Source organism: Melanaphis sacchari, unplaced genomic scaffold, assembly GCF_002803265.2.
Source record: "Melanaphis sacchari strain LSU unplaced genomic scaffold, SCAv2.0 Contig0_pilon_pilon, whole genome shotgun sequence".
Classification (NCBI taxonomy): Eukaryota; Metazoa; Arthropoda; class Insecta; order Hemiptera; family Aphididae; genus Melanaphis; species Melanaphis sacchari.
The window spans coordinates 18239423-18311511 of NW_020270366.1; the positions used below are offsets into that span (position 1 = coordinate 18239423).

At 28.2% G+C, this 72089-nt stretch overlaps 3 protein-coding genes across 4 annotated transcripts; all 3 read right to left on the reverse strand.

The window, feature by feature from the left end:
* Positions 1-5759: 5759 nt before the first annotated feature.
* On the reverse strand, positions 5760-11034 carry LOC112593084. Its single transcript, XM_025337346.1, has 3 exons — positions 10718-11034; positions 10341-10611; positions 5760-6344 (listed from the first exon to the last, which is right to left on the reverse strand). The coding sequence occupies exons 1-3, from the start codon at positions 10865-10867 to the stop codon at positions 6001-6003; spliced, it is 765 nt and encodes a 254-aa protein (XP_025193131.1). The 5' UTR covers positions 10868-11034; the 3' UTR covers positions 5760-6000.
* An 18449-nt stretch (positions 11035-29483) lies between these two features.
* On the reverse strand, positions 29484-32776 carry LOC112595480. Of its 2 annotated transcripts, none has more exons than XM_025340724.1 (3): positions 32171-32776; positions 29828-30237; positions 29484-29714 (listed from the first exon to the last, which is right to left on the reverse strand). In XM_025340724.1, exons 1-2 carry the CDS (start codon positions 32676-32678, stop codon positions 29843-29845), a joined length of 903 nt encoding a protein of 300 aa, XP_025196509.1. In that variant the 5' UTR covers positions 32679-32776; the 3' UTR covers positions 29484-29714; positions 29828-29842. The 2 variants fall into 2 exon arrangements, with proteins under 2 accessions (XP_025196509.1, XP_025196502.1); XM_025340717.1 differs by having other exon boundaries at positions 29487-29717.
* A 19137-nt stretch (positions 32777-51913) lies between these two features.
* LOC112593736 lies at positions 51914-55801 on the reverse strand. Its single transcript, XM_025338257.1, has 4 exons — positions 55194-55801; positions 54362-54582; positions 53900-54078; positions 51914-52824 (listed from the first exon to the last, which is right to left on the reverse strand). Exons 1-3 carry the CDS (start codon positions 55663-55665, stop codon positions 53908-53910), a joined length of 864 nt encoding a protein of 287 aa, XP_025194042.1. The 5' UTR covers positions 55666-55801; the 3' UTR covers positions 51914-52824; positions 53900-53907.
* Between the last annotated feature and the right edge of the window lie 16288 nt (positions 55802-72089).

Here is a 72089-nt window from a genome sequence, read left to right on the forward strand (position 1 = left end):
ATATTGCTTATATTATACATAATAAAATTACTTTTGATTATTGTAATTTTTGCATGATCTTTATAATATTGAAAAATATGTTTTTATTCCAAGAATTAAAATTAAAAAACAAAGATAGGTAAGTGGGTAGTGTTCTGCTGAACAAAAATTAGGTGTGGAGTAGGTCACTGTTATAGGTGTGTTAAATGTGAATTCAATGATATATCATTGTATACGATAAACAATCCTGAGCAGAAATGATCTATCAACCTATACGTATCACTTGGTAATATGTTTTTTTCATAAAAATATTAAATTCATTTATTTTACTACTATTATTATTATAGTAGTTTGATTTAATTTTTTTTCAAAAATTTTGTATTTATTTTATCATTAGTATTATTTAACCATTATAATATATATTTATACCAAATCATATTGCTTTATATAAAACACTATTTAATAAAGATAGAGTGTAAATGCCGTAAAACAGTAAAAATAGATTTATAGTATCTATACATGGATAATATTTTAAAATAAATCAAAGATGTTATTAAAAATAGTAAAATTTATAATAATGTAAAACACATAATAGTTTAAATTCTCAGGAATAATGTTTTTAAATTATAACTGTATAATTAACATCATTATTTATTGTTTAAATATGTAGTTTTGTCCAAATTGAAACTTAAAATATGCATAAAAACTTATTGTATTTATAATTTTTTTTAGATTTTATGGTTTCAATATGAATTACTTATGAAGAATTTCGTATTTAATTTTCAAAACTTAGATGAAAGAAAAAGGTTTTTTGACTTTCAAAATACAAAATAATTGGTCTTTTTTTATAATTTACACGAATTTTGTCAAAATTCTAACGTTAAACGCCTATAAAAAAATATTTTGACTTGATATTTTTGGTAACTTTTAATTAATAAATTAATAAGTAATAACTTATTAGAAGCTTTGCATTAAATGTTTATGTAATTCTACTATGAAAATAATTTTCAATTGACATTTATAACAACAAATTGAAAATTTATTATATCTATAAATAGATGAAAAATGATCGAAATACGAAATATTTTTAAAATTGTACCATAGAAATAAAATAATAATATAAATGTTTTGAGAAAATTTTAAGTAAAATCAAAAAAAAATAAAATTGATTTTGTCGAAAATTAAATTTACGTTAGTTTTTCCTCAAATTGTTTGCTTGTTATTCCCGGTGACAAAAATAATAATCAGATATTTTTAAGTTTGACCTCTTTAAAGTATTAGCTAGATTTGATATGATATTCAAATCCAACCTTATTTTTGAAAAAAAAAAACATATGATTGTAAAATCAATATATTCATTGCTCTGCTCAGAATCTAAAAGTCTTACATACATAAAATATTAAAATAGTAAGTTTTAGGACTTTAAAATAAAAATCTGCTTAAAGAATTCAACAAAATATGTACATTATTCATCAATATTTAAAAACAATAATTTGGGGTGTGGTATGTCATTATAATGTGCCTTACCAAACTCGTGGCCATACACGTCGTTGTTGTTTAGAAATCAGGAACATGCTGAGATCCGTATCAGATGAAATATATTTTAAATAATAAAAAAAAATCAGTTACGGTCGTGCTCAGTGTCTCACTTAAATTAAAACCATTAATTTATTTCATTGGCTCTTTGCCCACGCTGATAGTATGCTTCATTCATTACCTAGTCAACAACTTGTGACGCGTCATTGACTAGGTATCATCAATCATCGATAAATGTTTATTTTTTTTAAATATAGCTTGTAAGTTATAATTTTGTAGACATGTAGACGTTAACCGCATTAATGTATGTTTCGATTATTGTTTTTAATGAGTTCAATAAATACATTGTTAGCGAAAATGTAACTTGTATCTTTATTAACAAGTATAACTGTAATGAAAAACTATAATAAGTGAAGGTATAATATTACGCAAGAGAGAAAATATTGCAGTATTAGTATTAATAACGGAAACATAACATAAATAAATTAGTGTATAATTTAAACAGTTCATTTTTATTAATGACGTACCTACTTACATTTTATGATGGTATGTGATTATGATAATAGAGGGAAAGAAAAATTGTTGTAATGATAATCAATAAAAATTCAAATTATAATTAGTTTATAGATTTTTACATCATTAAAAATAGTTAAATTTTATTTAAAAAAAAATAAATGTTATAGGTATAATGCATTATAGTATTCAACTGTAATTATTATACTTGATTAAAATAAATAATTAAAACTTAATAAGCTAAAAATTTAAAAATTTCCACTCTCATTTTCATATATTGATAAATGATACTATTGAAAAAATTATCATGTCATAGGTAGCTCCTCATAGTTATTATTATAATAAATGTATTAGCTTTGCAAGTGCCCGATAGTTTCAAAAAATACTTCATATTGTACATCAATGTGTAATGAAGTAATAAATATTATAAAAAATGTTTATAAATTTATATACTCTACAATTATTATTAGAATAGTCCTGAAAGTTTACGAATCATTTTATATATAGTTAAATTATATTTTTTTTAATTCTGTAAGCTAAATGATTCGAATAAAATTGATTTTAAATACATCGACGTTTTGTTTGATGCTATCGTTAAATATTATAATGATGAAAATTAATAATATAACTTTTGTAATATTGTATATTAGTAGTGTTTTGGCTAGGAAGTATAAGTACATATCTATATTATTACATTTAATTAATTGTTTTCAGTGACTTTAATGCTTGTATAGATATAGCCAAAGCATTATGGTGAATATTATATAGCGATTTGCTTCATAAAATATTACAATCTATTAATTTAATAAGTTATTTTTATACTACGCTTTGACAACATTTTTAAATTGTATACTTACATAATAATTTTTGTAAATTATGTATCTATGTTCTTTATTGTTCTAATCTATGTATAACTGTACTTTGGCCAACAGCCCGTTCTGTTATAAAAACAAATTAAATAAATAAAAATAATATTTTGCTTTTTCTTTCTTACAATTAACTCAAAAAATGTGATTTTTAATTAGCTTAACAACATTGAATTAACACGTCATATTAATGTATTATGTTATTTTAAACAGTTTATATAGATGTATAATACATTTATTTTTCATTATTATTTTAACATCCCATAACATCTTTTAATGAAGAAATCGTTCTTTAATTAATTTACACTATCTTCTGTTCTTATTTATACACAGTGTAGTCTTTTTTTTAAAAATTCATATAGTAAATATAAATCTATTTTGTTATTTATCTCTTTAGTGAACAATATAATTTATAATTTTTAAAATTAATTATCTGTTAATATTACTATCATAAACATTTTATTATAAAATAATACATCATTTGCATTTTAATTTACATTTAAGGTATTCAATTAGTTTGGAAACGGTCATTCGGGTAATTAAACTATTTTTGACTGATAAACGATAATGTTATATAATTATTGAAGTTATTAAATATTCTAAATTCTAAATGTTCAGCAGTGTTATCTATTTTTTTTTTTTTTTTGCTTCGTGTAGGTGTTAACACATGGATACAGTAATAATTAAGAGTTTTCAAATTCATTGAATACCTGATAAATTATGTAAACGACAAACGTTATATAATAATACCATTTTTATCTAAAATTAAATAATTTTATGATATAATATTCAAAAATAAAATAAGAAATTTTTAAATTTTTAAAGATAATGTTAAATTATTTTTATATTTATTTTATTGATGATTTTATTATTTATTACTAATTTTATATGTTAGTTTCTTTTAGTTTTTATGAACTCTAATAATTTTTATAAAAACCTTTTTTTTTTTTTTAACATTTATCGAACTCATATAGTTTATTTTCATTCATGTAATTAAGTGTTATCATATTTTATAAGAATGGAATAACAATTAAATTTGTATTTTCATGAACACTGGATATGTGAGAGCTTAGAGTTAATTGTGACTGACCAATATATACATTTACTTTTAACGGTTTAGAATAGAGATCTAAATAATAGTTATGTGAAACAAAAAATCGATCACGCTGTATTATATTTTTTGCTGATTTGAACGTGCAGGTTCCATGGGATGATAAGTAGAGAATTATAGAGTTTCGCTTACGGATCTCGTGCGACGTCCACGACATGAGCTCAATATGTAATTGCAATGATATGTTCTAATGCAATTTTCGGATCCTTATTTTTATAATTTTATGGTTATTAAAGAAAGATTTCAAAAAGAAATTCTTATGAACTGCGGCGGAAAAAATAATAAAACAAACACTCATATCTATTATACTTACCAGAACTTCATATCTATATTGAACTCAATTATAACATTTTTTACGATTTTTCATTATAAATGGTGGATTATTTTAAAGACATGCTACAAATTTGAGTATACATATTTTGAATATATTAATTCTAAATGTATGTCTGAAATATGTGTAGTAGTTAATAATATCGCCATGGTCATGGCTCGCTAACGTCATTTTCGTGACCAAACTAAATACACACGTACGGACGCAAGTCATCAGGAACCGATTAGATATATTTATACGATATACGATGCTGCTATATACTGGTTTGTCCATTTGAACGGATTTCTAATTTCCGTTCCAGTAAAGGACATCATGATATTTTTATTATTATTGTCTATAAGCACAATAAATCTCCACGGATTAAATATAGGTACAACGTGTAAATTGTTATAAATATATATGCGTGTATGTGTATTGAATGCTGCTGTGTAATGCACGAGAGTATAGGTACCTACAAAACACATTATCGAGTTCAGTACGAAACAATAATAATAATATAGTAGGTATAAAATAGAAAATATATTGTCGTATTACAATGAGTTATTGGAGAACCGTCTATCCAATGGCCACACACACACACATACACACATACACACACATATATATATATTCAATGGATTAATGTTGAAAACGAATAAAAAAAAAAATAATAATAATTTAGAATAATATTTCGTTTTACATCCAACTCGGACGTGTAGGCTCGTCGGCTAGACAAGTCTGTGTATAATATATTTACGTATTATATTATGATACCGTGACCACCGCACGCCCGCGATTTTCACATCTGAAAACGAAAACGATGATTGTGTCGTCGTCGTTATAATAGTACACACGCACGCCAGACCCGACATACATATATTATCAGAAAACGAGACGTCTAAAGCAATGGATATTTTCATTATCGCTACATTGCCGTTTAAACGGAAAATGCAAAAACATATTACGTACCTATTCGTAAAATTTGAGAGAAATTTAATCCGAATATTTGGACGTTATTATATAATTATATCTAGCTCTGCGGTACAATATAAATTTACAAACACGTTCATCCATATCGCGGTCGTATTAAACGTTTAGATTTAACAACCTATCATCTGTAAAGTAAATATTGTATAATACCAATACGAATATATCCACTATAGTTATTGTTACGGATTTTTTTATGCAGTGTAAAATATAGGTTCTTATTACGGATGTATTTCGTAAAGAACCACACGATTTTTATACAAATGCACACCGTTTTTAAATGGATAATGATTTCAAAACATAATTTATGTGGTCGTAAAAGCGGAGAGGTATGCTGAAAAATGAAATCTACAACAATAATTTTTACAGGGGAATACATAATAAAATGTAATATATTAAAATATTATATTGTTGTCGTCATCGAACACATCGATAGGGTTGTAATAAATATAATATAATATCATGTATATTATATAGTACAATACAGATTTTAAGTTATAAAGGCTAATCGAATTTATTCGATTAGAAATAAATAATACAATAATAATAATAATAATAATAATAATAATAATAATTATAATGCTAGTTAATAATATAAATGTTATACCATCCGTCAATAAATAATAACCAATGTCTTCTACATAGAATATGAAGTAGACATTGGATGATGTAGTCGAATAACGTTATATTGTCACTCATCACAGAGGAATCGCGTTGGACGTGGTACTCCGGATGGATTCCTCATACACTGGCATGTATGAGCTGTACGCCATGTTTGATGCGGAAATCGATTCGCCGGGAAGGCTTCGGCGGTAATGTCCACCGCTGCCTCCGTGGGTGATGTACTCGTGGCTGCTGCCCCCTTGATCACTGAACAATTTTTTCAAACCCACGATGGCGGAGAGGGCCAGCGCCAGTTTGGCAATGATCAGTGCCTTGCCGGCCAACAAGGCGAGCACGCCGAAAGCCAGCGGTATGGTCATGCCACCCATCATAAACGGGTACATAAGCAGCGAGTTGTATTTGTTGCTCTTTTTGCGACCTTAATTAATCACGGAGAATAAAATAAAAAGTTAAAAAAAAATCATTAAAAATAATTACATCATATATATATTATTTGCAGGGTTAGCTGTATGTCAAGGTTATTGCACGATTTTTGTTTAGAGAAACAAATCTACCAAATATTTGTATGATACAGTTTTGTCCCGTTGAAAAACGTACTGTGAAAATGTAGTGCAAAGGCGATGTAGTGAATACTCAGCTTATATTTTAATAATTTATTATATTGATAATGTGAAGAATAAAAATTGTATAAGTTCTATATTATCTATTTATAGCGACATTTTATTCGAAATGTGTTATCCCTTGAGTCTAGTTACGATACAATTGATGGCGAATACGCGTCATTCATCGTCAATCGAAACACGTTAGGAAATATGTGTTTATTATGGACTATATGCACATAAAATATATTAGAGCGTCTATATAACATTATGTTTATATCTTTGCCGTCAATTATCACAACAACTTTCAAAGTTTGAAAAATAGGAACTATTAAAAGGTATGAGGACATTGTAAAATTATGATTAAGAATAAGGTTAAAAGGTTTTCGGCGTAACTGTGTGCAAATGAGCGATGAACAATACAGTATAGTCCAGTGGTTCCCAAACTTTTGGTTCACGCGTTTCCAAAAATAAAATAAATCAATCACACCTCCCTTGAATAAATGAAACAAAACATTTTATAAATATATAAGTACTACAATGTACAATACGTATATTCATGTTTATATCGGGTTTCCCTTATTAAATGTTTGTTCCTCTCAATGAAGCCTCGCCTTAGTCTGGGAACCGCTGCAGTACACAATATTGAAAGAGAAAGACCGATATCTGTACAATATACGGGGCTCAACCATACTATACAGACAATCGGTAGATAGATAATGATTGACGTGACTGAGTAAAGGAATAGACGATAGATACGACGACGCGGTGGCAACTTTTAAAAATACAGGTCGAGACGAAAACGCGTAACACCTCTTGTCAGAGGGTGTGTGGACGACAGCTAATGAGAACGTCGATAATGATAAATTTTAATGACATTGTTATATCGGAGGAGCCTGTGGTGTGCTACACAGGCCGTCGAGATGCGTAGGCGTATCGTTTTATTATTATAATCATTTATATGGGTGGCTGCGCTCGGTGATTGTCCGTCAAAAAATCATATCGTCAGATCACATATCATCGTATAAATAAATTAATTATTGTTTTAAAACGACGTTTTTGACGATCGCGACTCCATCCACGATTCGATCTGTGACCCGGTTTCCGCTGTCATCGCATACTGCTGCGGTGTGAATAGATTCACATGTGTGTACGCCACAGGTACGTTGTAATATAATAATAATAATAATAATAATAATTCATTAATGTTAGATTCGACCGATGTGGAAACTATGTCGTGGAGACGTATCCTTATCAATATTTGTTCAGACGTGCGTAAATTAATTTCGGGAGCGAGGTAGGTCATCATTCCGTTTAACATTAGTTAAAATAGTGAAGTCGATTTTATTTTTAAAATAGATACTTATTAACGCATATGATATTTACTGATTTTATTATAGGTAAGATACTACAAAATATACGTATTATCGGGCTTCGATATGTTTTTCATAGACGTCGCTACGAACTAGTAGACGATGGCCTTTGGGAAAATCAAATTATATGTCATACTATGTTTCATAGTATCATTCATACTTTCAATTACTCACCGATATGATATTTATACGCTCGTTTAAACTGTATAACAAAACACTAATGAAATAACTTAGGTCTAAAATTACGAGAATAAATCGAAATGTCATGAAAATCAAAGAATAGGACGAGATCCTTAAAATAAAAAACTTTGAACGAAAAATCAACAGTACAATATCAAGCATGATTCAATTTTCAACCCTAAATTAATGAATATAATGAATATCACATTCTGCACAATTAAGAGTTTTCGCGAAGTCGATGAGTTTTAAACGTCGACGTAAAAAACAGTGGGTGGAAAATTTGATCAAAATTACAGCCAACCTGCAATCACCAAGCATGCTCGTGCGGAGAATTTAATATAATATAGTTTCATTGATTCGTATAATATGTGTTGTATACCATAACAATAATATGATAATATAAAGGTATTATAGTAAAATACTAAATTGTTACTATTGTTATCACAATATTGATGTCACCTAGTCGATTATAAAGTAAAGGAAATATACGGACCGATATGAGCACGCACAATAATGAACTAGGTGCATTGATAATAATAATAATATATCGATTGATCGTTACATGGTATGCAGCGGCAGATGATAATAATATTATTTTATATACACTCTAAGTAATGTTGCTTGGGAATTTTGTACTGACGGTAAAAAAGTGAAAAATAAATACGACTGCCGTACTTGAATAAAAAATCAATCATATAAATTGCGTCTGATCGTTTGGTTGATGATAAAAAGTTTTTAAAAAAGATAACGTTTTTAGACTTTCATCAAAAATTTCGTTGGAAAAAAAATTAACGTAAAAGATATAATGATAATAATATGATAATATGTTGGAAAACATTTCGTTGACACACGTCAACTGAGATCACATTTTTCAGCTGTAGCAAAAGCGATTCACTATATAATACTATATATACTTGGCGATCAATTTCGTGTTCGGTTTTTATCGTTTTTAGACTTTTGATCGACTTTTAATAAATTTAGATTCTACAGGCGTATGTTATACGACCACCATGTGTTTGGAGTCTTAAAACTTTACATTAAAATATGATATTTACTTTTATTTTTTCATTAAATAATAAAACAATATAATATTATCAACACTCTAGAAATCAATTTATCTAAAATTTTTTAGTAAGTTTAAAAATGTACATATATTATATACTAGTGGCCCCGAGACTCACAACTTGCTCAATACTACTCTAATTCCTTGTAAATTATTTACTATAGACTTGAAAGGGATTTGCATGGTTTATCACTAATTATGATTTATACTGATTTTTCAAAACTATAATAAATTCATGTTTATTGCAGATTCAGATCTAAAATTAACATACTATACATTGATTGTAAGTCTGTAACTATAATAATATAATGAATTTAATTTTTAAACGGATCTTAATTATTTTTACTTTTTTTCTATTGATTACTTTTGATTAGACATAGAAATATTAAATATTAAATCAGTATGATTTTAGTTAAAAATTAATTTATATTTTATGTATAATTGGATATTACATCAATGCGTATTTTACGTGAGATGGATTTAAAAGAATATTTATTTATTTTTTAAATTGCCATTTTTATTATTTATATTTATTTAAAATTGTAAAAAATATCAAGTTTTTTATTCGTATTTAGTTATACTATTAGGGGATAATAGTTTTCAAACATTTTAACTTATGTTTATATAATATTATACAAACATACTTCTAAAAAAAAAATGCTATGATAAAAAACAATTTATTCTATAAAACTGATTAAAATAAACTAAATACATGTCTAGTGGTTTAGATGAATTTTAATTTAAATCGTGTTTTGTTTAAAAAAAAAATGTTAGTTAAAATATTTAACTAAATATTTTACTTGATAAAATTTTTTAATTACAGTAAGATTTTAGTGTATAAAACTATCGAAGCATTATTAATTATTATAAAATATTGTCGATACATTTTTGATGCAGATTCCTTAAACAATGAAAATGTCATATTTGGTAAATCAAGATCAGAATAAAATTTACATAGTAATATATTATCGTTTATGAACGCGAATAGTTTTCACTGATAATATTACCATACTATACTCAGGTATAAATATCACGCATCAAATTAAGCCACAAAAAAAAAAACCTACGAAATTTATTCGTATAAAACGTTATTATAATAATAATTTTATATCCTTCATCTATAATTTATAAAATCCGATAGAAATATAGGTGGAATATCAGTGACTACGTTTACGTTTAATAATAGTTACTAGGCTTACCATCGGCCATTTCTCTAGATTCGTTGTCGAGAAGTTTGAATTGAAGACTGCGGCTTTTGAAAAAGTTTACAATTTTATTTATGACCAGCGTATCCAGACTGGCAGTCTCATCATCACCAGCAGACCTGGCTGAAGATATGTCATCGGCAACGTCATTTAGAGCAACAGCCGGATCTTTGACCAATCGAACGCCATCGAACAATTCCATTTCTGGTTGTTCGTTAATCCGGTCGAGGGCTGTCAATATCTTGTGTTTGAGACACGGTCCGAACTGCGAGCAAATACGATTACGTTCGTATTATTATTGTACTACAGCGGCATTAGTGGAAACGAAACTAAATGTCATTTACCGACACCGAAGTGGACTGTCGACTTACCTGTGCCTTTGAACAGTCTTGAAACACCTTGAACACCACCTTAAAGTCTCCGAGACCAGTATCGATTTTACGAGCTTCAGGCTGTTGAGCCGCTACTAACGAGGATGAGATCGCCACCGCGAGTACGACTTTTACGAAAAATCTCGACATTGCTGATAATTTTATGTTTGATCAATCGAATTTATGACGACAATATGACGAGTATCGGTTATGGCACAACGGACGAAAACTATGGCGACGACGATGATCGTAAAACTACACGGCTGCGATGGTATAGCAGAGCGCACGAGGTTTTTCCATGAATTGCCCTGCACAGACGTTCCTTAGGATTTTTATATGGCGCCCCACTCGCCCCACCAGATTTTATTTTCACTGACTATTTTCAGCCGATAGCCCTACACAACCGCTCAAACACTCGCACACGTAGACAACACATCCGGATAACTTCCCGTTGAACATAATTACACTACGTTGTCCCACCAAGAGAAGACGTCGACGACGCGATAATAATAATTTTTCGCGCCGCCCATCATCGTCGTCATCCATTGTCATCGTCAAACGATAAATGGAGCTTGACCGATATATATGTGTGTGTATGTGTGTACACGTGTGTGAGAGAGAAGGAGAAAATAATATATATTATATATATATATTGTCTGTTTGTCTTGTGTGTATGCAATCCCGAGGGGGCCATGTATGACGAGCACTCGCCGCCGGCCATTTTCGCACTTAAGTAGTCACAAAAATACCGTGTGAATGGTTTTTGGGCGTTTGCTATGAAATTTTTCCATTTCACTCTATTTCTATTTTCATTTTTCGCATCGAGTTACATATGTATGTGTCTAAACGATGTCATTATCATATTCGAATATCGTTTCGCTGATTATTGTTAAATCGATTTTCTCGTATGTGTGTACGTTCGTGAAACTAAAAAGATAACGACAACGATAGCAATTATTTTACGATGGTGAAAATATTATATTATTATTATCTTCATTTATGTTCACGATAAAATACACTAATATATTATTATATTATATGTGTAGCAATGCACCGTAATATATGTTGGATGGCAATTTCATCGTTCTCTGAATTACTCTCATAACTGTAGTTAAGAACTCTATGAAAAGTACATATTATTATCCAACTAAATACATTAACTGTTAAAACTAATGTTAAAAGCTTTTAGCGTGAATTAGTGCTTTGATGAGCACTTGATCAACATGAAGGAACATTTCTTGGAGACTTTAATGCAAGAGAAAGTATCTTCCATGTAAAAAAAAATTAATTCTCATACGTACCTAAAATAGGTACACTATGTATTATTCTTTTTAAAGTCTAAGGAGACTTTACCTTAACAGTTACTCGGTGAAAGAACAAAATCACAAACTTTCCTGTTTACTCAGTACTTATTTTCTACATGTATATAAATTGTTATTCATGTTCAAATAATACTATACAATGATTATTTATCATTTATTTTTTTCAATATTTTCATTGATTTTTAAGATTAAAATCATATATTATTTTTATTAATTTAAACCTTATATTCAAAATAGATAGTCAAATTCGGGGTGTCGAAGTACCTAAATTGTTCTATACAATACAAAATTTCATATTTAATTAATATTTACATAAACATTAATATTAAACATAACATCAAGTACAAAAGTATTAAATTCAATCTATTTATAGATTAATACTTTAATTTATTATACTATAGTATATATTTCTTACATAACATAACAACTGTATTTTACTGATTCTGGGTTAAATAATCAATTTTTTCGTTTATTATAAAAAATAATTTTCAAATTACGTTTGTTTATGTTTTATTATTTTGAATTGATATGCATAATATAGTGTTTGAATATTGAAAAACTTATTTATGCGTTTATATAATGATGTATCTAGTACATCAAAATGGAATAAATAAAAGTATAACATTATCACTTATTATTTTGTACATTATATTGACTAATATATTTGCTCAAAATAATTTTTTATACATTTATTTTTGTTATACATGAACTCAAAACATTAAATTAGATTGTTTAGAGTATCGTTACATAATGTAAATTCATTAAATTAATTTTAAGCCCTATATAATTGATGCATTCGTATACTTTCACGATATTAGGATTAAAAGAAAAAAAAAGAAGAACGATAACTTGAAATTTTTTTGCACATATTTGAATAATATTGTACATACTAAATACATCGCAATACTATTATCAATACCTGCTCATACTATTTAAGCTGCAGTTATATTTCAATACTTACAACGTCGTTTAAAATAGTATATAATATACTGTACGATGCATATTTTAATAAATATTATAAGTCGGCCATTTACATTTGGGCGACGTTCGAGAAAAAGGAAAATTTGAATTAATGATCTATCGTACTCTAACAATACCGTGTGTAAGCCACGAAAGAATTTTGTCATATTTGATTTTTCGACAATATTCAGCCATCTACACGAATACTCTATGTAATAGCAACATATTATTACTATCACAATGAAATTGAATTATGTCGGAGGTTACGTTTTATTTTAAGAAAATCAGTTCGTCCTATTCAAAGTCTTCCCAAGTCGTTAAGTTTTCTCAAGTTAGAAAATACCTTCGATATATCTACACATGTTTATAATATCCGCGTCGGATATTATTTTTACCTAGTTACCTGTCTATGCTCACATACTAACAGCAGCTATAGGTTTGTTTTCATAAGCAAATTATATTCAATTATGCGTACCAGAAAAATATTCGTCGTTCATTGTGTTCAGTGTCCGGGCGTGCGGCTACCGGCAACAATGCATGCGCCAGTCCTAATTAAGCAAAATATGATTCCCCGTAGCGATGTTCACCTTTATAATTAAATTGTGTGCAAAAACAAACAATATCATTTCACAAAACACTGGATAATTATGTGTAGTTATATTCTTCAGGGTGTCGGAATAAGGTCACAAGAAATTGGAACTAACGCATAGGCTTACATTATAATATCGTATACGCATTATACCTATAAAAATGTTATACACCATGTACTTTATAATATTTGCATGCACACGAAACAAAAAGTCTGTAATAATTGAATTAGTGACGCCGGTGTACTATATACCGTACATACAAATTATACCTGATTTGAATTAAACACTTTCGATGGAACTATTCTGCCCACAGTCATATAATTGCTATTGTAATTAATATCGTCTAAAATTGAAATAAAAATTTAACGTTTCACACGGTAAGCACAGTTTCTGTTTCATTGCGATTACATTATATAAGAAAATATTAAAAAATGCCCGTTAAAAATATAAATACTGTTAATTGTTTCCGTCTGGTAAAATTTAAAAACTTGGAAACTCGTTTCTGCTATGTAGGATTTCAATTTTAGCTCATAATTTAATTATACAATAACAATATACTCATAATTTTAATTCACACGATAAAACAATTCTATAATCTAAGAAAACTAATGGTCCAACATCTATTTTTAAGGTTAATTCATGTTATAATATAATATTTATATTATTAGTAATATTCTCTGAATTTGATATATTTAAATAATAGTGTTCAAAATCAACGCGTCATATTATTATGATTTATAAGTCCATATCTTAAAATAATGCATCATATACCAACATCAATGTAAGTACAATACAAGATTCAAAATCATGTGAAAAGAACTATTTAGTTTTAGTTTTAACTATTTATTTATGTGTTCTTTTTAATCACACCAAAATTCAGCAAAATACTCAGATGTCTAAAGACTAGAAATTTTATTTCTTTGTAAAACAGTATAATAGCGGTAATATTATACTTATATAATATGGTCTAAAAATAATTTTCGAACGCAGCGTTCATTAGTAGCATTTGACTTCCATAATATATGACATATCTAATTATAATATATATATATGTTGTAGACCATACGGATAATTAGTTTTTTTTTTCAAAAAGACTAGACTTTTTGCAATGGGGTGCCTGTTTGCGAACTATTTATTATTTTTCAAAACAGCTTGCTATTTTTCAGGCTCGTTGCATACAAACTAACAGCAGTTAGGTCTTTTAAGAATTATAATCATTTTATGGTAATAATTATTTGACCATACTAGTTTTATTTTATATTACTAACCATATACGAGTATGTAACATGTTAACTGAATTATTATATTATTGTATTATAGGCACATTATTTTATTTTTGTCTATAGTCTGATAGTACACGAACTACTTTTGGAATATTGACTGCAGAAAAAAATGATATAGAAATAGCGATAAGAAATTAGCTATAACTGAAGTTAGCAGTTATATTTTAGTCAATATTTCAAAGGTAAATTGTGGACCATTAGACATTCAAAATATAATATTAACAAAATTGTAGAAAAAAAAATTAATGTACTTATAATACAATAACATAATAGTTCAGTTTACATGTTACATAATATAGTTAGTAATATAAAATAAAACTAGTAATGCAATAGTCAAATTATTATTACTATAAAATGATTGTAATTCTTAAAAGGCTTAATTGTCGTTAGTATGTATGCAATGAGCCTGAAAAACAGCAGGTTGTTTGGAAAAATAATACATAGTTTGCAAACAGGCTACCCCATTGTCAAGAGCCTAGTCTTTTCGCAAAAAAACTAATTATCCATATGGCCTACGACATATATATATTAATATATTATAGAGATCATACTTGCGTGATCAAGCTATCTATGCTCCTGTGTGTATCCAAACAAATATTATTATTATAACATACATACATACATACTATGCACATACGTAAGTTTTACAGAAAAAACGATCAACAGCGTCGACAAAATTCATGGATTCATGATTTATATATATGTGTGTGTATGTATATAAAAAATTTTGTGATAATAAAATTCAGATTACAGATCAACAATAATTACTAGTGATCACTGAGCTGTGCAAAAGGCAGTCGACCACAAATGAATACGGACATGTAGTCGATGGTCGCATATTTATAGTATTACAACTATATCGTCAAGTTCTTAACTTTATGCATTCACTCAGTATTTATTTATGTTTGTCTTCATACAGAAGTCATCATGAAATTTAAAATACGATGAATTCCGACGGATGATTTTAAAATAAATATGTATAATTAATAGTACGCGCGTGTCTATCCACTCTTTTCCAGACCAATGATATCACGGTGACTATCTTGAGATCAGTTTCACATGTGATTGTTTTGTACTCTGTTTAATTTTTAAAGTATACACAACAAAGTGAAATAATTAAATAATATTTATACAAAGAGTAAGAGAATTAAAAATATACTTTACAGCCGTGAAAAAATATTAGATATTCACTAAAACATCAACTTAAAACTTTTAAAATAATACTACTATAGAACAACCGCTCTGAAGATTATTATAGTGATTATTTATGCGAAATTATCGATACCGATATACGTATATTTATTAAATATCTAAAACATGTGTATACATATTGTAACCATAATAATATGTGATATTATAAATGACCTAAATATTGGTTTGATAATTAAATTATAATATAATACAAAAATGACCGTAGGGAATTTCTCACGATATCTATTGGAACTCGCACATAAAAGAACAAATTATTAGGCCTGGTTATGGCAAACATTTTTTGGAATATTATATTTATCACGTTAATGGTACATTCAATATTATTCTTTTGCACTTGGGGATTACATTTAGAAACTTATTGATTATTGTCCAATCAACTTAACTTATGTTTTTTAATCAAAAATCAAAAAAAAAATATATATATATATATTGAGTAAATCAATTATTTTAGACCAATTTGAATTGATTGTCAATTTGGTCCGAAAATCATATCGTTCAATTTTGTAATAAGACATTATCGAATTTAAAACACTATAGAGTTTCTAGTATTCCAATAATTATTACGATTGAAAGTCAGGAATTTTTGAATTCGTAAACACTGTTAATAGTGATACATGAGTTTTAATGACAATATAGTATGAATTTGAACACTGATTTTAATCATAACTGAAAAAAAATCTTGATAGTACTGTACATGATATAAAGTTGGCGTTTTAATACATCACGATCATAAATAATTGTATAAAACAGATCAATTAATATTTTTTCTTGAAATTTTCGTTTTCATATTACATTTAATATTATCTAGTATCTACACTAATTTAGTTTTCATTGATACAAGTCTACACTATGTGTGATGTGATTAATTAACCGCGAAAATGACACGTTTTAGTGTCGGAGCTGGTGAAAATATTTATGGTACATGTGTGGCGTGTTTAGTTAAAATACAAGCAATGAACGAAAACAGAATGTCAAATTCATTTTCTATATCACGTCATTTTCTGTTCGCGCGAAGACAAAGAATAGTCCCTTATAATAATTCGATTATAATAATAATAATAGTATGAATTGTCACATATTTGAATAGACCGTATAAAACCATTTGCCGATCAAATATTATATTATGCTCATTATATCAGTGTACGTCTTCTCCATGTCAATGATAGCATAATATAACACGTTTAGATACATTATGTTTGTAATTGCAAAAACGTATACTACAAAGTAATAGCCGTGGTCTGTATTGTACCGTTGCATTGGGACAGTAAAATATGTATAATATACCTGCTATAAAAGAAAACCGTCATGTGCTAATCAAATTTGATAGAAAATTCATTCTATGTGTGAAACATTTACTGACTTATGCACGGATAGTAGCCAAACGAGAATAATTGATTGAATGAGAAAATTGATTATTATTTAATTAAAACTACATTTCACTAAGTACTCTGGGATTTGAGAGTTAACGATCACCACAATTTATAGACAAAGTTATTCAACGTATGTTACATATTTGTGCTTTAATAAAAACTTTACGGTATAATATAAATAACGTGTGAGTTGTATCGATAATTTCTATAAACAATAGATTTAAAAAAACCACATAATTTATGGTTTTGTTAGAAAGATTCTATTATGTTATGTCAAGATGGATTATTGGTTTAAGGATTATTTTATTGTTACTTTAATCAATAGTGGGATGTTTCAATTTTCTTCAATTAATGTTTATTTGATTATTATAAAATAACTAAAATCGAGCGCTGTAATACTATAACAGAGCCATTGAGTTGAAATTTTCATAATTTAAAAATCAAAAAATTATCGCTGTGCACAAGTTCTAAAAGTTATACTCAATATCAATTTAGGTTTAACATAATTACAAATGTTTCAAGACTGGAACAATGTCACAGTGATTCAGGTGTCATGTCAGCCACTCATTTTGTTTCGCTTTTCTTTAGTTGTTACATAGTTTCATTCAAGTTATAATATAGCTAGGTTTACTTTTGTGGATATGTTGAACACGTGTTGTCTATCTAAAAGTGATCAATTATCGTATTTTTAAATTGATTTTTGATGGGGCTCAACAATGTGATTTTTCTGTAATTTAATTATCATTTTTGCAGCTCTCGTAAATTTATGATTTGTATTATGTATTATTAATATATTAGAACTTAAAGTACTTTATAGTATTTAAAGTACTTGATACATATTAAATACATTTGTGCGACAAGTATGCAGAATATTTTCAAAACTTTATGGACGAAAAAGTTAATACTTTATTACTATACTGTACAAAATAAACAATATTGAACATTTTACTAGTTCCAAGGAAGCTCAATTAATGTTTTTATCATATATTCTTATTGACTTCATAAATAATTAATAACATAAAACATTTTATGTTTTTAATTTTAATTTTACAATCATGTTTAAAACAATTTTCAGTATATTCTCAATATTAATCTTGTATTTCTATTATAGAAATACCATATATATGATGAAAATAATATTATGTATTATTAGACATAATACTAAAATATAATTTCATCTTTTTAAGATCTATGATAATAGGCAAATCCACCAAGGGTAATACAAAATATATAATATTATAAAAATGTACACATACATCATAATATACATAAGACTAATGCATTAATGAACGAATTATTAAATCAAAATATTATATTTTATCGTCATTTATCACAGAGACAGTATATGATTTTTCGTTCGTGATAGCTTGTGATAGTTAATGTAATTTATTTCTTCTTATGGAACTTATAAAGTTATTTTAATTTCTAGTACATTGCTCACAATAATATTAAATCATGAGTTGGTTGGTTGAAGTTAGAATAGAATTGATTTTATCTATAGGTGTTCACTCTAAGGTTGGAAAGACTCTTCTCTTTTATTATTATTAATAACTATCGGATTATTACACATGGAGATTTTAATTCTCTATGACTATGTGTTTTTAATACGGTGTTACTATTAATTATTTACCACGATGTAATTATAAAAAGTATACCGATTGACGAATGACTTTATTATAATTTTAAGTTAAGTACACATTTTTTCACATTGTGTTAACTAAATATTATTTTATTATTTATAATATATCTCTAGTATTTCAGATCGATAAATATATATTATAATAATATTAATATTTTATTAATATTTATAATACATATTTTAAATTCAAATAATCAATATTTTTGTGTTCTTATAATTCAGATTGAAATTTAAAAATACATTGTCATTATAATTTGTAATTAATTGGTTCTGAAGAATTTTAATATCATTATTGAAAAAAATATGAAAACTGATACTCAATACACTTAAGTAAAATAAAAAATTCAACTTATTGAATCAAATGTATATACTAATCTATAGCATCATATTTCTCTTAACACTAACGGATTTCTACAGTTAACTAACTTTTGTCGTTTAACTCACATATAGAAAGCCATCATATTATGAAGCTAATCATTTTGAAATATTGTTTTCATTTGCTTTTTTCCCTGATAATGTTTACTTTTACTTTTAACCAGAGAATCTTTTCATTTAACATCATCACAATATGTCCCAGAAGACGACACAAAACATGTTCCGGTCCGTCACCATTATTCATGTGTTCGGCTGTTTATATTTTGATTTGTTACATTCTCAAGGTACTATTACTTATGCATTCAAAACGTGTTTCCGCGTTCATAAACAATGCCATTATTTAATAGAAATTATCCATAGAAAAGTGAAATAATAAATACATTTTTTTATTGTAATTGTAAGTATTATTCAGTTTTCCGTCATCCTTTAAATAATAGTGAAACGGACAAAAAAAATCAACGTCTACAATTTAAATATTTTATCGCAGCTATTATTACGAAATTTTTACACAGTTAAATTCTATTATTAAATAATTTTGGATTTCCGCTTTAGGCTTAGACTCTCCGCACCAGTAAATAAATGAATAACATTTTTATCATAAATGAAATAAATTCCATTTTTTCTTTTATTGTGATCATTATAGGTATTCTAATAAATTAAAATTAATTAAAATAAAATATAACATATTAATATTTATGCATTTAATAATATTTATGCAATCAAAATATTATACTATGATATTTTCAATACCTTAATATTTTAATCTATTTACACTGTACAACTTAAAAGCGATCAATTTTATTCTATTATAGTGAATCATAATTTATAACACACTTTTAACTTAAAAGTTACCGATCAGTAATAGAGTCATAATTTATATCAGTTGTAATCGATGTATGTTTGTATAATAAATTATTTATCTGTGACCTAATCAATCTATAATATTATAATATCTTAAGCAAAATATAATTTTATAAACAATCTATTAGATTTAATTAGTTGAAAGTGTATCTATCTCTTTGTCAGTCCATTGTTTTGATTAATATATTGAAACGTTCTAAGGCGTCTTAAAGTGATTTGTTTAGGATAATATTACATAACAATTTTTAGTAGTGCATTATGACAAATTCGATCAATCATTAACTGTAATCGATCTTAACTTAAATGCAACATTATGTTTTATTATTTTATAATATTATCCTAAGAAACAGTATATCATAGTTATAAGAACTAAAATATATATATATATATATTTATTTTTAAGTTACCAACAATACATGACATAACAATATCATAATTTTTAAATTTTTTATTTCAAAATATTTTTATGATAATGCATATTAGTAGCTATACGATTAGTAGCATAAGATGTTGCATTTTTTTATTCACATTAATTACTTGAAAACTGAAAAAATACGATAGATTCAAATCAATCAAGTAAGTATGATAAAATTATACATCTATAGATATTGATTGGTTTGAAAATATTTGATTTTGGTTAATTATTGCATGTACTCGTATATTATGTTCAGTAATAGCAGATAAATTATGAATGAAAATGAAAGTTTCCGAATAAATTATATACAAAAAATAATAATTCGGTTTAAACGAATGTTGGTGAATGGGATACATTCCAATAAGAATGAATCGATTTTGACAGTAAAATGTTTTTTATCGTTTAAAAAGTGACATAGCGTTCTTTTTTCAGGACAATGAAAATATATTTAACGGATTAAAATAGAAGTGACAAGTGTGTTTCGAATTACAAAATATTGTAAAAACTACTCGTTCGGATGATGAAAGCAGCGGGATATAGATATTATACGTCTCTATATATTTTAACAGCGGGAATAAATATTTGGATCAAAGACCTCATTCCAAATAGCTGGACTTGGGATAACGATAACTATATTTATTTGTTGATATTACGATAAAAATAATGTTTGTAAATAGTTTCCATATTTTCACAGATAGTATTTTAAAATTTGATGTACGAGTGATATTATGTATAAATATGTTATAACCAGTAATATTTAAATAACTTAAATAAGTGAGACAAATTTATCTAGATACCTTATCTAATATGTCAAATAAAGTGTAATTCTAAGTTTTATTTAATTAACAAAGTAAAATTTCATTTGTATTTATTATAATTAATAGTAATTATCATTTTAATCTTATTATTTTATATTGTTCTTTTTTAGTAACGCACGCTCTTCATCTAATATCTGAAATCTCTTTCTATCAATTTTAAAATTTTCAAAAATATTCTAGCAATGGTTGTTATGGTAATTATTCGATGAAATTACTTTTCAAAAACATTTCATATTAGAGAGTTACATTGCACTTATAATATTGCTTTAATTTTTTTTAAATAAATAAAAATATAATGTTATTGTGATTACTGTGTATATACAATATTTGAAAAAATGTTATAATTTATTATCAATACAAATATTTAAATGATAATTCCAATTTTAAATTTTTGATACATAATACTAATATTTTTAATAATGTTTTTTTAATAGTTTGTTAACAAGTAATAAAACCCTTAATTGTATTAGAAATACTTCCCAACATGCGATCAAAATGGATCATGATACGGTGCGACGTATAGGCAAATATAATGTTTACTTGTCATATTAAATAATAAATAATACAGTTATACTGTATGTCCCGTTTTATTATAATAAATAACAATATTTTATGTGATTTTATAAGATTAGCTGGTATAAAAGTAAAATTATGTAGAAATTATTTTCTAAACTATTTACTATATTGTTATATTTAAAATATTTTCTATTTAATTTTTATTTGTCGTTGTTATAGTTAATTTGAATAAAACGATAAGTATAAATTTGTGTGTAATAACTTTGCATTGATTCCGCTAGGATTAGGTTATGACAGATAAGTATATCGTTGTATTCAAAATAATTTTGCTATATCCAAACTACAATATTCAAGTGTTCTAGATCAATTAAGTATAGGAGTAAATTAATACAAATTTATTGGACCCGGACCAAAAGCTCGACATCAAAATCTCGACAGTTTAAATAATATTGACTATATCACCAATCCTGTTGGCATATTATATTCATTGTTTAAAAATGTAATTTAAAAACAAAAAGAATACAATATTACTAATTACCCTAAGATTTAATTATATTTATAGATCATTTAATATATTATTAAATTCGTCAATTATTATTCAATAATTTAATCTAATAACACAAATAAATTTATAATATATTTATACAATATATTATTTTATTATATTTATTATTGGAAATAATAATCGATAGGTAATACATCCTTGCGATTTTTATCTTTTTTTATTGAATATCCCTTGGTACATATTTCAGTATTTTCTTTTTAGGATATGATTGTTTGACAACTTACACTCATTTTCAAATATGTTAATAGTAAACTTTATAATATAAGTACTATACCAATACAGCACTATACAACTGACATACCAAAATACATTTGTTCATTTGAAATATTCAATTGATCACTTAGAGTAAATAATTGAGAATTTTCTATTGTTTACTAGATTAAATTTTTACAAGATAAGATAAGACAAAGATATTGTATTTTATCTGGGTTTTAAACTGTTAATATTTTGATGCGGACTTTCAGCCAATCGGGATTATCATTGTAGGGATTTTGAACGCCTCCCCAAATTAGTACAATTCAATTTTTATTTATAAATTTTTAAGCAAAGCTTTCAATTGAAATACATTTATTCCTTAAGAAAATAAGTGAATTTATACGATTTATACGGTTATATATTGATTAAGTTATGATTCCAGGATAACAGTTTATTAGCTATAACATAATATATTACTGACGTATAATTATTATTATTATGTATCATTTATATAACTACGGTTTAGATTTTAGATATTTTATCAATAAACATACTTTTTATACAATTATATTTTAAGTAAATAATAATAAATTTCGAATATTATTATAGCGTCGTTAATATGGTTGCTTTAGCATTATAGTTACGAAATTGAAAATGTAATTTTTCTTGAGTTTTAAATAGTGAAAATAAAAGTCATATGTGTATTATATGCTGCATATACCAACACCTTGTTTTTCTATAAAACAAATATAATATTCTACGTCATTATTAAGTACATACAAAAATTGGGGTTTAGGATTTAACAATGATAAACGTGACAACGTGGTTGGTTCCTTCTTAGTTCACTTCCACATCATAGTTATACTTATCATTCCTAAATGTTGCTAATCCAAATATTGCTAATCAGGTATCACGTATTTTATACATTTAAAAAAAAAAACGTCATACACCTAAATGAACAAAGCAAGATTAACACAAGAAAAGAAAATTTTATAACTCAGCACAATGTTTGTTAAATTATTCTTTAATAACATATTAGTACATTATATTGTTTAAAATAAATACAAAACCTTACGAATACATTTCTAAAGAATATTTTGAATTATATTTTTTTTATTATAATCTTCGATGAAATAATAAAATATACTATATTTTTTTTATATCTAAAATACCAGGGTGTAAAAATATGAACAACAATATTGTGTTAAAATCAAAAATTAAATTGAATTTTATTCTCATAAATTTTAAAACGGGCCAATGAAATAAATAAATTAAAAAAATGAAAAGCATGACCTACAATATTATAATAAATCAAATAATAGTTATTAAAAATTTCTTCTGATGAGTTATTTTGATTGATTATTTATGGACGTCTCTCTGTTGTTCTCAAAATATTATTATTTTTTGTCCCCAGTGTAAGTGTGTAACAGTGTATACATAAATGTTAAAAATATAAAAATCTATTGATTGAATAATAATAGTAATAATAATAATAATAATAGTTATTAGTATTGAACTCATTCCATATTATATACGTGTACCTATTTTTTAAAATAGTAACTTGATTTAAATATACTCATATAAGTAAGTATCGTAAATAAATAACAATAGATACAAATTCACGAAGGTAACATTAACGATATTTAATTGACACTGTATGACAACGGACGTTTCCTACGGATCCATTTAATATGACACAATATTACTCTTGTTGTATCGTTCAATAATATGATATTGATATGAATTGGTTTATTTCGTTTTGTATGACATAGGATTTTACAAGGGAAATATTAAATTTTTACACACCGTGTATGCGAATAAATAAATCTACCAATGTTCTTGCAGTCATATAATTATTTAAGTAATTATAATTAAGATAACTATTATTTTTAACTGCAAATTTTAATATATATATTATAATTATATCAGACATGATACTATATTTTACATGTTTTACAGATAATTTAATAATGTATTGATGTTCGTCAGATGCAGTGGCTCTAAATAAAATACGTTATTTGATTTTTTTTTTTTTTAAGTTTTTAAAAGAAGAATACCAGACAAAGAATTTTATTGTAATAGTTATTAGAATAATTATTAGTTTGCATTATATTTTTATAGTTATTTTTCTTGATAGTAATTAAAAATGAACCATAATAATATAAAGGCCTATTAAAAGATTTTGAATTTTTATTTAAAAAAAATATCTTTTTTAAATATATAATTCATTGGCTTATAAATTATCTTAGCAAAAAAAAAAAAAAAATATTTGTAATTATATTGTAATATATTATAAAAACAATAAAATAAATAATAAATATTATGGTCCTGTGCCAAGATAAAATGTTTGAGATATTTAAAAAATTCAAAAAATTTAACGGTATTTAAAATGTTAATATTAAAAATTAACAGATCATTTTTTAATTGTGCTGTGAATTTCATAATGTTTCAATTTAAAAATAATTAAATCCTTTAGTTACAAAATACATACTTCTTATATACTCATCAAGAGGTAACGACATACGGATCAGTAAAGGTAACATTAGTTAACTAACTTTTTAAACCTTGTGGACACTTTTAATGTAATTTATTATATTATGGTTGATGATTTTCTAGAACGATCGATTTTAATGACATATTAGTAGTTAAATAATAATATATTATTAATATTTTATGATCACCTAAGTAGATTTTTTTCAGGAGATATATTATTAACTTCTGTTTTTTGACTAAGTTTAGGTAAAATTAGCCCACTAAAAATTTAAATTTAAAACGATTATCGTCCTTATTAAGTGCATGTAATGTAATCATACCAGCTTCCGCTTGAGTGCCTAACATTTAGTTACTGTGTCCTGTTCGTGCTTAAAACTGTTATTTCTCCTCGTAAAAATGCATAATTTATAGTAATTAATGTTTAATTAACTTAACAATATTAATTTTATAAGATTTTTTGAAAAAAAAATACGATTATTCATAATTAAAAAAATATATAAATATTTTGTGAATGCAATACTTATATGTAAAGTTTAATACCATATTAAAATAGGTTGTAGATAATTATTCATAATTAATTCATTACACATGGTTCATTAATTTTTTAAGGAATAAAGGTAGTAAATATATTCTTTTAACGTAAATATCATCAAGAATATATTGGATAAATTTTGTGACTAACTATTATACTACATATAGTGATTATTTTTTCAGTAAATAATGATAATTAGTATTCATTGTTATAACATAGACTATTATAAGTATTTATAACCAATAGTAATAAGTAATTGGATTTTAGAGAAGTGGAATGGGGTGACACAGATTTGCATAGCAAAATATCTATTCAATACTTTACTAATCTATACTTTGATTACTTATAAATTATAACTAAAGTTAAATACTAGTTCTAAATTTGACTTTTGTATATTAAAATGCTGATGAAGTATTTTTTTTATCAATATAAGGAATTAAAATGTAGGAATATACAAGTAGGTTACCTCTTACTGCCATAGAGTAGGTACCGAATATTCCTAGTCAACATATTTTAAATTCAATGATAAATTATTGTATACAAAAAAAGATTCTTAGTAAATTTACTGTATATCTATTTTTATTACCAAATATATTATTATATATCTAGAATGCTCTTGTATTCATTTATTTTACTACCACGTGATAATACTTATCGTACAAGATTAATTTTTGTCGAAAACATTTATATCAAAAAAGCATTAATTATATTATTAATAATTATGATTGTATATTTGTGTATATTATACTTTATAATCATCATATAATATTATTATTATTAACTCTTAATTTAATATCGACTTAATGTAAAATGGGGTTAAAAATAATTTCACGGTATAATAAGGCTTAAAATTAATCAAAATATTTAAGAAAAATATCATTATGTATTGTGAGATATTAAAATAATATTTATATCATATAATTTTCAAGTCACTACAAATAATATTTTTTGAATCAATACAAAACTATTATTATTATTATTTCTAATCATAAAAATTTAAATCACTCATGGTTATATGACTTTTATGTGAGTAATAAATTATTAACTAATTTTCGTAATTTTGACGAAATATTAATAAAATTTTGAACTTTGAACAGTTAAAAATAAATCTTTTATGTATATGTATTTTGTAAATATTCAAATTACTATAAGAACTATTTATATACAGGATATTTTAATAAATTGTTAAGCTTTTCTAGGAAGCTTAAACATTTTTATCATCACACTAAAAAAATAAAAAAATATCAAAGAAAAATTATTGTAAATACTTATTATTTTATTTACTCTGGCTGAGTATTATTTTTTTAAATTTAATGAGTATAAAAAATTATGGTAAATGTAACAATGGAATGTTTAAAGTTTCTAAGATTCATATTATTTGAATTTAAATCGTTATTTTATGCACGAATATCCAATTTCATCAACATTTGAACTTTAGACGTTCATAAAATGTATTTATAGAATAATACTAAATTTTGTTTTAGAATTATTTTAAGCAAAATATGTATAGAATTTGTGATTAAAAATTGCGAATTAAATCATGTTTATCGTACATTTTCGTGATTCTAACTTCAAACGCTTGTATAAAATTATTATTATTGATTTATGTTGATTTTTTTTAATTATATTGATAATTACTTACGAGAAATCTAGATTAAATTGTCAAGTTTATTAAATAAAATTAAAAATTACATCAGTTAAAAAATAAAAATAAATTATAAAATATAATCCAACAACTCATTAACAACGCAACATAACATAAATAAAATCACTTTAATCGTTTCTAATCTGAAATAAATCTAAACTAATAATGACTTTTTTCTATTATAATATTATATTATACCTTTGTTACAGTTATAAAAATCTGTCAATGTTTTTTTTTTTTTAAATTCGTGGTGATTGATGATGACCAGGTTATTTCGTTTTGATCTTTTTTCGTACATTATAAAAACCATGGGTATATTTTAACTCCCGTTCAAAATTAAAATATTGAGTAACTATTTATAAAAACGGTATGTTATTTTTTCTAATGTTTTAATACGCTATCCCACAATGCGTTATTTCTGTTTTCTGGTACTGCAAAAACTGCTATATACTGTGCAAAAGTCTACTATTCCGTTTCACTCCGGGAAAAATTATTGAATCAATAGACCCATATCTACATCGACATAACAATTTTTTTTTTTCTCTTGAAGTTATCTTACAATTTATACGCTTTACACATTGACACATAATATTATGTTATAGGTGTATGTAGATAAAAATATATGAAAGTTCACAGACGTTTATTTGGGGTTATTTTATTTAAAACGAACTGTGAATTATGGCGATCTGAATTGAACTATTCTATTGAATCGTTATATATCAATATAATACACGTGTGTATTTAAATTCGATTCGTTATAATGTTATAATCGTCGACTCCGCACGAGACCAATATTCGGTACACGAAACAAATCGGATACGGGTTAGGTCTTCGATTTAATAATAATATGTTTATGTTGCCATAATCATGATGGGTAAAATAATAATAATAATAATGGTATTGGTATATTATAGTGTACGCGCGTCTAGCTGTTTCGGACCAACTTGCATACTATAATAATAATATACCTAAGAATATGGCGCATAAAATTAATATTTACGTACCTACGTTTGTTTGATTCGAACACGTATTGCGGACCGTATCCCGTTAAATAACGAGAACTACATGATTTCAATACGTCCAGTACCTTGTTTGAAACGCTATTAACGCTGACCTACAAATTCTGGATTAAAAATAATTATTAGGTTTACATATTATTATAATATATTATATTATTTATAGAGTTTAAGTCAACGAGTTTTGTCATATTTTTTTTTCTTCACCTACATTGTAATATAATTTTACGACCCCAATAAAATATAATATTCTCTGCGGCGATGTGACGTTTCAATTAAGGCGCTCGTTTTATTTTGCTTTATTGTGCATAACTCATTGCAACTTTTCAAAGCTAATAAGTAATAGCTCCGAAATTGTTTTTCATTTTTCACTTCGTCGGAGATTAAACTATTAACGATAATATATTATGTTTACGTCGTGAAATGCGCATCGTCATCGCGTGATATGCGAACACATTATACATTACATGCATACAATTATACCATGCGTTGTTCGTTATTGTCGAATATGACATGTTTGTTTTATGACCATATGCATACAATTTAAAAGTTTCTTATTAATTAAATACGTTATTCGATTAATATCGACAATTTAATTTCTATCACACAAATTTTGAGCTGTATAGTAATTATATTACGGTTGGTACGTGGTCTATCAATGTTTTACCCGTTCGAACGATACCTCACTAGTAAAACAATTTCAATGATTTGTATCATATTGTATACATATTGAGATGTCGTACGATTAATGTCACACATTTGATCGTGTCATATTCTAACATGCGAAAAGCGTGTTTTGTTCACGCGATATCACTCTTCGTGTTATACATTATACTATACACCATTGATTCCAGCAACCGCGGTATATTCGATGCGGAATGGACAATATTATGGGAAGTTATCGGTGAATTAAATAAAAGAACACAAGATTTTTCGAAAACATCAAAATATAGTATGAACGTTTCAAACAATTTTGAAATATATCAATATAAATATTATATAAATAATAAATAAATAATGTACAAATAAGTTTAATGAGCGTTTGTGCGTGGTGTAAGTCGCGTTTCGATGGCTCGTTTGAACTTTGATTGTCGTCGGGGTTTTAGTGTGAGCTGCACCGCCGATATTAGACGATGATAACGTGGGTATATGCAATGATGATATCATATACACCGTCAACTCGAAAACTTCTACTGGAAACGGTATTGAAAAAAAAAAACGAAAACGTTATATATTATACAAGGCGTGACCGCACAGCGTCGCGTTTGCAACAGACGTCGCAAAGGCCGGTTCAGAAACTCACGTTTGGCATATGAGTTTACTGAGCTGTCTGTGGTGCTTGGGCGCTGTAAGCCATTTGTTGGGCGTCGATGCTACGTCCCCATCCGCTGCCGCTCGACGAACCGCCTCCGTATCCACCGCCGTATCCGCCGGATGGGATGTCGGCACCGCCAGCACTACCGTACGAGTCGTGTCCTCCGTGCACTTCGTGGTGGTGTTGTGGGATCACCTCGTACGTGACAGACTTCTCGTGCTGTTTGCTGAGCACCTTCTGCAGAACGATGATCAGGGACAGGACCAACGCGATCTTGCCGAACAACAAAGCCTTACCGGCGATCAGGGCGATCTTACCGAGGGCGAACGGTAGGATGGCGGCCAATTTGATCTTCAGCAGGGTCAACAGGTGCATGAGAACGTGCTTGCTCTTCTTCTCTGCGAAAACACAAAGAACAGAGTATAAATAATAATCACGTTTGGTGTGTGTGTGTGTGTGTGTGTGCGTGTGTGGGCGACGACGACAGTCATTAGGTGTATACCTATAGAATCTAGTTATCGGGTTATGGTATACGCGGTGCGCGTGGTAACATAGTTATACCGTTTCGACCGAGGCGAAGATCGGTGGTGCACGGCCGGCGGTTCGCGTACGCGCGCGCGCCGCATCAATATCGCATTACGGATTCACGGTCCGATGACCGCCGCGATCGTGTGTTTTTCATCCGCGCTGTATCGCGTTGCGACTATAATGTGTTGTTCGTGGGCGCAGGCAGGGGTTGAGCACTTTCTAAAAACCGGTTTTTCGTGCGGCACGACAGCGTTTTCAATACGGCCGCACAGCCGTTTCCCGCGTGAACTTTGGAGCGCGGGGTGTTTATTTCGATATCAATCCGCCGCCCGCCCGCCTGTCCGACTGTTATTATTGTCGAAGAGAAACGAATACGGCGCGGCGGTGTCGTGGGAGTGCGTGGAAAACGAGATTCTCGCGAGATTTGATTGACGCGTAGAAAGTCGTTTCCGCGGCCGATCCGTAATAATAATAATAATGTGTATCGCTGTGACCGTCGTTCGGGTACAACACCAATACTATACACCACCGGTGCAGACTACATCCGCATTTCGATTGAATCGAGGTGGCGGGGCCGGTTTTTTATTTATATTTTTTATTGAAAAAACAACATGTGCGCGCAGCAATAATAATAATAAAAAACGAGACCGGTATGTGGGTTGATAGACTCTCGGGAATCGGGTCAGTAGGGACACCGCGACGGGTGAGCGTCAACTGTGTCGTTCCGGAACGATCTGGTAGCGGGCCGCGGGTCGTTTACGGAAGTTGCCGCTGACGGAACGCGCGAAGCCCCGGCGGTCATCGCTCGCTACAACGATATTATTGTATCGCCGTCATAATAATAATAATAATAATAATTATTATTATTATTATTATTATTATTATCGCCACCGTCGTCGCTGTCGGTATTATCGTTATCGCTGCGCTGTACGACTACCTACCGTTTACACGACACAGACGCATCGCCCGAGGACCAGCGGGTGTCATCGACGACGATCGCTGTTTGCCGAGTCACCTCGACGTGTGTACCGACCGTTTATCTCGTTTGATACGTTATTGTTTATTTTTTTTTCGACTTTTAAAAAAAATATATATATGTAATAGCTGCGTAGTAGCCAGTCGTCGGTCGTCAAAATATGCGTTTTCGATGTAAACCGACGTCGAAATGTCGACATCGACTAATATAATATAACGCGCTGAGATATAAACGCGAATACGGTTAATTTATCGTAATGTCGTATCGGACGTAATAGATTTCATAATAACAATGAAATCCGAAAAACTTGTATCTGTCACGCTTACCGAGGTAACTCTAATGATAACATTTGTACTTGTAGGTACCTATTCACCGCATAGTGAACGACTCGCGTTGGTACAAATTACAAATTATAGAAATACTTAAGTACAAATTATGACGCATGTCTTATTTTCTTTTGTCAAAAATATATCGATGGTTAACGATGGTTAGTTAGTTTTCAGATCAATACACCGGATATCAAACGATTGAATTTATCTGATAAATATAATTAGAGACTGTTACTTTTGAATTTATTAAAATTATGATCGATTATAAATATTTTAGAAATATAAATGATAAATTATTGAATTATAATTAACTATAATTACATGTATGATTATAAGTTATAATTAAATATGTATGATTCGCTAACTTTGAAGGCGGGCAAAATAATGCAATTTTTTTTTTTGTGATATTCGAGTTGGTTTTTTTGGTTATTAGCGCCTTACTAAATACCGTGTTATATTAATGATTATCAGAATATTATTATAATATTATGCACTTACTCTTCTTGATGCCACGGTTTTCTTCGGATGAGTCAACTTCTTCGTTGTCTCCGATCAATTGGCTGACCATATCGCTGATGGACTTTCCAGTTCTGGACACGGCGTTGACCATATCAGCTCCCTTAATGTCGACCTTGATAGAGTGTTCGTTCAAATAACGCAAGACGCGTTTGGCAACCAGAGATTCCATATCTTTGGGTTGCTCGTCTCCACCGTCCAATGATCGCGGGGCACCATCTCCCGGGCTTCCAGCCGACCTGACAACTGTCACTCCTTCGGTCAGGTTGATCTCGTCCTTGTTTAATGCCTTGTCGACGTAAGCGAATAATTTGTACTTGATGCATGACACGGAACCTTTGTTAATGCAATCACTGTAGATGCCGTCCAACAAATCCTCTTTGGCGTGAATGGAGTTGTGACCGACGGATTGAGAGTCCATACCGGATGGTAAGCTCCATGCCCATCCAACGGTCAAAAATAAGCAAAAACATATCCTCAAGGAGTTCATGGTTGAGATGGGTAGGTTAGTTTGTCTTGTAGGACCGCACTGAAGTCTGAAAAGCACACGATGTGACGCCCCGAAACCCAAAAACTGTATGATAGGTAGGATGACAGTAGCCGATGTTTATATACCGAGCCCCCACTTCGTTGTACCTGGCACTTCGGCCACTTTTCGACGCCGCCGTTCTGGACCCCCGGAAGATGACGGACTTTCTCTATCTACCGGTTACCGGCTCCTGCCTTTCGCATTCTACAAACACACACACTAGCGGCATATATTTTTGATGTTCTCAATGGATTCTGTGGTATTATCGCTATTATTATTATTATTATTTTAAACACCATATATGCTAATTTTAATATTAACTTGTATTAGCAATAACGACTTTGTAAAATTCTAACCGAATGTATGATGTTTGATATTTCATGATTCGTTACAACACGAATTTACATCGTAAACAATATTCAAAGTCTTAATGTATACTTTTTGTTTTTCAAATTTAATTTAACACTCCTGCAGTATCATAATGCAATAATATATTGTATTATTAATTAAAAATTGATTGAAAATACTTTAAATATTTCTGTATTGAATATATTTCGTTTTGCTTATTTAATTTATTTTTTAAATTCTTAGTTTTGTACATTTTTAAATCAAAAAAATATTCAAATTGCGTTTATACAATTAAATATTACTTATGCTTTTTTATGATTAGTAATTTTCCCAAAAAAGTATATAAATATAAAATTTAACCACTTATATAAAAATGAAAATAAATTGATACAAAATACTTGATTCATCTTATTACCGTGAAGTTCTCATGTTTATTTCACAATTGTTATTTTTATTAAAAATAAATAAAGTTTTCATTTATTGGAAAATAAATTCTTGATTTAGGTGTTGATAATGAATTGGTCCATAATTTAATTTGGACATTATTTTATACACTATATATTGAACTTAACTACATTATATTAACTTGTTCTCCAATTCATATAAAATAAGAAAATAGGTTTATTGTATTAATTTAATATTATAATATAGGTTTAGGTTATTTTAAATGAGAACATTCAAAGTTAAAATTTTGAACTTGTAAACAATTCATAAATATTTATGTCACGTATTGTATTTATATTTTGAATTCAATGCGTACAAATATTTACTAAATTAATATGAAATAAAATGTTTATCAGCTAATCGTAGGTTTAATCCAAATATATATACATTTTTTTTTTGTTATAATAAATTTACTACAATATCCACCAACATCTTTATAACACAAACTGAAGTTACAAATAGTATTTTGTCATTCAGTTTCTCTGAAAAGAAAAATAACATTTTTTAAAATATTCATCATTTAATAGTAAATTAATATTTAGGATTTTGGTTGTCCCACCCGTAAATCTGGATTTATCATTGCTGTGTTATTTTATATTGTTGAGTAATATAAAAATTGGATAATACAAAAAATATTTATGAAATAATTTGGAATATCCTATTCAAATTAACGTATACATTTGTAACAGCTGATTTATATCTAATGTATACTAAACAGTAAAAATTCATTTTTTGTTTTTAGTTTTCATTCGCCCTGTTAAACTATATTTAACTTGTTTGTACTAAATTTATATTTTGATAATGTAATTTTGAATTATAAATAACCAATAATCAAAATCTCGTTGAAAATGTATTTAACACTCATTTTTTTGATAAAATGTTAAAAAAAAATATTAACATTAAAATTATTGACGTATGAATTCTAGCACTAAATACGTTTAAAAAAATCATCGAATTTATAAAGATATGTATTTTTGATCTTACGTAAGAAGCAGTTTTCTTCAATGTTAATATTTTATGTTTGTACCTTATAATATTAAATTTTGTACTAATTTGTAATACATTAAATTCTTAAAAATGTATTATTATTTTTCTAAAAGTAAACAAAAAATCAGTTATATAAAAATTATAATAAAGATTTCAAACATTCAAAGCATTTTAGAAATGTTATATTTCTAATTATTATATTAGGCATATGTGTATGATATGGAAACAGAATGCAATATGTATATTATAATATGTTCATTGAAATTATATGACTTTTTCAGGCTGTTTTAAATGCCCCAATTATTATATTTGAATACATTGGTATATTTTGTTATTTAAGTTAAGTCGTAAATATTTTTATTGAATTTTCGAACTAAAATGACGAATAGTTAACAGTTTATTTATTTAGTTATATTGAACCATATATAATATTTATGAAATGAAATATACTTAAGTCTGTGCTTACATGGAATATTAATTTTATTTCAAATAATTTATGATTTTAAAATCATACCGTTGTAGACAGCATTATATTTTTTAATAAATTTTCTATGATAAATTATTATTAATAACAGAAAACATTTATTAAATACGTTTAAGCCAGCAAAATATAACTATTAAGCTTATAAATTAAATTTCAACCATAAATAATGTCATTAATCAATAATTTAAGTAATAATTATACATACTAGGTATATTTTTTCTTTGCTTTTTGGTTATTATGTCATTATTTAGAATCCTATTTTGTTATTTTGTTCAAATGTTTTTCACCATAATTAATAATAGGTTATTTGAATACATGTGAGAGACAAAAAAAGTATAAGTATAATGTAAATTCTTGAATTTTAATTCACAGTACCTACTTCTTTAATAATTTGAATAAACAATTCTATACTATTAAATAAAATAAATACTTTTTCACATAAGATATTTCACCTAGGTCATTAGTCATTTATTATAATTTTCTTTTTGTATTTCTGAATTGTAACGAGAGATTGTTCTATATTATAATTTATTTACTTTTTAATTTTTAATTACTTTAAAATTCACAGAATTTTTAATAAAATATATTTATTTTGAATATTTTATATATTTTACTTACTTTATGGTAATTTTGCATTTATTATAATTTTTAATAATTAGAGCTTATGGTAATATAATAATTATAGGATAGCATAATTAAAATAGCAACAATTGGAGCATACAAATGATTTTAGTTTTCTATTAATTATTATATTTTTAGTAGGTGAATTAATTTTAATACATAAAATATGGATCAAGAATTAATTTTTTCATTTACATATTGACTTATATTAATATTGTTTAGACATTTAGTTAGTTTACACGATAGGTATAGGATGTTTTGTAAAATTTTTTTGTACCAAATTTAGAACAATAAATCCGTCAAATTTTGCTGATTATTAAGAAATTTAAATATACGTATTTAAATTTGATTGTGATTTATATATTTCTAAGTAACATTTTAAAATTTTGAGTTCTTTCATAATTATTATATGTAATAATATAGTAACGCAACTAATCATTTTTAATAGCACATAGTATAATATTAAATAAATATTGTTGAAATACTTGTTTTATATTTTTTTCTGCATATATTTTATTGTTTAACCATACATATTGTTATTGGTACTATTATAAAATTATGATTATTCTAAATCTTCTTTTAAAGTGTAACGACCATAAGCATTCCATTCGTAAAACATATATAAACTTTTCTAAAATATGATGTTAATAATTCAATATAAATTTTCATCAAGTATTTCCTACTAAACTTAAAAATAATAATATAAATTTCTATCTATTTAAATATCATTATTATTTTTTGTTTTTCTTAGGAATATTCAATGCTCAGTTGTAGTCTGTAGATGTGTTCCATGTTTATATTTTTTTGTGTTAATCAAAAAGAACAAATAATGATTTGTGAGTTGTAAACTTGTACATTCAGTATTAACTACTATTATAATATATTACTACTTATAAGTTATACCTAAAAGAAAATCTATTATATTAATAAAATCAAAAATTTTATAAACATGATATATAATAATAAACATGTGTGTCTCAAATATTTTAATTAAAAGATATTACTTTTCTAAATTAAAGAGTACAAAAAGAAACACTATACAGTGACAATAAATCGTTAACATATTATGGTTTATAAAAATTACAATGTAAATACCACGCATAAATAGAGAAATCTCTAGCGATGTCAATCAATAATATTTTAAATAATTAAAATAGATAACATACTCTTATCAAATACTAAATTATTTTATTTCGGTTTTTGGTCATTATGTGTTTTATAATAATGCGTAGCGTAAATGTTTCAATAAATGGCAAATGTATCAATTTGTGAAAATATTCGCAGACTTCTAACCACTCTGTACGTTGATTGACCTCCGCGATTCCCGTAAACTACATTCTTTACGACAACTGCTTCGACAACCACCGCGTTGTCGTCGTCGTAGTTCCGGTGAATGATGAAAGTGGTTTTATGAATGAATGTATACATATCATATGTATAAGTACATAAACTGGAACTGGAATTCAAACCCGTCGTATACAAAAGTGGTATCGTGAGTATCACGAGAATATTATTATAGCCGTAAGTAAAATAAAATGTACTTATAAATATTTGGCAAAACCGGGAGTGAACGATCAGGAACACAAAAAAGAAAAAGAAAATCATCTTGTGCAATTAAAATTACACACACATACACACACACGATATCACATAACTATATTATATACATCTGTATGTATGTATATAATATGTATATACTGAATGATTCACCAAGTATGCTCACCCTCTTAAGGGCAGTTACCTATTTAAAATTTGATTTTTGAAATTTTCAAATAAATTTATACAACTATCTTTTTAAACTCTTAAAATTGTTTGTACTACTTGATGAGTGTCTTGTGGAAATACGAACTTTTTTAAAAAAACATCCTTCCTTTCTATAAAAAAATACTTATTTGGCGAATAATTCTTTTGAAAAATTGAGGTATTAAAACAAAAATGCCAACATAAAATTTTTGAGTTATTTAATTTTATCAACTAAAAATTCATGAAAATGAGTTTGGTAATTGTGGAGTCTATGGCTTTTTGAAAATTTTAACTTATATAAATGGTTTAATTATATATTTTTGTGAAACATTTACATATAAAGATTATTATCCTTTTAAAATATTTTTATAACTGAAAATATAAACTGGTAATCATCAACATTTTAAATTAAATACGTCAAAATTTTCAAAAAATGTATTCATTAAATAATTTACAGTAAAAAGAGGGGTTCTCATTTTAAATTTTTCATAACTACACAAACTTTTTAATATGTATTACATAAATCTTGATATAGTTTTTAAGTATACTTAAAAATCTTAAATCAAATTTGAATAAACTCATTGATTTGAAAAAACAGGGATATGCACAATTAGTGAATCACATTGTATATAATTACACAGATCGGATTCTGCGTCTTCGTTTATAGTTAAGTTCATAATCTGGGAATTACGCGATGGGTGATCATTGCAAATTTTCCGAAAAAAATTTACTATGATGGGATCCTTTAGTCGTATTTTGATGACCTTACGACGATACGATGATAACAACCATGATAATGATAATAATAATAACGCCGAATAGGTAAATTATAATATATATCCGAATATTATCGGCAGAAAGATAAAATGCAAATGTGAAAGAGAATAAAATTGGAATAGTCAGTGAAAGTCGAACACTTTCATCCGACGTACTGCGGCGACCGTGTCCAGCAACCAGTATCAGGACGCAAAGGTCAACGTCGTTATTGGAGAAACGACGTCGTCGCCGCCGTGCCCGTCCGCAGGAATGCTGCCCTTACGCGCGACCGCTCGATACTCTACGGCGGCGGCCATGGTCACTACCTGACACCAATTTGGTTAAACATTAATCAAATTTTTTTATATATATATATTCCAATATATACATATAGTAGGATATCAACTATTAAATACATAGGAGATACACGTGTATATAAATATATTTTTTTCCCGTCTCATTGAAAAACTCAAATAGAAACCGTCTATTAAACGCGTTAATTCATGTGTGTGGTTTTTTTTTTTTTTTACGCCCATTGTCAGACTAATGGTCATCACACACACACACACACACACACACACACACGATGCACATTACTGTATGATTATAATTTATACAAAAAACGTACATATTATACGCACTTGCAGTAAGTATACAAGACGTGTTTTGAAAGTGTGTTGCACATCTGAATTTGGTAAAATAGTGAATAATAGTAAAAATTATGATATCCTATCATTGTTACTGTTATTCTGATACAGGCTTGAGGTGAAATTCGTCAAATTCTATACATTTTTAGTTATTTAGCATACGATTTATGCAACTGATAGGTTCGTTAAACAATTGATAATTGTTTACTTAAGCCAATAAAGATAGCTCGTAATAATAATATCATATACTAATAATTAAGGTATTTATTTATACGGTCTATGGCGGAATCAGCAATTAACTGAATAAGTATACTAAACGACAAAAATAAATTTGTAGAAAAAACACATCTTATTGAAGGATGTATTCGGGTTCTGTGCATTACCGTAATAGCCGAAAATTACATTTATTTAGCAGCTATGTTATAAATATTTATGTATAATAATAGTATTATGATGTACAAGTAGCGTGTATTATTATTGTTGTCATTATAGTGGTGCAATCGAAAGTTTGGATCCGAGAATAATAGAAGTGTAATAATTAATGCGTAAAAAAAAGCAAAACTACTCCGCTGACTTAAAGTATATGATGTGACGCGAATAGGTATAATTTAATAATAATAATAATAATAATAATAATAGTATTAAATTTATAAGCACGAATTTCGGTGAGAAGACTCGTCGTATTCACGTTTACTTGAAGTATCAAAATAATGGACACTGTCTGAATAAAAAAGAAAAATAGATTAAGGCCAACACGTCGCGAATATCAGTGCAATACCCGACACCCGTCGGTAACCAGTATTATTATTATTATCGTTAACAGTTTTATTGATATTCCACCGAGTCAGTCGCATTCACACGCACACACGCGAGCCTGAAGTATTTTCGTCGCCTTGTATGAGTTAGCACATACAATGATAATAATAATAAAATAATATAATAACACACGCATCCACCCACCAACCCGCGCGCGTATTTCATGTAGGTCTCGCGATATAGGTAGCTGCGGATACCTACCGCGTACCGTCAAAAAGTGCACAGTCACCAAGTTGCCGGATAACGATACGATGTTAACATTATGTTATTATTATTGTTTTCGGTCGTAATTATTATTAATGCACGTCAAACGATCAATTCATCACTAGCGGTCAGCGGACGGCCCAACGATATACACTGCGTGCGCACCTGTGTAAACATATATTATGTTGTTTTGTGTACATTATATGATATTATATTGACAATTTCGACTACCTCTGACCTCTACTATCGGTTTCGACAATACTTTATTTTCTAGGCGATCGCTTCCATGTCTATATCCCACATGGCATACCCCCGGCCGTGCGTCTAATTAGTTAAATCATGTATATATACATATTTTGTCAACTTTTTAACTGAGTTCACTTCCGCGTCGGATGGTCGTGATAAGTGCCGTTTAAAGTCTGAATATCGCCATGTCTGCTTGTTATCGGCGCCATATTTATGGCAATATAAGTTACACTAGTAAATTGGTCGTTGGTGCACGCCACTGATCGGCATTTGCCAGTAGCACTTGTAGGGAGAGTTACAAGTAGACTTCTAACGTACTCTTCATACTTTAGAAATAAAATAAACTTATAAATTATAATCAGTTAGATATATAATGTAAGTGTATGTGAATGTATGTGATATGTTCTATGTTACTAGATTTGAACGTATTTGTATTTCATATGTATTTTAATTTATGTTATTCTAAATGACATTATTTCTATAGTTAATTCTATAAGTTACATACCTCAATATGCCATATAACAATAATAATAATAATATTTATTTCGGAACGATACTGACCAATTCATCTAAACCACAGTTTTAGTATAGGAATAGGCTTTTACCTGCAATAGTATGCGTAAAGCAAAAGTTGTGAACAAAGGTCTGGAAAGATTTTAATCATTAAGACTATAAAAAAAAAATATACACGTATATATGTATATATATAAATATAAATATAAATATATATATATATATGAGTGTGTGTGTGTATTTAAAATCTTACAGTTTGATAATTATAGTTGATTTAAAATAAATTATATGTTAAGTATGCAAAGTTTCAAAGTTTTTAGTTTTTTTTATTGAAGTTTTAAGTTATTATTGTTTTTAGATTGATGAAATAGTCAACTAAAAACATTATTTCATGTTTAATTATCTGATTTCATTAACGTTTCAACTTCAAATATTTTGCTTATTATACATTTTTGATTTATTCAAAATTCTGTTACTGAATCAGGTTTAATATTTTTAGGCTTTGTTTATTAAATTGAAAATTGTGATATGCATTTTTAAATACAAATAATTTGCAATTTTTGAGATTTTTAAAAATATTGCCAACATTTGAACATGTTTCAAAAAAAAAAAAAAAATACATATAAAAAATGTTGTACTTAATACTGCAAATAATTTCCAAAACTTCTGACTTCTGAGCTCTGACTTAAATATTTCCAATTTTTTTAAAACAGTACAGTACAGTAACTATTTATTTTTTGCAGTTAATAATACAATACGATAACATTTTCAACAAGAAAATAACCTGAAAATTTTTCCAATAATAACTTTAATGACACAAAGTATGTGAACTTATTAATGTGTAAAATCAATACATTTGCGTTCCACTCATAATATCATAATATACACCTATTTATACTTCCGTATTTATTAAATGCGTGATGTAAAATTTAATACAATTTTATGAAGTCATATAAAACACATGGTTAATTTGATGTATTTATACTCGTTTCGTTTATAGTACGTATTAAGTAGTTTTAAATTAGGTATTCTGCAATAACATTTGTGTTTAAACCATCGCTTTTTTATTCTTTTTTAAATACCAATCATGCTATACAGACCGTTAAAAAACAATATTCATGTCCGTTTTAAGCTACTTTCAGATACATGTTAAGTTTAAAATATGAAAGTAGGACTGAAAATTACGATTTCCACGATTACCTATTCAACATAATAATTCACAATATTGTTATTATTGTACCTACATCACTATTAAGTATTATATATTGATATTGTAATTTTAGATTTATGCGAGCACAGAATAGTACACATATTATTATAGTATTGAATTGTTATAAATTATAATATATTACGTATGTAATGAGATGATATTTGCTTATAATATTTATTACTATGTCCCGGAAGTTGATGCGTTAATAAATTGTATAACATAAATACTTAAAAATGTTATTGATTGATTAATTACAATTTATATTTTAACTTAAGTAAAACTCTGTAAAATTGTGTTTTAATCTAAAAAACTATTTAAAAAAGTGTTTTAAGTTTTTTTTATAATAGATGTAGGTACAATTTAATTAATTTTACAACTTTGTAGGTAATATTTATATCAGAAAATATTGATGCGTTGTATTTTTTCATTTTAATTTCAGTCAATATGGAAAAATTAGTAAAAAAATGTCTTAAATATTCAATAAATAGTTTAAAAAACCACAAAAGAGCTTTAAAACATAAAAATAAAAATACAAAATAAAAACTAGTTTTATAGATTCGTATTTTATTGAAACACATTTTAAGCTGGAAAAACATAATTTATAGTGTTCCAAAAAAATGCAAAAGTCATCAACACCTGGGCCCTATTAATGACGTTTTATCTAAATTTTATATATATAGATAGATATTATATACATAATATAAGAAATTTGTGGTACTACGTTACATAGTAAAAGTCGGTAAATTTAGAAAATTCAAAATTAATTATGAATGATGTCTGAACTGCAGTTGAAACAACTCTATTCATGAATATTATACTAATGCTATGTATAGATACGTATAACCATCTTTACGCATTAAACTTCTTTCTTTGACAATAAAAATGCAATTTGTGTAAAATAATTTCAAAACAACTTTCTACATATTTAGTATGGTGACTTTTAGATAACTCAGAAGTACTTATACGTATTATGTTATGATATTTCAAACGTAACCAATAATTTGTCGTGGAGTCAATTGAAATTTCTAAAACGAACATTTAAAAATCGATACACTCAGCCGATCGCATCTTTCTCGCGGCGCGCAAAACTGGAACGCGTCACATACCTATATATATATGTACACATTTATATTATTATAGCAATATTATACGTGCATATACGGACATCGTCGGTCGGAGAACATTTTGGCCGGGCGTTTTTAATGTAACGTAATGCGATTAAAATATCAATAATATATACAACGCATAATATCGTAATATTATATTACAGATGTTTAGTAGTCTTAGGCCTCCCTAATACGATCTAAGTGTATTTATTAACGACACGATTCGCGTGCATTTTATCGTTAAAATATTTCCATACGCATCTCATTTGCCGGAATAGCAAATGGATTTCACTAGAGCAACGAGTTCAAGAACACGCGTTTTGGTTTTAATTTTAAATACAATCGTCTTGAAAATATTTTATTGCTACGGTATCATTGTATCACAATGCTATGGTGCGCAGCCCATATACTATATAATATATGTATATTGTTGTATAATTGAATTGACGCGCAAATTAACACAACTGCCCGTGTACCTGTATTTTATTATTATAATAATATTATGGGTATTCGACTTTAAGAGAACACACTTTCAGATCGATAATAATTTCTCTTTGACGCCGACGCATTTATTTAAATATTGTTATTATCATTTTTAACGGCCGTTGGATTCGAGTGCATCTTACTCATTATAGTACAGAAGTACAGACTAAAGAGACGCAGGAGTACTCGTATTTATTTGATTATCGATTACATCGATGTATATATATTATATATTTATTGTTATCCAAAGACGTTTGAGTGCGTTTATTTAGTTTTATACTTTTTTATTGTTCTTTTATCTTCAACAAATTTGAACAAAAAAATAACCTAAAAATTACAACGGGGTAGAATGTACACATTATTGTAAAGTTTTATAGTAGGTAATAACTAATAACTAATTTTTAAAGCTTATACTGATGTGTTAAAATACTAACCTATATTACTTCGAAATAAATAAATTTGTAGACCTCTAACTTAAATGATCAGAAATTCAAATTTACACGATTATCATATGTTTGAACATCGTGAGTCGTGACAAATTTACACGCGACGTGTTGCATTAATAATAATATTCATATCGATTTCCTGCATAAATATTTTATGCAACACCGTTAATCGAAAGGTGAAATGTACACAAATATAAACTCTTTGATAAACATGGTTCAAATATATGTAAGTCGTTTAGTTGTGTCAGATGTACTATATTTTTTTTTTTTTTTTTTTTTTATTGAAATAACAATTTCACACATGCAAATCTACTGTATGTAAACGCACACATTAATAGTATTATTACTGTTTAGTGTTGTGCTGTCGATTTAATTTTACAACACGCTTTACAGTGGCAAATTCGTATTATACTGGTATAATATGAACCTATACTTACTTCGATTAATTTTTTTTACTGCTGTTTCTTTGTATATAATTTTCGTAGGTATTCAGCCGTCACAAATGTTATCATCAGAACCGTACGAGTATATAATATTATTATACGTATACGTATAATATAATATATAATATATAGTATTAAATAATGTGCTAGGTATCATAGTAAAATTTTAAACATAATACCGTATATTTAATGGAAAATATTGTGTTTATTTTACGTACAAAATAGCAATTTCGTTTCGAAATTTATTACATATCTTATAATATAGTATCCGTAAAAAATGTCAGCGCAGTTGCGAGGACGGGTGACGAAAACTGAATATCAAATAGGTATCTGTCATACTCATCACCCATGTCTCAATCAATGATATCTTAAGTAAAATAACAATATACGTAGTCGGTCGGAATTTACATTGCACGTCCTTGACCCTGCACATAGCTCGTGCGTGTTTTCGTGCCGAAAATGTAAACGGGTGGCGGAGGTGTTCCCATCGCGATAACCTCATGAATCCGATTCATCAACTTGGGTCGTATATGGGGGCTCAAACACTGCTTTGTAGGTCATATGTTATACACTGCGTATACGATCGGGTCAAATGTCGATCAGCATAAAAATGTTTGGGAAAAAAATATTAAACGTCGCGCGGGCCCCTGCTATCATCGAGTGTGCCACATCGGGGACCATTGCCCGAGGTGAAAACGTATTATTAATATAGGTATGTGGGTATAATATTATAATTTAATACGCCAAATTATTATTCAAATATTACGTTTCGGAGACACGCGATACTCGAGGTGCACGACTACGCGACCGCGGCGGAACACACCGACGACTATCTGGAGACTTAAACGCCCGGAGGTGAATTTGACGCTCGACATAGTCTGCGACGTAACTGGACTACCTAATCTTCATATTATGATAGCTGCAGAAAGTTATAAATGGTCACGGCGAAAATTTGATGATTTCTGTCTATTATACTGTTCTATTTTACAAGTCCCGGACACGAATAAAGTTATAAATTACACTTAATATTGGATATTGTAATACCATGTGATACGCATAGGTATATAATATGGTATATTGCTATAAAATAAGATTACAAATAATATATTTAATGACTTAACCTAACTTCCTAACTAAACCTATTCTTTATGACTGAGTGTCCATGTAATATAAAACTTTAGCAAAATATTTTACCTTTTTATATGAACTAATATTTTTTTTCAATTATGATGTATAGCATATAAAGTATTTATATGTTCATAAGTCGTATTGAAACATATAAAATGGTCTTGAGTCCGATAAATTTAAACAGTATATGATCTACAGATATGCTAAACATGTGGTTACTTATATATATCCACATTCTATAGGCAATATACTGCAGTTTCGTGCTCTGTATATTCGATAATTTTATCATGATATTATATTATAAAGCCCGTTAGGCCATATTATTATAAGTCGTAGGCCAAAGCATTTATTTTTTCAAAGATACAATTGTTTTTTTTATACAATCTCTAATTAACATTTTGATCATCGTATATGTTTAAATCCAATGTTCGTCTTTGTTTTTATACTTATATAATATAACAATTATTTTATCTGATATTTTTCATGATATAATGCGGAAATACCAATATGTTATAATATTATATTAAATGTATTATCTTATATTTAAATATCACATATTAATTTTTTTAACATAGTTCTATTTTTAGTTTAATTTCAGCAAACCATTAACTTTTCAATGCATATTTGCTTATTGCAATACACATATTAAGTTGTTGCATGGTTTTGTCCATTATTATTTTTTTTTTTTTACCAAATACGCTATGATACGATACCTTCAATTATAATTGTTTTTATATTCTGGACGTCTCATTCAGGATAACTATAGTATCGAAGTTTTCAAAGATGTTTGCGCGTACGATATAATATACATATACAATTACTGCAGTTATTGAGAATGCTGGTTTAAACTTCATCGGGTTACATAAAAAAAAAAAAAAAAAAATGCGTAAATTAATAGAAACTGATAATTATTGAATTTAATGATACATAGTATATTATTTTCATTCGATATATTTATCATCATGTATCTATTGAATTTTCGTAACATATTTTTTTGGAATATTTTCTATTGAGAGATATAATATTATTATAACTTAATATGATAATATATTAAACACAGAGGTAGAATTCAATAAAAATATTGAATTTTTACTGCACTCATAATTATTGTATTTTGTTTCTCAAAGCAGTATACCTGTATAATATAAATATTATGAATTTATAAATTATTTATTGTATACAATATGTATGTTATATGTAATTAACCTAATGCTGACGCTTTCAGAGACGATGCTATGATCGCGGCATACTGCTCGGCAGCTAAACGGCTGTTTACTTGTAATAGGTAACAAGGTCGCACCGTTAACCGGGCGCGAGCTCAAAAATCTATATCGTAAGTATGTATTTATATATATATATATATACCGGTGAGTTCAGTATAGAGGCGCCTACCATTACAACGTTATATATATATAAAACACATTTATTTATATTATACAACAACGTGTTGCCTATAAGTATAAATATATTTATATTTCTTTGGGTCACCATGAACGTAGCAAATGATACGTGGGTATATTATATTATAAATGTTATTGGTGGGTCACGTTTCGAATCGGTTTAGCAAATGATTACTGTAGGTAAGTCAAGTGTCGTATTCAATCGCGATCACTACACACACTTCAAATATTTATTATTATCTTGTACAAATATCTCATGATTTAATTCTCTTGCGGTAATACTAACCCTAACCACTTGCTATGATATCCAAAGTCCTCCCAAATTTTTAAGATATATTCAACTATGTCAATAAAATATTATTGTTTTATAATTCTGCACATAATACTGATCAAATAAATATTAATTAGAAAAATGTTTATTGACATGGTCAAACGCAAATAAAAAATAATAGTATGTATACAATTGCAACAGCAATTTGTTTTGAGTCTCGTACTCTCATTGCATATAGATATCGTTGGCATTATTATAATATTATACTATATTTGCACCGGATTATCATTATTATACTGGTCTTTGGGCGGTGGTAGTTGTTTAAACGCTTTAACGACGTACTTACGAAATACAAACGCTCGTTTAGAACCATCCGTCGGAAACATATCCAGTCATAGCATAATATAAAATATATACATCGTAAAGATTATATGCTATAGTGCACCATTAAGTATAATATATTGTCTCACATATTTTTATAAACTATACAAATTCGACCACCAGGAAACTTCATAATATATTACCATTATAACTATATAAGTAGTAATAATAAATAATAATAATATGTATTATTAGCCAATATGTTTCATTTAACAACCTGTAATAATAATAATGCATGTTAACTATGATGTCAATTTTTACACACGTTTTATTGACATTAAAATACAGTTTATAAATAGGCAATATCACCACTATTATTATATGCTGCTCGTATTATTCTTTTTTATTTATTTTATTTTTGGACTCAATGAAGAACAGCTTTGTTTTGCTTTCTTGCGAGGTCGCCATCATTTCTTTAGTAAATCATAAAGTATAAAATGAATAAAACTATAATTTACGTCTAAATAACCATAAAACTTAATAATAAAACAAGTAACCGTACAAACTATTGTAATATTTAGCAAAAATAACAACGTTACACGTCCGTGTATTGCATTTGGAAACTGCTTAATTAATAGCACTTCTCAGACCGGCATTCCAGCTCAATGACTACTGCTTTACAATAAAGTATTTAATTATTATGTACTACATAGACCGATCAAGATTCTCAAATTGAAATAATTTATTTTTAATTATTTACGCGGACAACATTATATTATTTTCTCTCGTGTAATTGCTCAATTGCTTTCCTCCATGTATAAATACTCTACAGCAGGAGTCACCAAATGGCAGCTCATGGGCTACATACGGCCCGTGAACAAATTTTATCTGGTGCTTACGTAGACAAAGAAATATTTGTATAACACTAAACATTTTTCTATTTTTATTGAATTTGTAATTAATTTTTATTTTAAATTTTTTCAAGTATTTGTAATATTAATTACATGTAGTATTAATGTTAAGCAATAGCAAACAATAAATAAAAAAAAATATTTTCATTACATTCAATTTTAAAATAACACTTGTTATATTATGTAAAGAATATGCAATTAAATTTTTGATGGCTCATGAAAAATTTTCAAATTCCTAGTGTAGTTCTTCTATTTAATGATAATTTATAAAAGAAAAATCACTAAAAGTAACTACTACGGAAAATTAAAAATAATAACCATAATCATTATACTATAGTAGGTATTACCTTTAAATTTTACATAATCTACGGACATCTTGAATTTTTATACTTTTATAACATTATAGTCTACACTGTGTAGATTCTTTGAACACGTTTCCAGGTGTATATACGAGTAATATATTATTTTTTTCTTAAATTCATCATAATTGGTGTATGCTATATAAATTTTCATTCGATAAAGATTTATTTATGCCATTACGAATATATAAATTTTATACAATTAAGATTAACTAGGTATAAAGTATTCTCAAATAATATTAGTTATTGATATAATGATATGTTTGTAAAAAAAAAAAAAAATTTAGAAAGTATTACAAGCTACAGAAATGAATCCCTTCCTCCTAAAAAAAAAGACATAATTAAAGAAAGTTAAATATTTAAGGCGTGGGAATACATGCCGTAAATTGGTACTAAATTTTACTGAGCATACCTACTATCTGACCTGTTATAAGCTGTTTTCATTCAATAGAATATAAAATATCTATATTTGGTTAAACTATATAGGTCATAAGACATTTTATTTTATACAAAAATATTATTCACTATACTGCTGTATTAGTTCTGACAAGTATAATATTTTTATATCGTTGATTTATTATTCATTATTTTAATATTTTGTTGACAACTCATATTTAATAAACTCTGAATATTGATATGAACATATATTTTAGATAGAAGACTATTTGAAATGCATAAAAAGATTTTTCGTTTTATTAGATGATAATGATAATGTCATTAGTTGTTATGGTTAAAACTTACATCAAACGATACTATTTTAAAACATGTAATTAATATATGTAATAAAAATTATTTTTTTGTAATTAAAAAATATGCTCTAGACCCAATATTTTCCCGAATTCAGGAAAGTTTAACAGAAATATTTCTTTTACTTTTGGTGATTTATATGAAAAAAAAATTGTGAAAAATAATTTTATTCAGTCGATAATGTATAAATAAAAACTGAAACGGCGAATTTAACAAGCAACTTAACGTTCACATTCTTTCTGCCTACAATGATACATTCGAAAATTTCTACTTCGTTTGATTCTTACCACTAGATAGGAGCACATGTATAATATTTTAAAGTTGAATTTTTAATAAGTTTCTACCTTTTTAATATAATGATTAAAATGTTTACTGTTATTGTTGTCATTGTCTACAAAAAGAAAATATCGCTACAATATTATTTTTTTTTCTTTAAATTATATTTCACTGAGAAATAATTTATTGTTTAATAATAGCCCAGTCGTACGTTTCAAGTAAAATTGTAACAATGTAACAATTATAATATAGCATTCTAATTTTGTAATTATATTTATTAAAATTTTATATGAAATATGATCTGCGTGAGTTATACCTATAGTAAACTTCAAACAATTAATTATTCGGTCAGTCAACCCATATATAGGTACGATATATTAATAGAAAACGTGTTCAAAACTACTAAAACCGACGTAATATATTGTATTACAACTGGAGAGATTTGATCATGATAAATCTATAAAAGAAGAAAATACATATATTGTTTTAAAGTTTAAAACGATAAATATTTATAAACAGCTGCCGTAAATTATTCGAAAGCCACGTGTGTGGTTTGTAAGACAAACTTTCCCTGTTTTATGATTATTATTATCGGTTACATATAAATATAAATATACACATATTTATAGGACATATGCGTAGAAATATTTTCATGTTCACTTAACATTTGAATGTGACCCAATTTGAATACTTGTTCTGTGAAACTACACTGAAACATGACTACACGGATTCCGATATCTATAAATATAATAATTATTTAGGTCCACAAAGATTTTGAGAAACGAGTGGTTCGCACTGAATGTATCAATATAACATATAATACGTATAACGATATTATACTACAGGTGAAAAGTGTATACTTTGTATGTGTCGAGTAGGGCTCCTGTAGTTGTGTAGATACTTGATGGCCTAAATTTAGAAAACCGTTCTAACGATTCATTTTAAAATGCAGTTAATCGTATTGTGATGATCTGTGTCTGACATTAAGAAAAAAAAAATCATACAATATTATTTGTATAAATGACGACATGCTTTCGAATCACGCCGGTGAAAGACATAATATCAACACTCCCTTACAAAATATATTTTATTGCCTCCAGGTTATCAATGCTAACGATGATTGCAGTATTTAGTTTGCAAACGCCGTCGCTCTTGTTGTTGCGGTGATTTCGTACCCACATAATAATAAAATATCATGATGATCGCGTAATATTTCCTCGACTGCATTGCAGTGTCGTTAGTCGACGCGTTAAGACCGATTGTGTCACGTACATCACTGTTCCTAATTGCAGATAGAGATCCTCAGATGTAAAATAAACAATACAGTTTGTCATTCAATTTCAATCACTTAGGTACACAATAAAAACAGTATCGATTTTATACGAACACTGCGTTATAGCTATTGCTGCTACAGAACCGATCGGTTGTCGCGTTTACCTATAGCCATTGTAACGTTCTGAAAATCAAAAGATAATATTGTTTTATACTATTTTCGACTATCGCCCGGAGTCCGGCTACAGTAATAGGCAGGTAGTAGTTACCATGATAACACAACCGACGAAACGGCGAGTATACGCCACGTCGTGTTAGAAACGTGCCGCAGATGAATAATGCATTTCCATTCAGTCACCGTAATTGGTTTATCGTGTCATCGTTATTGCAAATCTCACGTACACATTTTATTATTTTTAATGTATGTGTGATGAATGAATCGCAAACAAAGTGTACGCCTGATAAATTCGAGATTCGAATATATATATATATATATATGTGTGTGTGTGTACTGTGTGTCAGAGTAAAATATGGATTGGGCATTCGCAAACACACACACACATATATATATATATATATATATATATCTGTGTGTGTGAAATGTATATAATAATGCTCATTCGTTTGTGTATTAAATGGAATATAATATCCGAACGTGTATGGTGTATATTATTTATTATTTATTCAATAGCGAGAGAATCGGAGAATCGAGCGAGTGTATATATACCTACCAGTTCGGCAGAACAAGGTGATTTTTGTGTTGTACACTTCGATATCACGATCGAGTGAAAGTTTTCCTGGTTTATTTTTCGAAACAATAGGTAGAGACGGTTACCATTATCACACACAAGCAGGCGTACGAGTAGGCAATTTCGGTGCTATGTTGCGAACGAATGAATAATTACACATCGCAGTTGTACATTGCGAATTGAAATAGTCACCAAAGCACTATCTAATCACCACCATATAGTTAGAGAACGGAAGTAATGGTAAAAAATATATTAAACACTCAAATATAACTTTCGTATTGACATTTTCTTTGGCAATAACTAAATGCGTTTATTTATTAAATAAAAAATACAAATCTTTTACAAAACGGGTAAAAATAAATAAATATTATTATCTTACGTCCGATACGACTAAGTTCAATGAGCGGATAAGCTAATCGAGTCGGTTATAAGTTGTCAGCTAGTGTGCGTCTTGTCTGTAGTAATGGTCGTTATTTTGATAGTCGCCATGACAGTGCATCATGACGACGGTCAAAGTCAGTGAAGTCAACAAGTGGGATATAAAGTCAGTCTGTCCTACAAGTAATATTATAATTGTTGATATATATATATATATATATTATGTCTTTGGCACATATCTATTTTTCATTATAATATTATGTTATATAATATATGCGTTATGTTTATTTTTGAAAATAAATTATGGTAAACATATTATATACGTTCAGTCAACGTGTCAGTCGTGTGGATGACACCATGTCCGTTTCGGGTTTGTCGGGTAATGTCAACCTACCAAGTAAAGAGTTATATAAATTATTATAAAGATTAAAAATAAATAATTAACGAGTCGGGAATATGACGAGAGGATGATGATATTATATAAAAGTCGCGTAGTTAATAAGTGTATGTCAGTCACGTGGTCCCTATCGTAGTAGTCGTCGTAAATAAACACGAGTAGTCGAATCATCGATAGTTTGGATAAAAAATGTCGGCAGTCGATGGCTCGTCGTCCTGGTGTCGCGTGAGTTACGAGTTGCGCCGCGTCGGAGTCAATGATAATTTAAAATAAATAATTTGTGAGTTTTTTTGTTTTTTTTTTTTTTTTTGCTGATGTTGTTTTGCCATCTTTGAACTGCGGCGGGCAAGACCATGCACAAATATTATATATATACAAATAGTCAGGCTTGCCTTTCACGTCTGAAAACAGAAAAAAAAGTTTACATTAATAAGAGCGTTGCAATTATATCCCGAAATTATTTAAGTAATGGGGTGGAGTACCGTGAAAAAAATCAAAACGAGTTTTCAACATACAATATTAGTCAGTCGAGAAGACAGTGACTTTATCATTATATATAATATTATTATTATGGTATAGTTATAATATTATCGTCGTCGTCGTCAAAACCAGTTCAACGCTTATACATACACACACACACACAATATATAATAATATAATATACAAAACTACATTTGAGATACTGTCCGGCATTATATAGCATCGAGGCGATAATCTGCTCGAATTTCTTGGCCTCCGGAAATTCAAATAAATGTCGAAGAACCGAAAACCAGTTTGTACAGCTTTCACTCGGGCGGAAAAACGATCATCTATGGATTTAAAATCTCTCAAACGGGTCTGATCGCGTGCCACGTGTGATACGAGCACAAAATGAGGAATATAATATAAATAAACGAATCATGGCACACCCGGTCTCCCTTGAACTTGCCCGACTTTCACCTTGTCCGTTGACCGTTTCTCCCGAAGAGGTCCCCCGCGTAGTTCAAAAGCGGTTCGATTACACACGCCTACAACGCATTAAACATTATCAAAACGTAGATATTATTATTATTATTCTACGCGTATTATGTTTTAACCATCGTCGTCGCGTATATTACATCTCGGGGTCGGCGATGAAACATTATTATTATTATTATTATTATTTATTATATATTTTATAAGACGATCTAACCACCGGGTGAATGTAAAACGACTGGCGGCGGTGAGTTCGATTAAAAACCGACTTCACTGCTGCCTCCACCGTCATTAACCTAGAAAAACGAATGCGACGTATTCAAATGTCCGTCTAGGTTTACGGTTGGATGGCCGCGGATTTATATAGAATCACAGCATCGTATTTGTGTGATGTCATCCTTGACCGCCGTAGGTACTCGCATACAATTTATTATAATATATGATATAGGCGCGTGTGCGTGTCTTACAACGATAATAGGTAATAGTAACAATTATGATTTCCAAAAACATTTTCCGACTTACCGTAGTCTCTATCTGGCAGCTGGCTTTTGTCCACCGTAGGCCAAGGTCTGGCCAACGTTGTTGGAGTACGATCCATGGGCATCGTGTCCTCCTCCATAGCTGTCCCATCCGGAGCTCGATGCGCTGTAACCACTTGGTGCACTGCTACCGTAGCTGCTGTGTCCAGCGTGTGTTTCGATCTATGATCACAAGGTCAAAAATATGTATAATTAATTATGTGTAATGATTGTGCAGATTGGGGTTGAGAAAGATTGTGGGTGGTGAATAATTGTAGACAAGACGAAAATTATGTGCCCCGGAATGGGAATTTTTGTAAAGATAGAGTTCGCGATCTCTTGAGTTCCGTTGGTAAAAATTATACCTCGAGAGTTTTGAACGTATTGTCGCACTAATATCATGCGACACATGTATTTGAATTTTAAATGTTTTAGCTCCCGTAATAAGAAACAAATGAAAACTTACCACTTCATGGTGAGGTACGTGGTGTTGAGCGGCCAACAATTTTCTGATACCAATGAATCCGGAAACGAGTAGAGAGATCACGCTGGCTAACAGAGCCTTCTTGGCGATCAAAGCGATGACGACGTAGGCAATAACAACAAAGGCGGATAATTTGACTTTCAGAGCAATCAAGAGTGGGATAAGATGTTTCAAGAACTTCTTCTTCTTGAGCATTCCACGACCTATATTGAAACCGTTTCATTTTAGTACATAGTAATCGAACACGTGTGTGATAATTAGTTCACTAGGTATTTGATTTGTTTCATGCATACACTAGGTAGTAATTGTAGTGAAAATTGTCAATAAATGTGATAGAGCTATATTTATAAGTAACTAGTTGGAAGTAATAAATAAAAAGTAAATTACTATTCGAACTTAAGAAGTTTGTGTACCTGTATCGTAATTTTTTGATTTTTGTTAAGAAACTAAGTCATAATATAGTTGATATTTAAATGTTGTTATTACAAAAAATGTGTTAAAATAAAATAAATAAATTAAAGTTTGTACTAATAGAACGACTAAGTGATGATTATTTAAAAATTTTAAATGTTTAATATAAATCGAATTAATTAGACACTGTCTAAGGCTGACCCATTGTATACAAATATTTAAATTATTTTTTTTGCAGTTAAACTAATTGTTAAGTAACAAATATATTATAAACTCTGTCGGTGTTAAAGTGTTATTATTTCAAATTTATTAAGACTTTAAGATGTTTAGTCACTTCGTCGTAATAAAAAAAAAAAAACTATCGTATCTAATTAAAATAATATTAGTAAATTATTTCGTTTACCTTCTTCGATGTAGTTTGTGATTTTGGATTTGAATTGAGTCGGGATTTGGTCGACGACGCTGCGGGCGGTTTCGGACACTTCGGTGACGATTGGCGACAAGTTCCAGTGGAGAGTTCTTTCTTGGAAGAAGCGCATTACCTTGTGCATGGTGAAGTCCTCGAGAGCAGTCTCACGATCATTGGCATCCTTGGCGTTCTCTACGTTGTTGACATCTTCAGCAGTCTCAGAAAGGGACCTACCCTTTTTCTCGGTCTTGACAAGCGACAAACCTCCGATCAGATCAACCTTGTCTTGGTCGAAGAAAGACCGGGCGGCCCGATAGAATTGCATTTGTGCGCATGCAAACGAGTCTTGGTTACCGGAGCATCCATCATCTTGTTGTCTTGCCGCCGCTGCGGGTATCGGATCAGCCGAAGCTAAACACACGCATGCCGACACCACTAATAATCCGAACTTAAACGCGACACTCATAGTGATGGTTGGTTTTTCGATTTTTCGCTTACGGAGAATAGGTCTGTTTGACGTGACTAGCAGGTGGCTAATGACTACTCGTGCTGGTCACTGTTTGTTGTTGTTCCTTTGAACTGTACGACTGTAATGATAGAACTGTGGGGCAGCCGGCGTATTTATTGTGGAAGCTGCCTGCCGGTTTTCGCTTTTTACCGAACCCGCTGCACACGAAAACGCGGCGCGCATCGTAACTATTGCCGCCCGCCCTCCACCGCTGCCGCCGCGGACCGGACACAGCAACATCCGTCCGAGCAGCCCACTCTGCAGCTGTAATCCCCGCCCGCGCCCGCCCATTTTACACGACTTTCTTACCCGTCGTCGACGGTGCCTTTCTTTGGCCGTGAACATTGCGCGTACTTGCGCCGCAGACACTGTCGTTATCGTTAACCGTCCACGAAATCGTTAACCATAATATTACAATCCGGTCGCGACGATTTTGACTATTTTACAGTGCTAGCGGTAGCCAATTCAAATACGACAACAGTTTCAGAAATAAGTTTTTACCGTATTCGCGAAACACTTAGTGCCAATAGTATACTTCATACGTGCATTGTAGCCACATAGCAGTCAACTTGATAATATATAAAAATAATATTATAATATATTTTACACTTCTATGTCGTTTTTAATTTTTATAAGTGCCGCTTGAGAAGATGAAGAACGAAAAATCCCACGTGCCGATTCGACGTTGTCGTATACATTATTTCACTAAGAAAAAAAAAAATAATAATATCATATTTTAATTTGTCACATATTATCATCATTATTATTGTTGTACTATCATTATTCCACCTTCGGTCATTGTTTATTTTGTTTTTCTTCTTTAATTACAGTACACTAAAAATAAAGTTTATATACCAGCTACTACAAGCAATTTTAGAGCAAAATATTCGTTTCAGTGAAAACCGTTTTCAACAGTTTATCAAATCGTACTGTTTACAAAATTATACGTGTGAATTCAACAGATGTACCGAGTGTTGAACTAGTCTTCATACTAATAGATTTCTCCAGTGAATTTAGTTGCTATTCAGTGTCAAAGAATAACGTTTTATTTATTAAAAATTTATTTCAAACAAATTTAATAATATTATATATTATAAAAATACGGACTACAATTGTACTATTTTGTAAGTATTTCATTATGGGTATTAATCGAATATATATTTTTTTTCAAAAGACGTCTTGTAGTAAATAATGTATTAATGTAGACATGGAGTTGAGTGCATATTCCCTGTTTGGATTTCATTCAAACTACAAGTTTGTGAAATTTCTTATGAGTAGTCGAAGTATCAGCTATTTGATATGATTCCATAGTGATTTGTATGGAATTTTCCAGAACTTCCCGGAAAATGCTATAATTATTATGCGTTTAATATGAAAACTCGAGACAAAATCACAAAACCACCGTAATAATACGTTATGACAATAAACATAAGCTATTCTTAAAACTAACGAATCGGGGTGCGCACAATAACTGCACATATATACTTGCCTGTATAATAATAAATTAGCGATTTACAATGATAACAGCGCGGCGACGATGGTAAGACATATCGATAGTGACAGCAGTGAAATCAAATAAATATGCAGTCATTCGATGATAGTAGCCCGGAGATAAGTCATCGGAACTTTTCGAAATATTCTTCTTTGCGTCATTGTTACGACGTTTGTACTTATTGTTTACGCGTATACGTCGTGGCGGAAACGGGCGGGCGACACGGCAGAAGAGTAGCTTATAAAATGCGCGTTGAATCGCCAATGTCGTGTACACACTTGTCCGGCACCTTCTCTAGGCGATATATCATCATTATATTATTACAATAAATTACTATATACACGCGCACGTTTATTGTTTGCGCTGTGCACTCATGCTCGATCACAATAGTCATGAACCCGTAATTTTCAATCGGTCTGTGTTTACCGATCATTTCACTGCAGTATATAGGTTGTATAGCGCGCGCACAAACAATATAGGTATACGCGCCGTCGTTTTCACTTAATTGTTTTTACTCGAAGGCAAGCGCCATTGCCCGAGGTGGGTATATTATTTATTATTATTATTATCATTATCATCATCATCATCATCATCATCATCATTATTATCATCATCATCATCATAATTATCATTATCGTTATTGTTTTTAAATACGCTACTCGTCGCATCTTTGCTGTGAGCATTACGCCGATATATAGTCCGCGGCGCACGCGTCACGACGATCGTAAACAATTTCCCATCCGTCTCCACGTCGTCGAAATAATAATCGGTAGATGCGAAACCCATACGGAATGACGACTGCAGAGCAATGATAAATCGTTCGTTTCTTTTCAATATTTATCGGTGTGCACAATAATAATAACAATAATAACACGCACGCGATCATCAGTACCTACTTTCAATAAAACTATTGGTCATATAATTATAGGTATATGTTATTGCTTTTTATGTCATGTAGTTAACTATAATATAATAATCACATAATTCATATTGCATGTGTGCTTTCGGAAGCATACCGGAAATTTCACTTTTTATTTAATTTTTTTCTTTATCAGACAAATTTGGTCCGTCACTCTTACAATTTTAACGAATTATTTTAATTGGAATTAAAACAAAATCCAAAAAACACAGTTAAAGAACAGAATCATATCGCGCGTGATCATTGTCATATCCGGTCATTTAAGTTTCTAAACGTGCAACGTAGGTATATAAAAATAATATTATTATTATTATTATAATAAGGTAAGCTTATCTAATAAACAAAACGTTTAACGTGTTTGACAATCATATTTAAGTTTTATTTCGGTTACTTTGATATTTATTAGTTATTAATTATTAAATTATATTCGTCAGTGATGTATTGCTAAAATAAACTATGGGTATACTCACGTAGATATATTATATTATAATGGAGAGATTCAGGTAGGATCCAAAAAAAAATTCTACTAGCTTCGCTTGAATTATAACTTTTATTTCTTTTAAAAATATACTACATTAAAAAAAAATGATTTATTTTATCAATTAATATTTTATTATTACAAATATTTTACATTTTAAACAAAAAAATTAAAATGTTATCTTTTTATACACATTGGAATCATTTTGTGATACCACAAAAAAAAGTATTATACAATCGATTATCGAGATATCGTAGTTGCAAGGTATTATTCGTATACAAGTATTACCGATTACTTGTATTAGTATTATTACTGGTTTAGAATATAAGTTATAACCAATCATTGAACCATTCACAGTGTACAATATTTATAAAATATTGTTTAAAATACATATAATAAACAGAAAAACGTCACAAATTAATTTATTTTACAATAACTTTTCTGTGTGCACCAAAATTTAAACGTCGTACAAAATGCTTCGTTGTTATGAATTTCTGATTTTAAGTGTATTACAACGAAAATACTTAATGAACAATTTATTCACGTTTGAATGAAATAAAAATAATTTAAAATCCAGTTATTAAAATTTATGTTTAAATATGCGTTATAACTTTCGCCCATAGGTCAAGAGGTCGTTTACACACATATTATATTTATACAATAAAAAAAAAATTCTTGAACTTGTACATAATCCGGTTTTATTTTTATTTTTTATTAATGAGTCTGCTTTCGGATTGCCGTGTTAACTTTGTTTTAAAATTAATGTAATAGGCAGATTCGGTCTAGTTATATTTTTTATTAATCGTCGAATCGATACAGAAATAATTATTATATTGATTAATGATTGCCCATGTAAATTTATATTTCCTTTACAATATAGTATAAACTGTACGTAATGCATTGTATTGTTCATTTAATGTATATTTTATCAGTATTTAAGCGCTAGTGTAGTATTGAATTTGTCGTTTTAAAATGTCACAATTCACCAAACAATTGTTTAACAATGATAGTAAGTCATTCTCAATATTACGATGTAAATGAATGATAATATAAACAGATAAAATCCCATCATGATACTATTACGCCTTATAAATTATTACAGACCTTGGATTTGCAAAATAGTGTGCGAATGTTAATTTTAATTTTATCGAATCTAACATCATATTTACTTTTATGTAACTTTTTTTATTAGATATTCTTCATAGCTTTTTTTAAGTATTTGCATTATATATTTTATATTTTTATTTTTTTTTCTTGGACACACAGTCGCTTAATGAGATAATTTTATCATTCGGTTACTATGATAGATAGAATGGGCTTGTATTACAACTACTATTAAACACTGAAAGAAATGGTAAATAAAAAATTTCACCAGTTCCGGGAGTATAATTATTATTATTTTTCAAACCAAAACAAATATTATATAATATCGTCCAATCAAGGGAAATTATTTTATATCCTGTTATAAATCATAATTTTTATTATTAATTGTTTCCACTTATTCTTGCAGCTGTATTTATACTGAAATATTTTACTCTATCGATATAATATGTTCTGTTTATATAAAATGTATATTATTTCAAATGAAGAAATCGAATATTGTGTAAAGATTAGGTACAGTTGTACGGGAAGTAGTATAATTACAATTAGATATAATTTAATTATAATGCTACTTCATAATTATTATCTATAACTCTAATTGAAGAAAGAACACAATTAACGAAAATCGTTTAAAATGAAATATAAATCAGTAATATCAGATAAAATTTAACATGGACAATTTGCAGACGTAATATTAACTTTATACATTATAATATATAATTGTAGTTGACACATTATAATAATTAATTAATGGCGAGAAAGGTGAAAATCTTAATGTTAACTAATTAATGATAAATAATGTAGGTGTAACAATAGTTTTTCATTTTCTTAACGAATAACGTAATAATTGACAACATAACACATAACAAGCAGAATATTTATTACGGTAATTTACTTATTGGAAAAATGAATGTTATAGTATCATGTTAATATATTTATTAGTTTATTAGTCTTCATGTGTTTATAAACACGAAGACTAATATAAGACTAATGTAATCTGTTACAATATTATCATATTAAATAACATTTTTTTTTTGGTCAATAAAATTGGTTTCATAAAAAAACAAAAAAACAAAATTTATTACATTAAAACATCATAAATACTACGAATAAATTAAAATTATCTAAGAATTAGTTTTTATAGGCAATTAATAATATAGATATATTAGTATATAGTTCATTGCGTTATTTCGCACATAAAAAATAATAATAATAAAAAAAATTAACAGTTTTTTTTTACTTTGTGAATAAATCAAAATGGAAAATATGAAATGAGACAAGAACATTTTTTATCTTAAATAAATTAAGTAAAAAACAAGGGTCTTGAGCGGCTGTTTTTATTATTATTATTGTTTTAAAAGGAGAAAAAGATTAAAATTTCTGGTCACGTTCTTTTGTTACTGATATTAAAATTGACCTAAATCAAGACGTGATGGGAGAGTAATCTCTGACGTGCTCGACTATTATAACATCGTATATCAGACACAATCGGCGCGACTGCGATTGACATCAGGACGCCCAGGACCACAGGACGTCAAAAATATTCATCTGCTTCGTGTATCCACGATGACGGTCATCATTTAAATGCGCACGGGCCGGATCGTAACGTCTGTGCAGCGCACTCCTGTAATATTATTATTTCAATTATCGTATAATGCACGTAATTATTTTGTCTAAGACAATGAATAATAATATTATTATTTTGTACTATATTATATTATAATACGATGTATAAACGTATTATTATAACTGATCTATCTGAATATAGTCACATTTGTTGTCAAAGATACCGTCAGAATTAATTTTAAAATAATATTGTCGCTAATAAAATTGGTTGCTGCATAAAATTGAAGAGCTTGAGTCAAACTGTTTGACACTTACATTATGATGTAAGTATATAACATAGTAAGTGGTCGCGGATCACGAATATAATTTTGTCTATATTATGTGTCCGTTAACCTGTTGACATTGGTTATGACTTATGACGATAATTGTGGTTTTTGTGGTTTTTGAATTTTAATGTCTGAATTATTGTCACTACGAAGCTATCATCAAATCGGATCGTTTATTATACGTTCTACAATTATAGCCTATAGGTACTTGCGTATACGATCAAAATCTTAATTAACACTGCATTACTTATTATTTGTACGTTATTTTTTATAGTATTCTATAATTGTATTGTTTTACACTCACTGTTTGTTTTCTATATAATATGCTTTTTTATATATCACTATTATACAGAAATTATTTTTGTGATAAAAATAAGCCAATAGACAGTGTTACAATTTATGACCACTGTTCGTGAAAACAAATTATGGTACAACCAACAAGAAACTAAAAATTTAGTACGTGTGATATACATTACAAAAACACAAATGAACAAATGGTCGTGAAAAATAATGTTTAATTTTTATTGTATAACAAAAGGCAATGTTTGTAGTTTATAGATTTAAACACTATCAAATACTTTTTAATGATATTTTCTGTTCTTAAAGATATTAGAAAAGTTTGAAAAGTAACTTAAATTACGTTAAAAAATATACCAGCGGTATATACAATCTGCTACAAACGGATTGATTATATTAATCGAATTTATTCATTAAATGAGATGCACAAACGCCAACTTTTTCATGAACTGAGATATATTGATATAACGCTATAATTCTGTATTGTATTCTTGTTCATTTATTCGAGGAAGAACTTGGGTTATACAGCTATTATATACACGCGTTGGTGTAGACACACGGTGTAGAATCTGTAGTTGAAAATTGTGAATCTCGGTAATGGTGCGTACAAGAGCAAATTTGAATGATTTTACGATATTTTATTTTATTACATCTAATTTCTAATGAGTAAGTCAAGTATTGTAAGCCATTCAAAACTAAGACTAATTTGATAACTTAGCAAAGATTGTTGCAGTGTTGTTAAAAAAAAAATTGAGGACATAATTTTAGCAAAGCACTGAATACAGTTTTATGATGGCTTTGGCCTTTTCTTCATAATATAGAAGCTCTAGTTTGCCAATAATGGCCGCGCAAAGAACGGCAAATGTCATTATCTTGGCGTCCAATTCCGGTCGGACTTTCGGCTCTATGCCGTTTCGGGCATTAAGTTGATAACATTTCCATCAGGTGTTTTCCGCAAGACGTGTAAAGCTGCACGCTGTTTTTAAGCCGCACGTGCCCACTCGGTTGTGCGGAATAAAAATTATCACTGGTCACGTGCGATGACCGCACGGCGTGGCGTTCAACGTATACCGACGCCAACGGTGAACCGAGTCTCATTCAACATCTATTATAACAATAATAATAGTTATTATTACCGTACGTCATTATACACATAGATACATTGAGTTTATACTTTATACGAAATCAAGGTTCGGTATTGTCGAACACTATCGTAAGTGTTGTACGCCTTACGGGGTCAGACCATAGTAACAGGATGACTGCATTATCCAAACAATTTTAGGTTGTATGAATACAATAATTATTTTGTTACGATAGTGATGTTTTTGAGCCAAGATCATAATGGATAGTAACATCCATGGGGCGTTGGGACATATTAAATGTACAACTAAATACTATAGTTACATAAATAAATAATGAATAAAATCTCTCCTAAGAGGAATCTAAAACCGAGAATAAATTTATCCAACGTGACATATGCGTTAAACACAAACCATATTTCTTATTTTATAGTATAATTATATATTGCATTAATATAGAGTTTGAAATTACGATTTTTCAACAATTTAATGGTTTCATAATTCTATTAGTTTTTTCTCCAATTATTATACAGTAGCCATTACTTATTATAAATACAATTAATTGACTCATTTGTCTTTTGGACTTAAACAGCAAATTAAATTTTGTACTTAAACTAAAACAAAGAATTTGTCTATTTTACTCACAACAACTAGTTAATTAAAATAAATTAAAACATTTAATTGGATGAGTAACTAAAAAATCAGTAAATTTTAAAATTTTTTTTTTTATTAATTGTAAAATATATAATATTAGCTACGTATGTTCAATTTAGTGAGTATAATTATATAATAAAATACAAAAAAAAAATAAATAATAATGAATATAGGTAAATATATATACTTTTTTCTTATTGACTCATTAAGTTAATGAACTGGGTTCTTAAATGAGTCTAGAAATTGGTGACTTTTGTTTTTTAATCATAACGGGCCCTACGAAATGTTCGGTTAATGCAAATACTGTCATAACCTCAATATTGCTCTGATTTATCAGAACGAAAAATCTGTTGAATGATCATTGTTTCCATATGCACACATGCTTTATTGACCCAAAGTTGACTTTCACAGATCTATCAATATTTGAATCTACAAGAGCTGATCGGCAGATCAATATTTAGTATAATAAGCATAATATGTTATTATATCGACATTACCTACACTGCCTGTAGGTACTCATCAAATCAAAAATTTAGAGCTCCCGTGCGTCATTTTGTTACACTCCAACATTTATTCTATAGTTCTCTAATTATATTTTGATATCGATTGATCAACCATTGATGATTTATTATTTATTTTATTTCTTTTTGTATTTATATCATGACACATTGCTTAGAGAGTACACTTCAAACGGGAAATAAAAAAATTAAGTTGATGATCATTGATATTATTATATCGTTATGTCACACGGTGTTACGTGCTCCCCCTCCCTTGCAAATTATAAATCGATATTATTATAATCCATATGTTAAAATCAATCTTTGGTCCACAAAGCATGTATTTTTAATCGTCAGAAATCAATGAAATTCAAAAATCGTAAAATGTCATCCGTAAACACTACACATAATAATATTATGATGTAAACAGTGACTTTTCATTTACTTTGTCATATAATCATATGTATTATTATTACGATTATTCTCATTATAACTATTATTACAATATGTAACATTATTGATCTCGGCTGTGTGGGTCCCGTTATAGGAGATCTACGAACGCACATACATGGCACACACGTCTTTAAGTCCACGTCTCGCATAGGTATTATTATATATATATAATATGTATAGGTACACTCGATTTATTTGTTTGCTCTAGTTTCTCGGCCAGACCCCAGCTTCGGACGCCATTCGGCATCATTGAGCTGGGAACCGAGCCCCGGGGGGCGTATGCACCGTGTGATCGAATTAAAAAGAGAAAAAAAAGACCCAGCCGTATAGCGCAATTATAACCCGTCCGATATAAGCTCATTTACATATGTCGATCCGTCCGCGTGTGGAATTTCGCGGCGCTCTCTCAAGGCCACCGATTTTTTCGTCGAACCGCAGACCCGACCCGGTTTCGATAATATTATTACTATTATTATCACAATTACGATTACGATTATCATTATCATTATTGTCTACAAATAGTTGCGTGACACATTTTTTTGCACTAATGGTGTATTTATGTATACGCGTCGGACCGGAAGAAAACTGGCCCAGCCGGGAAACCGGAAAATCTATAGAAAATAAAGCAGGCGGACTACGTTTTTAATAAAAAAAATTATTTAAAACCTATTAATATTTATGTTAATAAATTTTTGTTTCTAATAATATATTCATAAAAAAAAACATGTTCGTTCAATAATCTGAAGTATAATGAAATACGATATAATACATTTTTTTTGTATTTACGTTTAATTTTTATAGCCCCAAATCTTTGAGTTTTGTTGATTTTAATAGGTTATAAAAATATACAATTTTTAGGGAATTCAACAGATAATATTCAGGTTCAATCAGTAGATTTTTGGTCATGTTTGAGATTATAAATGATCTTTTATTAAGAGGTAGCAGGTTTGTAATGTAAATAACCTAATAAAAATGATTAAATTTAAAAAAATACTGACTTGTAATTATTATTCCCAAAAATAATAGAAACCTAACCAAATCTATAATTTTATTTCGTTAATTGTTTTTGAACAAAACTATACTGAAAATTCATTTAAAAATTGATTTTTGCTTTGACTTTAACTATTAATTTAAAAAAAGTACTGCATAATATAACATGGAAATGATATAATGACAATGTATTTTATGGTGATACTTTGAAAGATATTTGATTTTTAGTGAAATATTTTAAAATATTTAAAATATTTAAATATTTATGTCTACACTAGAATAGTCTAGGTATTTTATTTTGTTATTTTTTTACTATAAATTTAGTTCATTTTTAGTCTATTAAAAACTCCGATCAATTCAAATCATCCATATATTTATTTTGCACACCATTATTGTAATTTTTTTTCTTTTTTTTTTTAATTTTATTTAAAAAAAAAAATAGTTACTTGATGAATTTTACTCTCAATAATCGAATTATAATTACATAAATAAATTATTCTGCGTGTTATTATTTACGTTCCAACTTAACACTAACCATCATCTACAACCATTCATGTATAGCAATAATGATGAATGAGCAGTTGCCGTTGTGAATATATTAATTACAAAATCATTAAACGCTCGGAGCTATCAACTAAAAGTATTAAGAATAATTGGATACACCTAACCCAGTGCAAAGCCTTAAATGTGAATTTAACCCAGTTTAAAAAAAAAAAAAAATTAAAATCCTTATCCATATCATTAATTGTTAGAATTGGTACTAACCGTATTCTGTAACTCTGTTTATAGTCTACGATAAATATAACTAAAATAGTCTTACGACATTATTCGATGTTTGAACATATTATATTCATATTTTTTATTACTTCTATTTTTAAATATGAAACGTGCACACAGTATCATTGGAAGGTTTTTACACACAATATTTTATGGCTATGAACGACGAGATAAGATTTAGCGACGTTTTCTCTAAAAAATATGCAAAAAAATGTAAAAAGATAATAATAGTATTATATTATATCGTATTGTAAGGTCAGCATCATGTTTATAGGAGTTCATATTTTACACGAAATGAGGTTAAATGAATTATTAAATTATTAACAGGGGAATATACCTACACACGGTAACTGTACATATTATTTATTTTTTTTAAATATACCTACATTCTTATTTTGATAGGTACCTACCTATTATACATACCGAATTTATTTTATTTCGTATTGAGTTATAGTTTATTATGTATTATGTATTAATATATTGTAAATTGTAATGTAAAATAGGCTGAGACTTGATATGATGCCAACGGTAGATTAGTATCCGCGTGACCATTAGCCGATTAATGGTACGAAATTTACCTTCCTTGAAACGACCAACACTCGTGTGCACCGGCGACTGTATTATTATTCTGGTACCAGTCGACGTTTCTTAGAATCAAAAGAAATACAAAACATGTTATTATATTGCTTTGCTTTATTTTTTTCGCTGTTTTTATGTTTAAAAACTTATTTCGAATAAATATCTATAGATCAAATAATATTTAAGCGTCTTTAGAATATTTAAAATGAGTTAAACAAATCTTATGTTGATCTAGGACCGGCTGCTTCAGTATCAGTTCTCTAGTTCTCGACGGATCGAGCTGCAGATTTTTCGTATAACACTTTCCATATACATTTTTACAACGGCCTTATATAGATACAATGTAGGATAAGATGATAATATTACCACGTTACAAGGATGCGTGAAACGATAACATAAAATACAATAATTTATATCACAGCATGAATGTAATTAATTGAATTTGCATTCCTGATTATAAAATCATAATTTTCTGATTTATATTTTGTGTACACCGAGAAAATTTAATTCATATTAACGCGCTTATCTTGTGGTAGATATTTCCGTGGGAATCAGAAGAATAACAAAAAATGTATAATATTATGTATTATTAAGTTATATGTGTCATTCTCAATGCCCGCGCGTGAATTAATCAATCCTTTCTTTTACTAAATAACATTCCCTATAAACTATGTTGTTGTCTAGTGAATAACTCGATTGAGCTGTTTCTTTCATACAAAAGATGAATATACCAGAATTACAACTTTCTTCGGTGTATCGATACGGTTGAACGATGGTTTTATGCCACATTTATGCATGTACACGACTTTGCTGCTATACAATTATTTTATTTAAATTAATAATGAAAAATATTATCTAAATGTTCGGTATAGACTTGCTAATGATGATTGAAAATGGAATTATAATATTATATATCAAAATGTATCTTGAAAATAGTGGAGATGGTAGGGTGTGTTATTCTACAACATTAAATCATACAATACTCCGTAACACGTCATGTTCGTAATAAATTGCTGGCATTACACTATTGAACTATTATACGTATAGTTGTAAAGTAGTAGGTACGATGTATTATTTTTTTTTTTTTTTTATATGGTCTGGCCGCTTTATACTGGAATGTTTTGTCGATGGAAAATGTGAAAATCCTATATTAAAGTATGTTTATAGTCTGCCCACAGACATACTATAATTCAGATTTGAAAGTGAAATTCCGAACGTACGTTCAAATAACGATTTGATAATATTTATTTGACTAGCATTTTAATTCTTTTTCATCTGGTGAACCGATAAAAACGTACACGTATTTTAATTAATTAATATATAATAAATACGTCGATGATTTGAATGGTGTACGGTAATATTATATGCAGACAATACGGGAAAAATAATGATTAAATAAATATTGGTTTTAAGTATAATTAACAAAATTAGTTTGGATTATTGCATATAATGTTAATGGTTTAGTTTGTTATTTTAAAAGTCAAATGTAATATTTATGAAGTTAAATAAGTATGCCATTAATTAACAAATACCAATATTATATTTTCGTTAATAGGAAAGTACAACATTAAAATTGTATAACTTGTAAAATTTGATAGATTAGATTGATTTTATAATATATATGAGTAAATATTAATATATTAGCTATCATATAGAATTTATTATCAAGAGAAATCAACATAAGTGAGCATGGGGTTGAAACTGATATGTAGTTTAATAAATTGAAAATAATCACGCAAACACATTGTTTTTACTTACATTATACATTCATCGTTGTATTATATACATTATTGATTTTTGTCTAGTCTGTTTGTTGTGTAGGTGCAGGTGTATGCTGTACCCATTGGAATACACAATCGAATTAAACATAACTACGCAACAGACAATAAAATACAAGTTTACTAGACAACATATTTAGAAGTGAAATTGTTTTCGTACCTATTAAGTTAAAATGAAAGTGAAAAAATATTTAATTTGTTTTATAATTGAAACTTTTGTATAAATTTGTCTATGTTGTAGAACGCTTACTAAAATATAATTATTTGTAATAATGACTATATTACATGAATTATGATTTGAATAAAATTTAGAATATAACTGGCTAAAATTTCAAACGTATTTTATAAAATATAATTTTATATTTTTAATTTACATGCAGTCTATGAGATCATATTTTAAAATAGTGAGAGTTCACTAAATATTATTTAATGCGCATTATGTATGATTTTGAAGTCTCTCTCTTACCTTTTATTGATTGAAAATTAAGCAAAAATGACTTTTTAAAATAATTCAGTGAATTTCAATAAAATTGTAAAAAACTAGAAAAACTATAATTATTAGTAGTTAATGAAGCTAAATTTTTACTAAAATAATTTACCAAAGATTAAGTATTTTAAAACAACATTATTTATTAGCTTATTCCGAGGCAAGCTGATATTGTTCATGTTTTTCTATTTTACACTTATATAATACATTAGCCATTCTATAGTTTAGATTTTATACACAAAAATAATTGAAACTATCTAGTAATTATTGGTAATATTTAAAAAATAATATACAACTAAAAATCAATTAGAATTTTTTGTTTAACTATGTAAAACCATTATTTTTTTCTTTTTAAAATACACCTAAAATTAGTATGATATTTTCAAAAGAAATTAGTGTTCTATTAAATTAAAAATTTAGGTTATCTATGGAATGTATAATATATTAATGATTGACATTTGATAATTTCGAAATAAATACAGAATTAATTCAATTGAAAGTAATCTTACCTGTGCTCGAACAATAGTGTTTTGTCGTTATTTTATGTTCATAGTTTTAGTAGTGCGACTCACTTTGCGTTACCCGTCAACATTTGTACGTCCATCGTTATCATTTATTATAAAAAAATATACATTTAAAAATATTATGTCTAACAGTTTTCATACCTACTTCATTATTTTTTTTGCTTAACTTCATATTCGTATCCTATTTAGGTTCGTTTATTTGTTCATTTAAAAGTGTCTTTCTTCATTTGCTATCACTCGAACTCTTCAGTCGTAAAATCTTCATCAATTATAATTGCAGGTCAACTCAAAACATGTTTTAATTTTATTATTCACATCCTTAAACTTTTTTTTTATTAATTCGTTCGTTATTTTTATATTAAATTTATTTTTGGTTATTATATCCACACTCTTCAGAGTCACTTAATATTGTATTGGTAATTAATTCAACCACTTTCAACTATGAGATTCCTATGTATTATGAATAATTTGTGTATGTATATCATTCAGTAAAATTAATTTTTTAGCTTTCATTATTATTGCCACATTTTAGAATTATCATAGTTATTATGTTATTGTATAGACACATATATTTTATTCTGGTGTAATGTATTAAAAAAAGTTGTATTTTATTTTTATTAAAACTGTAATGTGTGTATTATACAATAAATTAATTGATTAAGCTATAGGCTGATGGCTCGTTATAGTATTTCTTATTCGTGTTTGTCACGATTGTTTTATTATTATATTATTATTATTTTTGTTATTGATTACAGATCTATTGATCATATTATATTTATTAATACTATCATACAAATATAGGTATCGTCAAAATATATTCAAAAAGATCGTATTTAATCAATCTAAAATCTCATTAACGATGGGTGATCAAGAAACTTTCTTGAGTTAAATACACTCACATAACTATTGAAAAATTAAAAGAAACAAGAGTTTAATCACGTCATATTTGCAAGCCTTACAGAGAGAAATTCAAATAACACTTTTTCCCCTGAAAAATCAAAATAACATAGAGATAAACAAAAATACGAATTCCATGCATTTCCTAACAAAAATAATTTTTTTTTTATGATTATTTAATACATCATTGTCTTCTTTTTTGAGCCTAAATTAGGGGTCATCAAATGGTGACCGTGGTCCAGATCTGGATCACGTACATATTTTTTATATACCTAATAATTTAATATATTTTTATAATATTAAATTTACAAATTATAATTTTAAATACACATTTAATTAGCAATTGCTATTACCATATGTATAAACCATTAAATAAAAACAAATTGTAATCAGTTTGTCATGGTTTAACTCTAATATAGTGTAATATTTGTGTTAAAGTATTATAAGTGCATGTGACAAATAAATATGAAACAGTTGAAAAAAAGTCATTTTTATATATATAAATTATGCAACTTTATTTTTTAAGTCTTGCATACAATTAATATTTTTATTTTATATTTTCAGGAAATGAAATAATCGTTTTGTATTTATGCATTACCAAAAACTTTACTGAATTATACGTTCGTGCATATTATTCGTTTTAATTTGGTTTAGGTAGCACTTGCACACGTACCGTTTTGTATTTTCACCTACTCATATAATACGTTTATCATATCATAACAAGCCAAAACTCATAGGTTTTTGAATAAAATCAAAATCAAAATTAAATAACGGTACGAGTTTCAGACACCGGACACCGAACACTAACTCTAATGTAAGTTTTGTGGGCGGTCATCCGTGCAATGTGAGACGTTTATTTTCTAATAAATCTGTGTATGTAAACATGGAGAACGCGTGTGATAGGATCAACGCTAACTCTGGACTTGTGTGTATGTGTTTGTGTGTGCGAGTGTATGATTGGCCTCTGTTGGAATTCGAGTAGGTGGCGATGGTTGAAGACAAGGAAGAGCTTTACTGGGTCAAGGTCACTGGGGCACCGACCTCGTGTAAGGGCGTGACGCTAACCTTTATATTAGTATATTAGGTATCTATAAGCCACATAATATTATAACGTAAATAAGCAGAAGCAAGATCTACAACTATATAAGTATAATGAATTATATGGATACATGTTATAACTATATTATTAATTGTTATTTAAGTATTATTTGTAATTATTTGTTTTTATATTTTCATTTAATTTAGAAAGATGAAAGACACTATTTTTATAAATCAAATACTTTTTTTAGTTCTTTATTTCGTTTTGTTATAGACCTACAACTTCTGGTTGTGCTACTGACGTAAGTATTTTATCTTACATTCGGCACTATCGACTTACTTCATCACAATAATATTACATCGTTATTATGATATGAATTTTTATTATTTGTATTAATACTATTGTCATTAACAAGTTAAAAACGACATTTACAGACGTGATTTTTCTTC

Coding starts and splice junctions, on each gene's coding strand:
- LOC112593736 (XM_025338257.1), bottom strand. CDS start 55,665: ATGAGTGTCGCGTTTAAGTTCGGATTATTAGTGGTGTCGGCATGCGTG. Junction 54,583..55,193: donor CACAAACTACATCGAAGAAG/GTAAACGAAATA, acceptor GTTTCAATATAG/GTCGTGGAATGCTCAAGAAG. Junction 54,079..54,361: donor ACGTACCTCACCATGAAGTG/GTAAGTTTTCAT, acceptor TTGTGATCATAG/ATCGAAACACACGCTGGACA.
- LOC112595480 (XM_025340724.1), bottom strand. CDS start 32,678: ATGAACTCCTTGAGGATATGTTTTTGCTTATTTTTGACCGTTGGATGG. Junction 30,238..32,170: donor AAACCGTGGCATCAAGAAGA/GTAAGTGCATAA, acceptor GTGTTTTCGCAG/AGAAGAAGAGCAAGCACGTT.
- LOC112593084 (XM_025337346.1), bottom strand. CDS start 10,867: ATGTCGAGATTTTTCGTAAAAGTCGTACTCGCGGTGGCGATCTCATCC. Junction 10,612..10,717: donor AAGACTGTTCAAAGGCACAG/GTAAGTCGACAG, acceptor ATTTGCTCGCAG/TTCGGACCGTGTCTCAAACA. Junction 6,345..10,340: donor ATCTAGAGAAATGGCCGATG/GTAAGCCTAGTA, acceptor TGATTAATTAAG/GTCGCAAAAAGAGCAACAAA.